Raw genomic sequence first — 72,089 nt, 5'->3', positions numbered from 1 at the left:
ACTAAGAAAAGCAGGAGATTAGGAAGACTAAGACACCTATAGGTGTTCAATTTATTTTCAAATTTATCTTTAGTTTACTATGATAAATAGCTAATGTAGCTATTATCTGACGTGTATAAGTGAGAAGAGTTAAGCCTGCCAATAATGCTAACCAGTTAACTACAAAAAGCCATAGCTAGTCTCTCCATTCAAAGAAAAAGCTGTTTGATATAGACAAAATAAGAATCAATACCAACTATGAGTACTTGGACAAAGAACCTCCTTTCAAAATTGGTAGATAGGTTGGAATATCAAGGAGCAACAGAGGTGGAAGATCAGATTAAAGGACTTATGAATATATATATATATATATATATATGATTGGCTTTGACTTTTGTTTTATTGGTAGTACTTTACCAAGTCTTTTGTTTGGATGTATTCTATGGCAAGGACAATTTTGGACTATTGACATATAAAACAAGTATAACTTTGTTGGCAGTTTTCATTAGGAAATTCATGCTAATGACAGTGACAATTTCATGAAAGTTGTACTCTTTAGTTTAGAAGTGTGCATGTTCAATCTCATTTTGCTAAATCCACTTATCTTTTGTTATATTTGGCATTTGTGCAGATGTATTTGTGAGCTAGTTTTCTATTGAATTGAACATATGTAATTTGCTGAAAGTCTGGAGCTAATGCTTCACTCTTTTGTCCATAAACTACTATCTCATATATTACATCCAAGATGAAAACAACACCAATCAAAATGAGGTGTAAACAACAATAGCACCATCTCAACAAAACTAACTATCTACTAAACTATTTGGCAGCATTGGTATAGGATTTAGAAAATACAACCATATTCTAGTAGCCATCAATTTGCAGTCTTCCAAACTTGTGTTCCTTTTTAGAGCCCCAAACCTACATTGATACACTGAGAGTTGTCCAAGTTGCAACAAAAAGAATAGTGAGCATTTTTTTCCTATTCTTTTTTCCAAACTTTTTCTTCAGATTTTTTACATGAACCTCCATTTTCTCAACTTTGTTTTGCCACTTGAGAACTTGCTCCTACAAACTTCATTCTTAGTTTCCAGCCTATTTGCTTTTCTTAAAAAACCAAGTATGACTTGCTTGGAACACTCATAGATTTCATCATCACACCAATTCCAATAACCACAACCATCACCCTACAAAAAAAGGAGTTCTTTTCTCCTGATAAATGTCCAAAAATTTACATGTTAACCTAGACCCCATTTGGCAAATGAGTTTTTTTTTGAATATTTGTCTAAAATTTTACTACAAATTGTAGAATTTGGAAATTTTTTTTTTGAGGTATGTAAAAATTTTCCTTTTTAACAAAAATTTTTTCTTTTTTCTCTATTCTTTTTCCTTTTTTTTTCTTTTTTTCTTTTTTTCTTTTTTTCTTTTCCCCCACCCTACTGTTCTTCTTCTCCTTCCCTGGCCGGTGTCGGCCGCTACAGCCAGTACCTCGCCAGTGATAGCAGTTTATTTCATTTTTTCTTTTTTCTCTCTCTCCCTCCCTCTCCCTCCCTCTCCTTTCTCCTCTCTCCTCTCTCTCTTTCCTCCCCTCTTCCCCGCCAGCTTCTCTCCCTTATCTCCTTTCTCCTCTACCCCCTTCTCCTCTTTCCATCTCCCTTTCTCTCCTCCCTTGCCCTCCCCATTGCGCATAGGAGAGAGGAGGGTGGGGGGAGAAGGGAAAAGGGAGGCAAAGTAGGCAGAAGGGAAGAGGGGAGAGAAGAGGAAAATAGGAGAAAGGAGGAAGGAGGAAGGATAAGAAAGAAAAGGAGAGGGAAGAGAGAGAGAAAAGAAAAAAATGGTGGCCAGCAGTTGGCATCGGTAGAGTTGCCAGTCACCGCTGGCTGGCGACGGAGATGATGGTGGATTGAGGTGGGGGAAAGAAGAAAAAGAATAGAAAGAAGGAAATTTTTTGTGTATTTTTTGGTATTGTAAGGTGTATATTTTGAAAATTTTGAAGAGTTTTTTGACATTATTGTAGTTAAAGTTGTTAAAAAACTTATTTAAAAAATTTGGTAAAAAATTCATTTTGTCAAATAGGACCCTAATCATTTTCATCTTCTAGTTAATTTGATGAATTTTCTAGATTTTCACACACTTATCTCGCCATGAGCACATTCAACATATATTCTTGTTCGGTTTCTATCAGTCCATGAAAATTTCAAATTGGTTTTGGTGCCACAAGTGTAGGTTGGAGTTGATTCCTTACATCTTGCTCTCATGAAACTTCAACACATTCCCAGCAAATTATAGATGCTAATATTGCCTCTAAAACTCCATATTTGAGCACAAATCGATTAAAGGATTAGGATTTGGGCTTTCTAATTGAACCTGGAGTTGTCTGGGCACATTGAATGACAATTTATGTTAGAGTGCTTTAAGGAAAAAGCTATACAGATGAAATTACCCTTGAAAAAGTGACTTTTCATTTCTCCGAATAGCATAAATACATGATATCACCTAAACATTACAGATTTACTAGTTTAATAACATTTTTGACTAAGAAAATATTTTATTAATCAAAAGCGGCACATTACAATAGTTTAGTGACATTTCGCACAATTTACTGTTAGTTACCTAATGTAGTATTTCTACGATGCAATCACCAAATTTTACACATATTTGTCTCATCCGGTCATATTCCATATCAACGAAATCTAATTAACATTTCTAAAAGTTAAGGAAAATAATAGGGTAAAATAAAAAAAAAACCCCCTCATTTGTGGTTTGGGGTTTGATCATGATACCTTTTATTATTAGAAAACCCTCACATAACCGTCTTGTACTTTGGACTTTTTTGGATTTTGACCTGAAAACCTGTTGTAACCAATAACTAAGAGAAATACCAAAAGTATGATTGTGAAAGGTGCTTCATCGTCATCATTTTATCTTCAACCGTTACCATTATTTTGAAAAAATAGCCTTCACTATTGTATCAGAAAACCCACAGTCCTGCTTTATCATCATCATTTTATTTTCAACCTTCACCATTATCTTGAAGAAATAGCCTTCATTATTTCTTTAGAAAGCCCACAGTAATTTCATCATCCTTCGTCTATCAATTCTTAAAGAATCATTCACAAAAGGTTCTATCCTTCACCAAACAAGAATGACCAGTGGCCACCATTATCTTCCACTATGAAAGCTTTATGAACTCTTCTAAAGAAATAACTTGCCAAACCTTAGTTTTGAGGACCTCAAACCCCATCAAAAGTAAAGGAAAGAAAAAATAGAAAAAAGAAAAAAAAAAGGCAAAAGAAACAAGAGCCGATGGGGAAGGGGGAGGAGCTACTACTGCCGCTACCTTTTCATGGGAATGAACCACCATCCCCACCGTGAGTCTTCATCGGAAAGCAAACCTCCCTTCCCTATTTATCTACTAATATTGTGAAAATGGCAATTCTTAATTATTTTGGTTTAAATTTTTACCCCCTAAATATCTCTTGAAATTTCAATGTTTTGTTATTGGATTTGAATTAGTTTAGTTTTTAGCAAAATTTTGGCCTGATTACTTTTGAACTTCTTACAAAAGATTCAATTTTTGTTAGGCCCAAAATCTATTCGATGAAATATCTTTATAAAATCTTGTGAAAGAGAAGTTTGGACTCTTCAAATTTGTATGAGCAAAAGGAAGGAACTCCGACTTGTTCAACACTTGTAAGGATCCAAGCGCGGAACACACAACTATTAAGATATCAAGTACACAACAATTTAATGCAAACAAACTACAAGCATGAAAGATAAACGACACACAATATTTAACGTGGTTCGGTTCCACCATTGAACCTACATCCACGGAGAGAAATCCGTTCTTGATTATGAGAGAAAAATCCTATACAAGAATACAACTTAAACCCAAGTTCAACTCTTGTATATCATTTCTCATCTTCCAAGAACCCTTTCTCACACCCATTTATAAGGTACATGTTGCCCTTTTGTACTCCTTGTGTCCCTTTGTAGTATGCCAACCCATCTATTTATAGAGAATATTATCTGGTAAAAAATCCAAATAACAATAGGAAACCAATTCTAATTCCTAGACTTGTACAAAATAGGAAATAACTTCTAATTCTAAACAAAATAGAAAATTCATTGACTACTATTTCAAGTAATTAAAATCAATTAGGAAACTAATTACTTTCACACAAAACAAGAAACCTACCTAAAAAAAATTAAGCCAATTTTCTAACAAATTTCCACCTTGATGAAATTTTCTTTAGTAATTATTTGCCTTCAACTACCAAATAATATGGTACCAAACAACACACCCGAATCAATACAGTCCTAACACCAAATTGATTTAATCGGCAAATGAACATGTGTGTGTAGTTACCCCGAATCCAACTTCTAGTTGACTTGTCAAAAGATGCCTCAATTCAACATCTCCTTTTGCAGAATTTATTCTCACCACCACTTGCAATCCGGAACCCCCTTTTGTGAGCTCTAACCCTAATCATTGAAGCAATCAAGTGATAAAATCACCACAGTTCTTCCCATTCTCACGATTGTCTCGCAATTTATGATTTCCAAAATTCTACCTAAGATGAAAAACTCGTAACTGTCAAAATCTTTTGGCACATAGACATTATATCTCTTTGTTTCTTTGGGACACATGCCACACCACTCAAAAAACATAACCAACATCTAAAAGTCACGGGGATGAAGTATCAACCATCGGAGGTGTGAGAAAGTCTCCAACGATTCATGTCCAAAAATCAACATTAGACTCCACCTTTTCCTTGACCATTGAATTACCTATCTAGATTCACCATCAAGTATCTCCATGCTTTTCGACTTTCCATCTTTCACTTTCAATACTTCTTACCAAACTCTTGAAATAAGGATACCATCCGTTAAATTATTCAATTGGTAACAACCACCAACCTATTTGATCTCAATAGTTAATCAGGATCCAACCTTGAACAACCAAACTCTTGATCCAACCATTTAGTTTGTTGGGATCCAAGTGCTTGTGAGCAGTCCAGTTTCGCAACCAATCTCTGATATCACTTGTTAGGATCCAAGCGCGGAACACACAACTATTGAAATATTAAATGCACAACAATTTAATGACAAATAAGTCACAAGCATGAAAGATAAATGACACACAAAATTTAACGTGATTCAGCTCCACCATTGAACCTACGTCCATGGAGAGAAATCTGTTCTTTACTATGAGAGGAAAATCCTATACAAGAATATAACTTGAACCCAAGTCCAACTCTTGTATACCATCTCTCATCTCCCAAGAACCCTGAAAATACTAGTTGCCACTAATATTAACCAACTAAATAATTACGGATTTAATTGATTAATTTGACAAGAGATTAAAAAGTCAAATTGCACATCGGGCCCTTGATATCCAATTAACAAAATAATCCCATGGAAATTAAAATAGAAAACATGCAAATATTAACAAATTAAGGAACATGTAAAATTAATTAGATCTCACAGATATTTGGGACTGCGTCTTCGCGTTGATCCTTGACTAGAGGAGAAAATTAGCCACGCCTCATAAGAAAATCTTCACACAATTCAATTGAATTTAAAGACATCATCTTTCTTCGATAATTGAGAGAGTGAATAACAAAGCTCTCGGAAGAGAATAAGAAAATTGCACACTAAAATTCAACAAACCAAAACAACTCCCTATTCTCTCCTCTGGAACATCCCTCGGAGAAAAACTAAAACTCCTCTTCCCAGACGGAAGAGAGGAAGAAAAACTCACCCCTGAAATGTGCGGCTCTCCCCCGCATAAAAACAAGCCAATTCCAAACTTCACTCCACGCTCACAAAAGAAAAACATTCCTTCCCTACCTAATCAACTCCACCGAAAACAAAAGCAAAGCCAACTATGGTTTGTCGGTTCCCTTTGACCAAGTGCACACGTTCACAAATAAGAGAGCAAACCAAAAATGTGCAAAGAAAGCACACTTTAGACAATACAACTTATTTGCGGTCCCCACTAACTTTGACATGTTGTCTAGCCAAATTGAATTCCCAAATGCAATTCCATTCTTCTACGTTGGTTTGCACCAAAATTGTGCAAAGTTCCACAATAATTTTCTCAAGAGGTTTCTGCTCCCAATTCTGAAATTATATCCAAATACCAAATATAAATATATATTGACAATTAAAACAAATTAAAGCAATATTTGGCAAGGATAAAAAGGAAAATTAACAATAAAATTACTAACAATTAACATCCTATCAATTCCCCCCACACTTAAATCATGCTTGTCCTCAAGCATGGGAACAACTAAATTCAACAATGGCTAACTCTCATTTCATTTACTACCAAGCTATGCTTATCCCAAAATCAAGTTTTAGTGGCTAAGTGTCAAGACATATTTCTCCCGATTAGCTCCTGAAATCATAGACTCGTCCAATTCATGGCTAACTCGTCTAAGAAATTAAAATATTAAACTAGCAAAAGTTAGCAATTGAGTCAACTGAAAATCAAAATCTCAACATTGAAGAACAAGGATCGGCAGGCCAATATGATCATAAGTTTACACATTATTTTATTCTCTCTCTTTTTTTTTTTTTTTTAACAATTAAATTTTTTTTTTTTTCAAAAATGCTCAGTCCCAAGCTATTCAAGTCTTTTGACGTGAACTCTGACATTTTTAGATGAAAGAGCCCAGTTACTCAACTTTTCACAGCTTCAGGACTAACTACTCATAGATATCGCCACTTTTTGACGCGAAAGTCGACACTTGTGGTGAAGACTCCCGGTTACTGGGTGACGGCACTAGCGGAGTAGAGTCATTTATTAATCACAATTAAAGTATCAGAATACCAGATAATTAAAGATCATGGCCCACGTCATCTCCTAATATGGAGAACTAAGATCAACAATTGCCCAATCCACATAACAATTGCTAATAAAATATTTAAATTGCCTAAACAAGTTAATCACAATTTGCACCAAGTCATTAAACTCATGATATTCACCAAGATAACATGCGTTTACTTGCCATCTAAACAAAATTCATAGGATAAATCACAACCAGCAATAAACGAATGAATTGCCATATTTATTCATCAAAACACTAGTAAGAAAGGCAGTAAATTAAAGAAACACCAATCAAAACTAAACCCAAATCCCCCCCACACTTAAATCACACATTGCCCTCAATGTGATAATGAAACAGTAAAAATAAGAAGAAGGACAACGAAACTCCCCTGAAGCTGGTGCCAGCTATTAGCACCTGTAGTTGGAGGAGGCGGAGCGGAGGTCAAAGGGTCGGGATCGTGGTTTCACCATTCTTTCCAAATTGTACTAAATAAATAAAAATCAAGCAAAGTAAAAAGAAACAAGCAAAGTAACACAGAAGTATCCAACTAAGGATGAATAGAAATGTCAGGTAGTCCAAACACGCAAAATTTTCAAAAACGTACTGTAATAAAAATAATAAAAACATACTGCAATAATAAAATAAGGAAATAAAAAAAAATAATAGAAAGAGATTGAGGCAGGCGCGTGCATACGAAGCCAGTGGTGCGATGAAGGTGGTGGCTGTGAGAGAGAAGAGTTTGCGGCAGCTGGATCTGGTGGTGCTCAGCGACTGCGGGTGGTGGGCGACGGGTTGGGGTAGCGCGCGCGAGGGAGCGGCGGGCTCCAGGTGGCGCGCGTGAGGAGCGGCGATGGCGTCGGTGGAGCAGGAGGAAGGAAGGAGACCTGGGGCGGCGGCGGCGGCTCTGGTTGAAGGAACCAGAGAAAAGGGAAAAACAGGGAAAGAAGAAAGAAAGAAAGAAAGAAAGGAAGAAAGAAGAAAGAAAAAAGAAAAGAAGAAAAAGAAGGATTTTTTTTTTTTTTTTTTTAGGTCGTCAAACACCGCGTGGGTACGCCAAGATTACGAAACGTCCCTAACCTCAGGAGATACCAACGCCGCGTGGGCGCGCCAAGATTGGCCTTCGTCCCCTGACCTCAGGAGACACCAACGCCGCGTGGGCGCGCCAAGATTTCACTTCCTGATTTCAGTAAAGGAAATATGAGTACTGATACTACCCAACGAGTAAATGACCCAATGCAAAAGAACCAACTAGAAAGAACAAAACAACTAGAAATAACAAAACTAATATTTGGGTTGCCTCCCAAACTAGCGCCTTTCTTTAATGTCTTTGGCTAGACATAGCCCATAATTTGCTTAAACCAAGCAAATTGGGTCCTCCAAATGCGTCATCTCTACTCGCTCAACTGGAGCCTCATCATAATAAGGCTTGAGACGATGACCATTCACCACAAATTTCTTCTCCGTCTTCAGACTCTGGATCTCCACTGCACCATAATCAAAGACATTAGTTACAACAAAGGGACCAATCCAACGAGAACGTAGCTTACCTGGAAATAACTTCAATTTGGAGTGGTATAGTAAACTTTTTGCCCGCAGACGAATGTCTTCCTAGAGATCTGTTGGTCATGAAAGATCCGATTCTTCTCTTTATAGATCATTGCATTCTCGTACGCTTCATTTCGGATTTCTTCCAACTCTTGTAATTGCAACTTCCTTTGAATTCCGCCCTCCTCGATATCCATATTGCATTGCTTGACCGCCCAAAACGCTCTATGCTCAAACTCTACCGGGAGATGACATGGCTTTCCAAATACCAATCGGTAAGGGGACATGCCAATGGGTGTCTTGTATGCCGTCCTATATGCCCATAGTGCATCCTCTAGTCTCACACTCCAATCCTTCCTATCGGGTCGGACCATCTTTTCTAGAATTGATTTGATCTCTCGGTTCGATACTTCCGCCTGACCATTTGTCTGAGGATGGTAGGATGTAGAGACTTTGTGCAAGACACCGTATCTCCTAAACATTGCAGCGATCATTTTGTTGCAGAAATGAGTACCCCGATCACTTACAATTGCTCGTGGCATCCCAAAGCGGACAAAAATATTAGACTTAACGAATTCTGCAACCACTTTGGAATCATTAGTGCGGGTGGCCTTTGCTTCTACCCACTTCGAAACATAATCTACAGCAAGCAATATATACAAAAAACCACAGGACGAAGGAAAAGGACCCATAAAATCAATGCCCCAAACGTCAAAAATTTCAACAAAAATCATTGGGGTTTGAGTCATTTGACCCCTACGAGAGATATTACCCACTCTTTGACACTTATCACATAACTTACAAAATGAGTAGGCATCCTTGAATAGAGTTGGCCAATAGAATCCACTCTCTAGCACCTTACGAGCCGTTCTCTTCGGTCCAAAGTGACCTCCACATGCAAAAGAGTGACAATATGCTAGAATAGATTGAAATTCAACTTCACTTACACATCTACGGATGATTTGATCGGCACCCCGCTTCCAGAGGTAAGGATCATCCCAAATGTAGAACTTTGCATCGCTCCTCAACTTGTCTCTCTTTGCCTTAGGCCATCCTGTAGGAAATTTGTCAGTGACTAGAAAATTAACAATATCTGCATACCAAGGCAAGGATGAATTAATAGAAAATAAATGCTCCTCGGGAAATGCTTCTCTCAATGGGAGGTCCTCTTCGACGACTTGTACTCGACTCAAGTGATCTGCTACCAGGTTCTCTGCCCCTTTCTTATCTCGGATCTCCAGGTTGAACTCTTGTAACAACAATATCCACCGTATCAATCGCGGTTTTGCCTCTTTCTTGGTCAATAAATACCGTAAAGCTGCATGATCAGAAAAAATAATAACTTTAGCACCAAGTAAATAAGACCGAAATTTTTCTAAGGCAAAAACAACTGCTAAAAGCTCCTTTTCGGTGGTTGAATAGTTCAATTGAGCTCCGTTCAAGGCTCGAGATGCGTAGTAGATAGCATGAGCTGCCTTTCCTACTCTTTGACCCAATACCGCACCCACTGCATAGTCGCTGGCGTCACACATGATTTCGAATGGGAGGTTCCAGTCAGGGGGTTGGATAATAGGTGAGGTGGTCAATAACTCCTTTAACTTATTGAATGCCCCCTTACATGTTTCATCAAATTCGAAGGATACATCTTTTTGCAAAAGTTGGAACAAGGGTGCTCCAATTTTCGAGAAATCCTTGATGAACCTTCTATAGAAACCTGCGTGACCCAAGAAAGAACGAACTTCCCGCACACTCGCGGGGTAAGGTAAAGTAGATATAACATCTATTTTTGCCTTATCAACCTCAATACCTGTAGATGATACAACATGACCCAAAACTATCCCGTGTTCAACCATAAAATGACATTTTTCCCAATTAAGCACGAGATTAGTTTCTATACACCTTACTAAGATCAATTTCAGGTTATCTAGACAGTTTTCAAAACTTTCACCATATACACTGAAATCGTCCATGAAAACCTCAATAATCTTCTCAACATATTCTGAAAAGATACTTACCATGCATCTTTGGAAGGTAGCAGGTGCATTACACAATCCAAATGGCATCCTTCGGTATGCAAATGTTCCAAATGGGCAGGTGAAAGTAGTCTTCTCTTGGTCCTCGGGTGCGATGGCAATTTGAAAATAACCTGAAAATCCATCCAAGAAACAATAGTAAGCTCGACATGCTAGTCGCTCCACCATTTGGTCAATGAAAGGGAGGGGGAAATGGTCCTTTTTCGTGACGGCATTTAGCTTTCGGTAATCGATACACTGTCGCCATCCGGTGGGCTTTCGAATTGGTACGAGCTCACCCTCTTGGTTTGATTCTACCGTCACCCCTGCCTTCTTCGGGACCACCTGTACTGGACTTACCCACGGGCTATCTGATATTGCAAATATAATTCCAACGTCCAGCAGTTTTAAAATCTCTTTCTTTACGACCTCCATCATGAGAGGATTTAATCTCCGTTGAGCTTGCCGTACGGGTTTAGAATTCTCCTCGAGTCGAATTCGGTGCATACACACCGCGGGACTAATTCCCTTGATGTCGGCGATGGTCCATCCTATCGCCTGCTTATGTTCCCTAAGAACTCGAAGTAGTTTCTCTTCTTGAACCTTTGATAAACCCGCGGAGATGATCACTGGAAGTGTCTCCCCTTCACCCAAGTATGCATATTTCAGGTGTTTCGGCAGCGGTTTCAGTTCCAAGACAGGTGCCTGCACCACAGATGGAAGTAACCTTTTGTGAGGTTCAGGTATAAAAATGGGTGCGAGGTCATACCTTGTCTTCGTGGTTGGTAACGTTTGCAACGATCCAATCACGCATTTAAGCTCTTCACTCAACTCTACTCCAGAGGTTGTTTCGGACTCGAAGTGCCTGGTCAGAACGACCTCTAGCTCATCCCTGCCTTCAATTTCAAAAACCTCCTGTATAGCAGGGTCAATAACATTTACCGAGAAAACAGAGCCAACATTTGAATCGGATGGATATTTCATGGTCTCAAAGATGTTAAAGTGGACAATCTCACCATCAAATTCCATAGACAAAGTACCCTTATTAACATCAATTTTGGTTCGGGCTGTGCTCAAAAAGGGTCTACCTAACAACAAAGGTGACGGATCACGGGAGTGTTCATCCTCCATGTCGAGCACATAAAAATCAGCTGGAAAAACCAATTCATTAATTTTTACCAAAACATCTTCAATCAACCCGTCAGGGTATGCATTGGTCCTGTCAGCTAGTTGGATTATTATTCCAGTTTCTTTCAAAGGGCCTAAGTTCAAAGAAGCATAAATAGATTTCGGCATGACATTAATCGATGCTCCTAGATCTAACATGGCCTTTCCAATCAAAGTATTACCTATCCTACAAGGAATAGTAAACATACCTGGATCTCCGCATTTTGGTGGAAGTTTCCTTTGTAGAATTGCCGAAACATTCTCCCCAACTATAACTCGTTCATCCCCTTTCAACCGCTTGCGATTGGCACACAGGTCCCTCAAAAATTTTGCGTACCTGGGTACTTGTTTAATCGCATCCAGTAGGGGTATGTTGATCTCCACCTTGCGAAAGATCTCCAGGACCTCTTTTTCCTTGTCTTGCTTCTTTGGTTTCTCTAACCTGCTAGGAAAGGGAGGTGGATTAGTTTTAGTTGTAGGAATTGGGTTCGAGGGTACCTTTGCATTTTTGTTGTCTGTGCCCTCCTCTTCCAATTCTTTTTCAATCCGTTCCTCGTCCTTGTCTTTAGGAATCACCGGTTCGGGTCCTTGAACTTCCTTGCCACTCCTTAAGGTCATTGCACTTACATTCTTTGGATTTGCCTCAGGTTGAGATGGCAATTTTCCTTGAACTTGGGACTCCAAACGGTTGATTGTTATAGCCATTTGATTCATTTGATTTTGCAATGATTGCACCTGTCCCAGTTGATTTCTCATGCTTTGCAGGTCTGAATCCGTCTTTTGTTGATTGGCAAGTAATTGCTTCATCATTTCTTCCATGGACGGACTTGAGTTTGAAGGGGGTGGTGGTGGTGGTGGGCGAGGATGATACTGCTGTTGGTGTCCTTGCTGTCTATTTGGCACAAAGTTAGACTGCCTATTTCCTCCATAGCTAAGGTTGGGGTGATCCCTCCAACCAGGATTGTAGGTGTTTGAGTATGGATCATATGGCTTTCTTGGCGCGGGCGCGTGGCCAGCCATGTTCACCTGTTCTGCAGTTTCTTCTTGAACCAGTGGACACATTTCCGTAGGATGACCCACGGCAGTGCACACCCCACACACTTTGGCTTGTGAAGCATTCCCCACAGCTAATTGTCTTACAAAAGATGTTAATTCGGAGATCTGCTGTTGGATAGAGGACGTTTCCACCTCATTCACCCTGCGCGTCGGGATGTCCTCTCTTGAACCAAACTGTTGTGAGTTCTCAGCCATCCCTTCAATCAACTCCCATGCTCCTCGAGGGGTTTTGTTCACCAACGCCCCTCCACTTGCAGCATCGATTATGCTTCTGTCCCTGAAAAGTAATCCCTCATAGAAATATTGGATGAGCAGTTGCTCACTTATCTGATGTTGAGGGCATTTGGTGCACAGTTTCTTAAACCTCTCCCAGTACTCATAGAGTGACTCGCCTGGGTGTTGTTTGATGCCACATATCTCTTTCCTTAGGCTCGCAGCTCGAGACGCCGGAAAGTACTTGTCCAGAAATTTTTTCTTCAATTGATCCCACGTGGTGATACTACCAGGTGGTAGGTAGTAGAGCCAGTCTTTTGCGGAGTCCTTCAAAGAGAAGGGGAAAGCCCTCATCTTTATTTGCTCTTCTGTAATTCCCGGAGGCTTCATACTGTTGCAAACGACGTCGAACTCTTGCAAGTGCTTGTAGGGCTCCTCACCTGGTAGACCATGAAAAGATGGCAAGAGATGAATTAGACCAGATTTTAGTTCAAAGGGAGTGTCATCATTTAAATTTGGAAAAGTAATGCACAAGGGCTGCTGATTTAAATCAGGAGCAGCCAACTCCCTTAATGTTCGTGCATTTGCCATAGTGACTTCCTCTTGGTCTGAATCACTCGAATTGTCACCAGACAAATTTGTCGGCTCAACCTCTGGATCAAGTCCCTGAGGTGCAATACCGTATTGCTCTTCTCTGAGTCGCCTGGTTTCTTTCCTCGTTCTACGCGCGGTCTTCTCTACTTCAGGGTCGAAAACTAATTCGCCTGTACGAGAAGAGCGAGGCATAAACTAGAAAAAAAATACCAGAAAATTAGAACAAAAATAAACTTAAAAAGAAACAAATAATTAACACCAGTCCCCGGCAACGGCGTCAAAAATTGACAGGTGTCGAGCCTGTGCAATAATAAATAACTACTCGAGAAAAATGAATTTTCTGTGTATAGTAGTGAGTAGGGTCGAATCCACAGGGATTGGAAAAAAAAATTCAATTCTTTTCAAGTTCGGGACACGGGGGATTTTTATCAGATAAAACTAAAAATAAATAATTAAACAATTTAGCTAAAAATAATTAAACAATTTAACCAAAGATAAATAATTAATTAATACAATTGTAAATAGCAATTAAATAAATAATAAATAAATTCTAGCCAAGGATACAACTACGCAGACACAGTCCATTCATCCGATCATTGATGCAAAGAAGGTTCACTTAATTTAATTAATAGGCTAGTTATAGTCGCCGATAAGCTCTAACGACCAGCTTTTCCTTAATTTATTGATAACCAAGGTACGACCGTTGATTACCTCTAACTAGGAAATACTCCTAGGTACGACCGTAGGAATTAATTTCCTAATTGCATTAAAAACTAGAAAAGCCTAACCCAAATTAATAACACGCTACGAGGGTTATTTAAATCAGATTGCATGTTCTCCTAGTATGTGAAAATACTAGTTGCCACTAATATTAACCAACTAAACAATTACGGATTTAATTGATTAATTTGACAAGAGATTAAAAAGTCAAATTGCACATCGGGCCCTTGATATCCAATTAACAAAATAATCCCATGGAAATTAAAATAGAAAACATGCAAATATTAACAAATTAAGGAACATGTAAAATTAATTAGATCTCACAGATATTTGGGACTGCGTCTTCGCGTTGATCCTTGACTAGAGGAGAAAATTAGCCACGCCTCATAAGAAAATCTTCATACAATTCAATTGAATTTAAAGACATCATCTTTCTTCGATAATTGAGAGAGTGAATAACAAAGCTCTCGGAAGAGAATAAGAAAATTGCACACTAGAATTCAACAAACCAAAACAACTCCCTATTCTCTCCTCTGGAACATCCCTCGGAGAAAAACTAAAACTCCTCTTCCCAGACGGAAGAGAGGAAGAAAAACTCACCCCCGAAATGTGCGGCTCTCCCCCGCATAAAAACAAGCCAATTCCAAACTTCACTCCACGCTCACAAAAGAAAAACATTCCTTCCCTACCTAATCAACTCCACCGAAAACAAAAGCAAAGCCAACTATGGTTTGTCGGTTCCCTTTGACCAAGTGCACACGTTCACAAATAAGAGAGCAAACCAAAAATGTGCAAAGAAAGCACACTTTAGACAATACAACTTATTTGCGGTCCCCACTAACTTTTGACATGTTGTCTAGCCAAATTGAATTCCCAAATGCAATTCCATTCTTCTACGTTGGTTTGCACCAAAATTGTGCAAAGTTCCACAATAATCTTCTCAAGAGGTTTCTGCTCCCATTTCTGAAATTATATCCAAATACCAAATATAAATATATATTGACAATTAAAACAAATTAAAGCAATATTTGGCAAGGATAAAAAGGAAAATTAACAATAAAATTACTAACAATTAACATCCTATCAAACAGGAAACCAAAACAATTCCTAAACTTGTATAGAATATGAAATAACTTCTAATCCTAAACAAAATAGAAAATTCCTTGACTACTATTTTAAATAACTAAAATCAATTAGGAAACTAGTTATTTTCACACAAAACAAGAAACTTACCTAAAAGAAATTAAGCCAATTTTCTAACCACACTGGCCAAATCCCAGGAGTTCACCGGTGGTGTGAGAGAGAGATTTGACAAATTTTTGGGGTTGGGTTTTCCATTTTGCTTTTATTATTTTTGTCTTATTTTGTTTGAATTTTAGTATAGATGTTGTGTGCCGTGTATGAAAGAGAGAAGAAAAGCAAGTTGAACATAGCAGTTTTGGTCTGATGAATTCTCGTTAAAGAAGAAAAGTAGTAGTCCATAGCAGTAATTAAGCTTAACGATGTATGGTGATTGAGAGTACTTTTGGTATTTTGAGTGAAAATTGACTAGCATAGGTTTTCAGATAAAAATTCAAAAAACTCCAATGTACAGGGGGTTGTGTGGGAGTTTTCAAATGATGAAAAGTTATCGTAACCAAACCCCAAACCATAAGGAGGTTTTTTGTATTTTACCCAAAATAAAAACTAATTTTCATTAAAGTAGGATGAAAATAAAAAATTTGCAAATATAAAATTGCCAAATCATGCAAATCAATCCTTCCTTTACAAGCATGCTCCTTCAAAGCACATAGCTACTACTCTAATAAGAAGAAGCTATAGTAGAAGAAGTATTGACACCTATAGTGGCCCTACTCAAGTAGAGGCTACCAAGAAAAGATGGAAGGAAGGCCTTTCTGCTTTTAGATTGAGTAAGATTGGAATTTCGTTGAAAAAAAAAGTGAAAATGTTGAGAGAAATTAAGTGTAGAAAAAGATTAGAAAGCCTTAAAAGGACTTAGATTGCAATTCTAAAAGAAATTTGTCATCTTTATTCTCTATTACACAACCTCAAATCAATCACTGGCCTTTTAAATTTACTGAGATTCTTTAAAAAATCCTTTAATCGAAAAAAATGCAAATAATAGGATGGAAAGCACATCAACACTGACCTGAGCTGACCATTGCTATAACTACACTATTAAAACCAAGCTCAATATAGCACTTTGAAATGATTCCTGTACCTTTCTTGCCTCACATCTTGTTTTAAACTCAAAGACAAGAAAATAGTTTTGGAATCAAGTCCTCTTTTAAGTCCTCTTTTAAATATGCTATTGTGGGTAAAAGACTAAACTTTTAATTGGATTAAAACATTTAGCCTAGATTGGATTATACAACAATTCTCAAAAGAAAAAGTATGTCAATTAATGCCCTCCAACTGCTTGTGAAAATGACAAAATGTAAAATTGATAATGAAAATGAATTTGTAATTATGTGTATGTTATATGTTTACATAATAAGAGGAACCGTTGTCTATTGTGAATTTTGCTGGCGACAGAGACTAACACGTGTATGTAGTTTCTGCATGCTTGGATGTGAAAGGGTGAGAAAATTCTTGCGAGTCTACTAGCTGAGAGGGGAGAATAATATGAAGAAATAGGGGTGACCACAGTTCAGATTTGAATCCAAACTGGATCAAAATCGGCCTTGTGGCTTGTTGAATCGAAACCGAAACTAAATTTTGGAAATTGAAACCAGAACCAGAATGCGACTAAAGGTTTAGTTCAGGTTCACCAAAATTTTGAGCCAGAATCGGAATTGGTAGTTTACAATCTGTTTAATAATCTAAAAATATATTTGCTATCTAAACCTATTTGCTAGTTTAGAATTTAATGTCAATAGTCAATATCTAATACTAGTAGATCCAATCTTAATCCAACAACCCATGGTCTCATTCCATTAGTAAGTCTATATCCTATAACTAATCTAAATTCAAGACCAATCTAATCTAATCAACAATGAGATTTTTTTTCATAAAATTTGCATCATTTTTTCATTTTCCTTACACATGATAATACAATAATTTTTTAACATTCATTGTTATATTTTTTTAGAATCAATTTTATAACAAGTGTTTAAATATAACTAAACCGGAGGTTCAAAAACTGTAACCATAATCGTCCCTAAAAGGCCGCTTTAGATTCCACCTTTCAGAAGAATTAGAATAGTCGGTTTTTGAACTGTAACCATAATGTCTGGGTTTGGGAAAAGTTTACTAATTTCTATTTTTTACTCCAATTTAATTGAAAGTTTAGTTTTCCTCCCCAACTTAGTTTAATATATTTATTTTCCCTCATTTTTATAGAGGAGTTCACTTGTCGCTCCTATATTGCCCATGATTTTTTCATTGAAAAAATCATGGGCAATATAGTGCCGTCATTGAAAAAATCAAAAAGAGTAGTGCCGTCATGAAAGGATTTGATTGGATAGTAAATAAAACTTGAAGGACTACATTGGTTAAAAAATAATTAAGGACAAAATTGATTTTAGTGAAAAAGTTTAAGGACGAAAATGATGATTTTTCCCAATATATTTAATATGATCTTTTCTGACATCATATATTCAGAATGGGAAGACAACATTAGTCATAAACTTTTCAAGTATTTTTGGATATCAAATATGTAATGAATCTAAAAATCAGTTGAAGTGCCTATTTATATTTGTCTTTTGTATTTCAAAGAGAAGAACTATGGAGAAAGAGTAGACAAAGGAAAAGGAGATCCCAAAACTAATATGTTTGCTTTCTATTTTTCCTCGATCTATGGATGGAAAAATTTATAAATTCAGGGTACCATCAAATACCCATGTATTCAAAAGAATAAAGGAAAGATAACTTGAACAAACAAAATAATGGACTTTCTTGATGGTTAATATTTCATGAGCAAGATACAACTTCATAAATAACTCACTGGGACATGCAAGCTAGGAACTAAAAAGAAAAAACTCTAAATCAAACTTTTGCCTTCAAACACAATTAGGGCACCTTTCTCACAAGGATTTTAGATGACGTAAACTTAGAGCTATGACAACAAAATAAAAGAAAATAGTAAAACTGAGAATAACTTGACAGTTGACACCAACATCTTCTATGTCCAAACATATTTGGTGAAACAGCTAAATTAGTTTCCATGGTGCGTGTTGGGACCATCAATTTCGGGTGCCTTGATATTTAGATCAATTCTTATAGGAGAATCAACAATCATAGCACCAAAAGAAGATGACGTACTAAGGCCAAATACCCTAATACCATATGTGACACCCATAGCAATGGAATGACTAGCATTTCTTCCAAAAGCTCCTTCCTCAAATAGGTATCAAGATAAATTTGCTGCTTGAATTTTGCGGTTATGCAAATCATTCTCAATTATCTTTTTGAGACCTAAGAGTGCCTTCTCCAACTTTTGAAGTTGCCACAGATTCAGCTCTCCAATTGGAGCCTACCAACAGTACTTGTGCTGGCCTTCCTTTCTCATTCGAGCAAGGATTTTTTTCACGTATTTTTTCAGCTTCAAAGAGTTTTTCAAAATTCGTGAGCTTTTGACTTAGCTCAACAACATTTTCAATATAGTGATAGTAGGGCGACTGATGCTACTATTAATGCTTAGTAAGGGGTTTTTGCCAAGATACTTGTCAATGATGAATTCAAAACATGGATGCCAAAAGAGTGAGCCTTTTGTCCAGGAGAAAATACAACCAAAATAAGTTGTGCACCAGTAAGATTACAAAATTCACTAGCCTATTTGAAAGACCATTGCGACGTTTTGAAAAGGTTGCTTGTAGGTTGGTTTTCATTTCAATTTTTACTATAGGAACCTTCTGGCAACCATTAGTTAATTTCTTGGCCATTGCTTGATACGATGAATTGACTATGTGAATATTTGACAAGCTTAAACTATGTTTCTATTGTTTGAGGTAGAAGGCCTATTTATAGGCATTTTATTGTGCCTATTTTATGCATCCTCCCTATCATGCCTCATGTTGTATGGCAAGAAATTAATTCGGCCTCATTGTATGGTAAGAAATTAATTCATGCCGCATCATTTTATATGGCAAGAAATAAATTTGCATATATTGTAGGAGATTCAATTTTCAAATTTGAATAGTTTTTCAAATCTGCAATAAGTTGTCAAACTACCTGGGATGAAGGAATTTTACAATGTTAAAGATTAAATAAATGGTACGGGTGTCTAATGGGCACTCATTAATATGGATAAAGTTACCATAATTGATAAATTTTAGCATTTAAGAGGTGATATCTTTAGTTTTGGAAAACTTTTAGTAAAGTAAAGAATTTTGCAAATGACAAAAAAGACCATTTCAAATAAACGAACAAACACTGGATGAAAGTTTGACTATTTGCACTTCAACTTTATCATTTTTTTCTTTTTTGTTTAGTTGTCATTTTTTTTAACATAAGTTTAGAAATCTAATAATTCATTTTCATAAAACTAAGAACAAAAGTGTGGCCAACTTTGTTGCTATTTCTTTCTCTTTTTTTTTTTTTTTTTTGTCTAAACGATGCATAATACTATCAAGGTTCCTAAAATATCTTATTTTATAATTTTATTTCTTTTTAACTACAAAGAGATAGTAGATTCTAGCTTAAATTCTAGACCAAACCAAAATAATACTACTATGGCTTAAAAATAAAGTAAGAGACCATTATGAACTTGGAATTTTTATCCCCATACAATGACAAGTTGAAAGGAAAATATAATTTATTTTGGAAGAAGACATAGAATAATAAATTTTGTAAGACTTGTGAAAGATACAAAAAAATAAATTCAAAAAAATCGACAAAAACAAGCATATCATATGTGATACTCTAATTCTCTTAATTAAACAAATTATATGTGGTTGGTTTATAGGTTTCCTTTCTCTTTTATTTGATAAATGAATTTAAGATATTTCTCGTGACTTTTGACAACACTAATCTAAACCAAATTATTGCTTTTAATGTGAAACGATGTTGAAATACAAAAACATTTTCAACTGAAAGATAATTTCTTTCTTGGATTTTGCATTTATTTGTCTTTAATCTATTTTCTCAAATCATTGAAGATTTTAAATATGAGTTAAAATTTTCATAACTCCAAATCATGTTCCTAAGTGCCAACGGAAGATTTTGTGATGTTTATTTTAGAGAAAAGGTTAGGTATGTCATTTAGCATGTGAATCCCTTAAAAATAGCTTTCTAAAATATGAAATAATTACTACATTAATTAAGCAAGTTGTTTCTTATCCATATTAACAAGTGCCCATTAGGTGTCCGTTAAAAAATCCTTTAAATAAACAAAAGCTCAATGCTAACTATTATTATTCTACCACTTTTTCTCCTTTTTTTGGCACTTTAATCCCTTAGTCCAAAATTGAAGATTTTGAAACTTACGTTGCATATATGAAGTAGCAAATTTAAAGATAGTTGTACTTAACATTGTTAAATTTATAGGCAAACAAGTGGCAGTCGTAAAAATTATTAATCTCGATATTTTCTTCTAATAGTGAAAAATTTTGAGTTCCGATTTTTAGATATTAGTGTTTAGTTGTCAATTTCTAAAAAAATATTATTTTTATTAGTTGCAAACGTATATATTGTATCTTAATCACTGATGTCTATAATGTGTGTCATTTTATTAAAAGATTATGTATGTTGCATTTGATTTATTTAAAAGATTATCTTTGCTTACACAAAATTTCCCTATATTTAACAAAGTTGCAAAAACTATAGGATTATTATCACTTTACTCCATTAAACTATATCACTACTATCAGTTTATCCCCTAACGTTATCTTTTAGTCACTTTATCTCTATAAGTAATTCAACTCAACATGTTAAAAAATTTTGAACAAAAATACCCTTTTATTTTATAGCATTACTACATTGTTATTATCACTTTATTCATTTAGATTATAGTGATACAATCACTTTAGTTCCTAACATTATTTTCTAGGCATTTTACCTCATCGTTAATCTAACTAGTATGGTCAAAAAATTTTAAATATATTTACCCTTTTTATTTATAATTAAAAATAAAAAAGTTGAAATGGTTATTTTTCTTTTTTCTTTTTTTACTTTAAGAGATCAAAAAACATAAAACTAAAGGGTTTTCTCAAGTTTCTTTTTTCACATTTATTAATACTAGGAAAAGAAAAAGAGAAAGGAAAGAAGGAGACAAAAAGTTAGATTTTGTAAAAAAGAAAATAAAGAAAAGTCTAACATTATCGTATTACTTTAAAGTTGTCGAGATTAGGATTGGAATTTGGTGGTAAACAAAAAAGTGAAATAATTTTAAAATAATAAAAGTATTTAATTTTTTTTATTTGTAATTTTTTAAAAAAAGAATTGAGCTCTCTCTCTCCCTCTCCCCCTCCCCCTCCCCCTCCCCCTCTCCATCTTTCTATTTTTTTTCAATATTAATAAAATTGCCAAGAAGAAAGAAATTAATACTTTGACTTTTTCTCTTGATAGTAAAAAGGAGAAGAGTCACTTTAAATTTTTTATTATTTTTATTATGCAAAGAGGAGGGTATTTTCTTATAAAGTTTTTTAACTTGGTAAGTTGGTTTAATGGTAGGATAAATTGTCTAAAAAATAACTGTAGGGGGTAAATTGATAATGAGACTATATCTTATGGGGGTAAAGTGATAATAATTTTAAAGATTAAAAATATCTTTTCACTTTAATTAACAAACTCCATTAAGTTTGACCATTAATCTTGGGGGTAAAGTAACTAAAAGATAACGTTAAGGGGAAAATTAATAGTAGCAGCAAACGTTAAAGGGGTAAAGTGATAATAACCCAAAACTATAAGCTAATATCCCTAATAGCATGGATGGAACAAAAGCTCCTCAAGATTTGGAAAATTAAAAATTTTCTTTATTGAAAAATCAAAAGTTTGAAAAAGCTTCTTGTAAATTTAAATATTTCCCCCGCAAGAAATTAAAAAAAAAATACTTCAGGTTATATACTTAAGTTTTGGTTGCATTAAAGTTCACCCTTTCATAGGAAATTTCCTGGTTCCTCCTAACAAGTAATGAAATTAAACGCACTAATTCTTTATGCACAAATATAGGAGTAGTTTAATTCTTTTTTTTTTTGGGTGCGTTGAAGGGTCTAAGAAGTAAGTAGGGATGGCAATTCGGAGCGACCACGTCATGGAAGATTGATTAGAGAATCTAAGGAGTAAGCATGGATGATAATTTACGGTACCCACCTCGCAAGGGTTGATGAGGCGGGGAGATAGGTGGGGCGATAGGTTATTTTCTCCTTTGTTAAAAAACAGGAGAGGGGACGAGAGAGTATATCCCCTCCATATATATATATATATAATATCATTAGTTATACTAATAATTATATATTTTTACTAACATAAATTATTGATCAGTTACACCAATACATTTCCCGCATTGCAGACGCGAGGTGGGGCGAATATTTGGGCAACGTGGCGGCGAGGGGCAAGGGAAGGGCCTCCTATCCCATCACCGCCGTATTGCCATTCCTAAGAGTAAGGCCCATTACAGAGTAATTAACCGAGGATGGCCAGTTTAATTCACTTTCATCTTTGCTCAAGTCAGTTTTCCTTTAAATTATTGTTCCCCATATCTTCCAACAGTCAGTTGCCCTTAAAGTTGGGGAAAATATACATTTATGCCATCATGTTTTGGAAATACAGTTAACCCCTTGTTTGGTATATTTTCACCCAGAATGGCAATTTTTTTTAATTATTTTAGGATTTGGTAGGCAAGTCAGAATGGAATATTTACTCCGTTTCCAATATTTTGTATAATTAATATTTAGATGTCAGTGTGGAATATACTAAGTATAAATTTAACTTAGTTGCCTTGGATTAGTTTATAGGATGTAATATGTCTTATTACTTTTTTGTTTATTTGTTCTATAGTATTTGTCTATTTACGTGAAATTTTGATTTTTTTACTTCAAAAATAAATGAGAATTGGTATCAAAATTCTTCAATTATAATACCCGATTCATTCTAATTTATAGATTTTTGAGTTAAAATTTTGCAATTACTAGCAATATGATTAGCAACATAAAGTATCAATTACATGAAGTCAAACAATTATAATGTATATTTAATCTATTTTCAATTTTGTTAAGATTCAAAAAAATTCTTGCACAATTGTTCAAAAGTCAAAGAATAAAGTATCTTAAAACGTTTTTTCTAGTATAAAAGAAAATATTATTTTAAATACAAGGAAAATTAATTATTATGAAAAATTACATTTAAATGTTAATTGAGCTTACAAATAGTCTAAGATATCATGATGTAGTGTAAAAATGTATAAGGATAAATTTGACATCCTACTATTTAGGCATTGTAGGATAAAGGTAGAAAGCGCATTCCCTAAGTTGGTTTAAGAAATGGAATTTCGGAAAAAAGAAAAAATGTTGGAATGAGCAATTCAGGAACAAAAGGATTTCCCACTTAATTAAACCATACTAAACGCTGAAATGCAATGGACAAGTTGAAAAGGTCTTTTATTTCCATACCATTCCCACGTACCAAAGGAGGGGAAAGAACTTTATGCAATGATTTCTGATACTTTCGCTAGTTCAGTTCATTTTCCATGATGAAATGAGCACTGAAGTCTGTGATCTTTTCCCTTTTTCTGAATTTTGGAGTTGATACTTATGGCCTGTGCCTAGCTGTTCTGATCCTTGTTTTTGCGGTCAATTCTTTTATTCTCAACTTTGAGTAAAAAGATTTTGACTTTGTAAAGTAACACATATTAGAGTTATTTAACTTGTCTAAGATTGTTAAAGGTAATATTTACCCCTTTTTTAAGGCCAACTTAAAACTCAAAGATAATTATGTCCAACTAAGAGTAACTCAAAAGCCTGTGAATTACTCTATCTAAACGCTTCTAGAAGCACAAAAATGTGATATGGTAACTAATGATAGTTGTGTAAGGCTCTAGAGGAATAACTGTTTTGGCATGCTTTTACAAAAAAATAAAATTTAAAAAAAATCTCTCTTTCTTTCTTCTGTTTTGTGCTAACAGCTTTGATAACTAGAAAATAGACAGATAGAAGTATGCTAGAAAAAAAAATATTTTTTTGCACAACCTGAAGACCAAGTCACATTTACTGGTTCAACAGCCACTTCTATCTCACCTCCAATTTTGCTCCCCCAAGCAAAGCAGTGTGATTTAGCCCACCACGTGTTTAATTCAGCGCAAGAATCTGGCTGTGTTTGGACACTTGTTGCACTAAAATCAAGCATATTCTCGACCACTCTTCATCACTATATTTGTGTCAATTTCATTGCAAACTACTACTGCCACTATTATCTTCACTGGAATTTCATGAATGTTACTAATATTTACTGATTTAAATTTCGTGTTTTAGCTCAAAATTCATATCTCCAGCAGTGGAAAATGAGTCGAGAACAGCTAATTAGGCCTCAATCTGAAGAAGAACAAGTGAAATGTGGTGGTGATGTTGCATCAAAGGAAGCTGTCCTAGCTCATCTGGCACAGGTTCTCTTTTTTTTTTTTGTAATTTTTTTTTTTTTAGTATAAGCAGGAGGACTCGAACCCGAGATCTCTCACTTACACTCCCTCCCCCCGTACCATCCAACCCAACCCTCCCTCCCATCTGGCACGGGTTCTCTTTATTTTGCATAGCTCATTATTTTAACTTTACTTTTTTTTTTTTTTTGAAATATTGTATTGCTATTGAGAGCACGCATGATTTTTCTTTGTTTTTTTTTTGGGGTAATTACGATACTTATTCTAATTAGTGAAATATACATTCTATGCATGAAAACATATAGCAAAAAAGTTAGATACATTGGTACATACTAGCTGTTAATTTGGAGGAGTAAATGTTTATCCAAAACTACCCTTTAATTTATCTTTCTACTCACCCATAAATCTCCATAATTAATGCCTGTAATCTACTCTCTCCCATTTTCTAATGTTTAACGCTACAAACACTGCATTTAATTTCTCATAATCCCAACTCAAAGAAAGTTGGGAGTATAAATAAGGATAAATTTGGACCAAAAAAAAAAAGTTCATAAATACTTTCTTGTTGATATAATAAAAGAACAGATAAAAGGAAAAATTGGGTTAGGGTCATTTAAATAGGAACGGAGGGAGTACCTTTGTGAATCTTTCCTCCACCTATTCACATAGATCATAGGTCATATAGATCGTATGCACCCACCCACCTATTCACATAGATCATAGGATTTCAAGTTCTTAACAAGGCATAAGTTATAGGATGTGCTCAAATGACCTCAAGAACAGAAATATATGAAAAATGTTTTCCAAATTATACCGTGCACCCCAAGTTACCAAGAGGTGGTAGCTAGAGAAGTTCTTAGATTTTCATCCTCAAACCATTGAAATGTTTAAATCAATAGATACTATTCTAAGAAATTAACCTTGATCCACCTGTTGATTTAATTGTTTTTACACATTAATTCGGTTAATCCAGTTGTAGGTGTAATCGTAGGTAACAATTAGTGGTCCAAATTAGATTGCCATAATGTGTTCCAATTAGATTAGGTTCAAATATCAAAGTTTTTATTTTATTTTATTTTTTGTTTCCAAAAACAAATTAGGACAATCCAAATTGAGCCACATCGATTACAACTCGTTTTGGACCGCTAATTGGCCTCTACTAAATTGCAGTTGCAACTATTAAGGCCTAAGTCCACGTGATGTTCTTTCATTCATTATAAAGTAAAGAGAAGATGAAAAAGGAATCCAATACTTACTTGTTTGAGTTGGGAACATATATTGTGCTAGGTTGGCCAGCAAGATGGCCAAATAGCTCTTCCACACGAACTGAGGAGCAGCATCACCATTGGTGAAGCACTTGAGGCCGCAGTTCTCACAGCAGGAAATAAGCCTGTGGATTATAGTGATGCAGCTGCAATACAAGCAGCGGAAGTTAGAGCAACAGGTCGTACCAACATTGTCCCTGGTGGCGTTGCTGCTGCAGCTCAATCTGCAGCAACCCGTAATGCTCGAGTTACAAGGGATGAGGACAAAACAAAGTTGGCAGATGTTTTATCGGTACAATATTACTTGCATCTTTTTGTCATCTGCATGCTTATACTTTGATCGATGTTTGATATTCATAATGGCGGTGAATGCACCAGGAAACTTCAATCTCATATTTAGGTGTGTTATGTGGTGTAGTTGTGCAAAGTCTAAAAACATACTCCCTCTCTGTCCCATTTTGATAGTTCTAGTTCTTTTTTTACGCAGTTTAAGAAAAAATAGTTAATTTTGTTGAAAAAATAAATTTAGATTGCTATTTTTCTAAAATACCCTTACATTAAATAGAGTACAACTTTATATTAATTATTCATAGAAACTTGAATCGATTGTTTATGAAAATTTGAATTGATGGTCAAGAAAGAATCAATTCTCATTTTACATTAAACGGGGTAAATAATAATCTATATTAAACAAGGTAGTCTATGCTAATAACAACCTACATTGAATAAAAATATTTTAGAGAAATTAAAAGATAACTACATTCTTCAATTGGAAAGTGGACTACAAATTAAGACAAACGAAAAAGGAAAATAGGACTATCAAAATAGGACGGAGGGAGTAATTACTTTAAATGAGCTAATAATCCCATGAATACTCTCCGTCATTTTTTTTGTTTTTTTTGGTATTTTAGAATGGAATGTTATGTCATGGCATTTGCTTTTGGGTAGGAGGCATGCACGAAATTGCCAGCAGACAAGCCGGTGACTCGCCGAGATGCTGAGGGGGTGATAGGTGCAGAGCTGAGGAATGATCCAAACCTGACCACTCGTCCAGGTGGCGTTGCAGCTTCTTTGGCTGCAGCTGCAAGGCTCAACCAAACGATGAACCGGAACAGCCAGCCAAGCTAATCAGAGACTCCATCTTAGTGACTTGTATTTCAGATCTAGATTCATCTAAAGATCCAAATGTAGCTATCAAGAACCTTGTTGCATTGTTTGAGGCCGTGATTTCATATTTATTGGTCTCACATTAAGAAACTCCATGCATTGTTCGTGACCATGATTCGTTTATTAGCAGAACCATCTTATCATATATACATCCTCCTCCTATAACATGTTGAGAAAAATCTGAGGTATGGGTTTTTAGCGATTCTATTGAAAGATGGATAATCCAATCCAAGGACACTGCCGGAGTCAAATATGTTTGATATTGAGTTTGACTTCTCTAGGCCTATTTCCTTCGATCTAAATTCCATGTGGTAAGTTTAACCAGCCAATCTGAATTGAAATAATGTGACATTTTGTAATAACAATGAAAGACGTGTGGAATCCCCTTGCAATTTCCATATTTCTTTAAACATGTACATCTTGAATCCGCTGGCTAAAAGCTCCAATCCCATGCAACTATTCATGTTAATTATAAGATTTTAACTTTACGAAACTGACATAATTATTTGGAGCTGGTCAAAAAAGAAAGGGGTAATTTCATATTCCTCCCTCGAGGTTTCTAACAATTACACTTAAATACCATCTAAAATTAAAAATTACACTCATCTCTCCTGGATGGACACATTTGATAAATATTGCGGCCCCTGTCAGCAAAAGAAAGTTAAAAAAAAGCGGGAAATGGTATTGACATACAAAATTTTGCCACCTTTACCCTCTTTATATTCTGAACAAAACATTTAACACTTTGTTTATAAAAATTAATTAAAAAAGGGAAAAAGAGATGAAAGTAGTAGTGATCCTCTCAGTATAGCAAAGAGTAGATATGCAATTCTGCACTTTTGACCGTTCGAAGCAGGAAGAGTTAGGCAGATTGCAGTGGCTCTATCAGTTGGAAGCAATTAAATTTCATCAATCGAAAAGCTGACAATGGAAAATTTGAGTTTACTAGCTGCATAAATATTCATACAAACTGTAAAATTCATTTGATTAGTCCATAGTCATGCAATAATGTACCACCAACATGCATAGCCTCAGTAGTTATGTAGTGATGAAACCAAAAGGCAAATGCTTGGTGGACACATTGTAGCAACAACACCTTTTGCATGCTAGTTTATGAATTTCAGGTTTGAGTTCTGGTATCAGAGCCTGGTCAGAAATTGTTTTAATTAAAGTTACTATTTCTGCTATATTCTGACTGTTTTCTATGCTGTGTTGGTAAGTCATTGAGACTTAGTGAGACCGTTGGTAAGCCTAAAGAGTTGGTGTTCCCGGCATAAGACTCTGGTGTTCCTATAGGATAGATGAATAGAAGAGATTAGCAAAAATGGCAGCTAAATTAAAGCGATGGATGACTAAATCGGATTCAAAGAATTCAGACTTGGTGTTAAGTAATGAAATTAAGATGGAAATAGATAGTTCAAATTGGACTATACCTGAATAGAACATTGAAGAAATTTACAAAGTAGGATTATTTGATTTCAAAGTAGCAATGACTATAAAAATACATGAGGAGTCGATCTATAAACGAACAATTTCAAACTATATATTTATTGAATGACCAATCATTACAAAAATATATTAATAATGGATATAGATATATTCAGATAGGTTTGGTACAAGTAGCCGTAAAACCCTTAGTTCATATGGGGGTTGATGCCCCAATCTTCATGGCATTAAGAGATAAAAAGCTTAAAAGATATAAAAGCTCTTTATTAGCATTAATTCAAACCAACACATGTAGTGGTCCTATTTATTTTAATTGTGCACCTAACTATTCATTAGACATGACAGACCCATTAATAATGGATTCATTAGTCTTAGATATTCACTTACAAGGAAACGAATTTCACAAAAAATGTAAAAATTTTGCTATAATATATAAAGTATATTTTAAACTATTATCCTCTCAAATTTCACCAAAATGTATAATGGTACCTAGTTCAAAAGATGAAACAGTTTTATTAGAATTACAAGCAGAAAAATCTAATGCATTTACTCCTAAAAAATTAAAATGGAATGAAATAACTATTCCACAAGAATTTCAAATAACTAATCCACAAATTCCTATAAATATAGAACAAACGGAAGTAGAACAAATTATTGAAGAAGTAGATGGAACGGTAACATTACAATTTCCTTTTTAGAGAAAGACCCCTAGTTCTTACAAATCTTATTCATATACACAACCTCCTAGGCACTCTATGTCAGACTTTCCAGAAACCGTTCAACCAGTTCAAAGTCAAGATACAAATTATAAGTTTAAAAGTCCTATTCCAGAAATAATACAGACAAACAAAAGTGAATATTCACCCACACATTCACAAATGGCAGGAGAAATTAATATGATAAAATTAAAAAGAAAAATAGATTTTAATAAATTAGAAGAAGAAATATTTGATGAAGAAAATAATGAATATAGAGAATGGTTTTCAAAATTAGATCAAATATGTCAGAAAAAATTAAAAGAATTATGGTATAAAGAAGTAGAAGAAAGACAATTAGAAATTTATTTTTTCAAATGGATAGAATATTATATGATTAAAAATAAAATTACTAATACACCATATAATATCCCTACTATAAATGTTCAAACTAGTCTTTACAAAAAATGGACATTAGCAGATAATACTATAGTTACTTCAATACATCCTCCATTACAAGAAATCAAAATTAATGATTTAACCACGGCCTCCCCATTTAAAAAAGGCAGAGTAGCGCAAGATAATGCAATATTAGTTTATGAAGATATTAAAAAGTATATCATCAAAATAATTATACAAATCAATTATTACATTCGGTATCCCAAAATGTAGAATATTTAGATACAAAAATTCAAACAATAGGAAATAAATTAGAAAAAAGGATAGAAGCTATTCCAGGAATTTCCACACCCAAATTTCCTAATGATATTTCAGCACCACATTTCCAACCTAGAAGCCTGCAATATAAACAAGAAGAAGAATTAGCACAAGCACAAATATTAGGAAGAATTCAAAGAAGTTTAACAATTACAGACCCTAATACATCAAGAATTCATACGATAGAACAAGGAAAAATTAAAGAGATTTCAGAATCTGAAAAAACAAGCACTCCAGAAGAATTTTCAGACATAGAAGAAGAAAACCAAAACAATCAGTTAATAGATATAGTTGAAGGACAATTTGATAATACTATAAATAAAATTTCTAGAAAAAATATAAAAAAACCCCAAAGAAACTATAAAAATTGGAAAATGATAGACACTAGAAATTATTATACAAGACCTACACCTCCAGATATTCAATATGAAGAAAGATCAAAATTTCACACCAGTAAATATGATGGAAAATCAATATATGAATGGAATATAGATGGCAAAGTAGAATATGAGATATTAAATACATTACAAGAAATGGGAATGGCAAGATTAGCATATAAAGTAAGACATGCAGATGAAAAATAAATTGCAACAATATTAATATCAGGATTCATAAGCCAATTAAAAAATTGGTGGGATAATGCTTTAACATTAGAAAGCAAAACTGCAATATTAAATCACACTATAGAAGTTGGAGATGAGCAAGGTAACATCACTACTAAATCAGATGCAGCAGAATTCTTGATAGTAACAATTGCAATGTATTTTGTAGGAAATCCAAAAGAAGAGTTACATTCTAATAAAATGTTTTTGACCAATTTAAGATGTCCAACTCTTACAGATTACAGATGGTACAAAGATATGTTTTTAACACATGTATTAAGAAGACTTGATTGTAATATGTCATTTTGGAAAGAAAAATTTATCACTGGACTACCAACTTTATTTTCTCAAAGAATTATGACTAATTTACAAAAAGAAATGGGTACAGATATATTATCATTAGAAGGAGTCACTGGGACAATTATTAGGATTTATTAAAAAAGAAAGATTAGCATTATGCACAGAATTAAAAATGCAACAAAAGTATGGATCACAAAAATAAGAAGTAGGATCATTTTGTGAAACTTTTGGTATTCAAGGTATTAGATCACCTTCTGCATTAAAAGGAAAATCTTACAAAAAATCTGATTATATTAAAAAAGGGAGAAGACAACCTTCTAGGATTTCCAATGAACCCTATTATAAGAAATTTAAGAAAAGATTTCAAAACAATAGAAATATTACTTGCTGGAAATGCGGAAGATTAGGACATAAAGCCAATAATTGCAAAGTAAAGCAAAAGATACATGAAATATTTTCAAATAATTCAGAATTAAAGGAAAAAATATTAGCAATCATGATAAATGAGGAAGAGGAAGAAGATATATCAATGCTATTCAATGCAAAAAAAAAATGCATATTTGAGTTAAAAAATTTACAAAACACTTACTCAGAGGATTTTCCCAGAAGAATGCTATTGGTGTCCTGATGACCCCCTCAAAAATCAATCTTATTATGAACTGATTCTAGTTGATACTAGATCAGTCGAAATTATTGCAAAACCCAATCCTTCAAATCCAAAGGAAATAGTCCATTGCAAATGTATAATTAAAAAGGTTTGCTCCCCAGGAGAATGAGCCTCCATTTAGTCAAAAAGAATTTTTCACTCCGAAGGATTCCAGAAGGATTCACATATCAAGATTACAAACAGGCCTGGTATAGAGCTTTTCTATACAGACCATTTGATCATTCATGGTTTTTTATATTCCATGAACATTGCCCAAAGGATTTTCCAATTTGGTTCTATCATTGGTGGAGATATTATGAACCTCAATAGGAGATATATCCTCCAAAAGTGTTAATGGGATTTTAGACTTATTGCAAAAAGATTCAAGGAGAAGAATACACTCGCTCAATATTATTTCACGCAGAATTCAAAGTACCTTGGATATTTTGCTGGAGTTTTAAAATTATGCAAGATTTAGAAGCACCATTACCAATGTCTTTGGCTCGTGAATTCAAAGTTAAATGGTGGGATGAATTCAAACAAGAAATATGCTCCCAAGAGACAGTACTCAAATTTCTTCAAACAGGTGAAAAACTCAAATGGACTATGCAGCAATTAGTGACAGTTCAAACAAAAGAAAAAGGTCCGCTTCAAAAGGTCGCTGCCTCTTCAAGTATTCAAAGGCCAAACACCCCTTCAAAAGGAAAAGAGACAGAAGTAGCAAATCCAACTCAAGATTTTTTCCTTTAAAAAATGATGACAAATCCGGATATGCTTCAAGAATATCTGAATTATTCGAAGGAACAAACAAAAGAAGACAAAGGAATTTCAAATCAAGAACCCACAATAACTGGATCCACTACGGCGGAGGAATCTTGGTCATCACCCACTCAAACATCTGACCCTTTTGGTGGACCATGCGCACAAGATCCGTATGACTACTAAAAGTTAGGATTGTTGGCTACATTTCAAAAGCTACGGATTGTTCCATCCAATCAGACGAAGATTTCAAGATTACGAAGATAAAAAGATAAGATTCAAATGAAATGAGCATTTCAATTCAATTCATGTATAAATAGATGTAGGATTTCAAAAGACAGGCATCGATCAATTTATGTGATCTGAGCCTTCCCTATTGTAAACATTCTCTTAGTTTCCAATAAAATCCCAAGCTTTCATTCATATTCGCTTCCACGGCCCACACTCATCTAATATCTAAATTCAAAACTATTCAAGAACTTTAATTACAAGTAAGTTCAAAACTCTCTCTTTATTTTCTTTCAACAAGCCTGATTTCAATTATTTATTTCCTTTTTAATTAATGCTTTCATGCATGGGCTGGTTCTGTATAGCAGCGACCTTTTGTGCAGTATAGAAGAATTAATTAAAAAAGAAGTATGTGCAGACATTCCAAATGCTTTTTGGAAAAGGAAAAAACATATAGTAGAATTACCATATGAAATAAGATATTCAGATAAGGATATTCCTACTAAAGCTAGACCTATTCAAATGAATAAAGAATATTTAGAATTTTGTAAAAAGGAAATACAAACTTTGTTAGAAAAGAAATTAATAACTCATTCAAAATCACCTTGGAGTTGTGCAGCTTTTTATGTAATGAATCAAGCTGAAAAAGAAAGAGGAGTTCCAAGATTAGTTATTAACTATAAACCATTAAATAAAATGTTACGATGGATTAGATATCCAATTCCAAATAAGAGAGATTTATTAAATAGATTATTTAATGCAAAAATATTTTCAAAATTTGATTTACAACCAGGATATTAGCAAATTATTATAGCAGAAAAAGATAGATATTTGAAATCAGGCTCGTGGAAAGAAAATGAAGAGAAAGTTTTGAACTTACTTGTAATTAAAGTTCTTGAATAGTCTTGAATTTAGATATTAGATGAACGTGGGGTGTGGAAGCGAATATGAACAAACTTCTGATTTTATTGGAAATAAGGAGAAGGTTTACAATAAGGAAGGCTCAGATCACATTAATTGATCAATGCCTGTCTTTTGAAATCCTACATCTATTTATACCTTTTTTATTAAGAGTTGATTGCAAATCAGCAAAAGAAATTTTACAAAAAGATGTTAAAAATTTTGTTTCAAAACAAATATTTGCTAGATGGCAAGCTATTTTATCTGTTTTTTATTTTGAAATTGAATATATTAAAGGTGAAAATAATTCATTACCAGATTTTCTTACTCGCGAATTTCTTCAAGGGATTGAATCGTGAGTCACACAAAGAATACATTCGAAGATTACGAAGTTTTGTACAGTTGCATATGCCTATTAAACATATAACTGGAAAAATAAGTCCACTACAAGCCTTAAACAGCATAAGGACAAGTAAGTATGTTCCACTTAATTACATGTCCATGCTAAGCAGTCCAAGCAACAAAAGAAGATAGTTTGAAGACTATTATGTGGGCCACAACACTAATACATATGCAAGGCAATCCGTAGAACACAAAAACACCATCTCAAACTATCGTTTAAGATGGTAAGGATTGCCTAGCCTAAGAGACTATGCACTGCCAAGTCCATGACCGTTTCTGATACGCAAAAGATCTACATTCTGGAGTGCATTGCCATATAGCATTACATTGCAACACCCCATTCAAAAACTCATGCTCATGCTGCTACTAATGTCTTGGCAATTACAATTTGCTGTAGATGCTCGCGCCAAGAAGCAAATAAAAGAAGTATTATTATTGTAGGCAATTTTTTTCCTTTGTTTTTGCAATAATATTAGCCACAATCTTTTGAGGGCAAGTTGGTCATTAGAAGGCTTCTGGTGCTGACATGTTGTCACATCCATCACAAAGGGGAGGTGCGTGTAATTTTTAATTTTAGAAGATATTTAAGTGCAATTGTCAAAAACCTCAAGGAAGGTATCTGAAATTATCCCAAAAAAGAAAGTAGAACGTTCATATACTAGCAATGCATCCTCACTTTGTTGCTTTCTCGTGATAGAGCACAACCGCTATAACTAGGGGCGGGCACGGGTCGGGTACCCACCCCTAACATGATTTGGCTGACCCGACCCTAATATATCGGATCAGCCATTTTGCGACCCTAACCCGCTCCTAATATTTTCGGGTACCCGCTAAGGGCACGGGTCGGGTACCCACCCCTAACATGATTTGGCTGACCCGACCCTAATATATCGGATCAACCATTTTGCGACCCTAACCCGCTCCTAATATTTTCGGGTACCCGAATAGCGGGTACCCGAAAAAAAGGGGCGGGTCATAGGGTACCCGCCCCTAAAAAAAACTATTTTTCAATAAAAAAAAATTATTTTCTACTTAATATCAACATGTTTTTCAATAAAAAAACATGCTTTTCCAATTAATATTGGTAGAGATATTATAATTAAAGTCCATACATCACCATTTTCACACATTTCATCCAATAATCAAATCGATCTCATAAATTTAGTACATATTAGAATATCTAATGGACAAAACGAAGTTTCTTAATAATTTTGAGTACATCACCATTTTCACACATTTCATACTTCTACAACACAACAAACACAAGGATAATAAGTATTTGGTAACTTCCCCAAGGATATTATGGTATAAGACCGTATCTCAAATAAGTCAATTGTGAAATCAAGTTCGGAAAAGAATTGAATAGAACTAATTATTTTTGAAAAAAATATAACCAAAATAATGTTAAAAATCTTCCCCAACTTCTTTACATCTTTGGAATAGACCTTATGGTATTAAGGTGATGAAAAAGAAAATAAATTTCTTACACTAAATAAAAGAGACAAATTTAAGAGATATAATTGCAAATGAATGACACAAATATTTTAATTATCTAGCTAACAGAAAATTGAGACTCCAAACAAAAATCTTTGATTGAATTGATGCAAGATTTGCAGGAAAGATCGATGGAGGTAGAATAAAAATAAAAAAGATGAAAGGGATGAACAATTTTTATAACAGAGTTTCACAAATTTTTTTTTTCATTTTGTTCATGTTTCACCGAGAATATTCACTTTCTTCAAAAAAAAATGAGAAGAGTAGATCATATAGGATTAGAATATGAGGCTGCGAGCCACTTCACTTGCACTTAGGATTAAAAATTACAAAATTATAAAATGATCCATACTTTTTTAATATTTATAAAATATACCCTGCGGGTCGGGTACCCGCGGGTTTTTATTTTTCTGATCCGTATCCGTACCCGATTTTTCGGGTACCCGACCCTCATCTGCCCCGCTAAGAAAAATCGGATCGGGTATCCTATTTTTCGAATCGGATCGGATCGGATTCATCGGATTTTCGGATCGGCGGGTTTTTTTGCCCACCCCTAGCTATAACAACTACAAATGGTAAGTACCAAATCATAGTTATTTGAGTCCCGGGAAGGAGTCCTTACCACTGACGCACACTGTTGCAGGAATACATTCTTAGGATCTACAAGTCGCGTTCCATCCATGCCAACTCCTCTGCGTCCGATATCATATTGATGCGCCGTCAAATAAAGCAAAACCAGGCGAATAAAAGCAAAGGGATCTGGCTCAGCCGCATAACCACTTAATAGAAATAGCAAGTTAGCGGGGAAAACAATCACTCTTACATTCGTAGAAATACTCAAATTGCAGAGGCTGGAAACTTCGCCAGTCAAGGCCACTGTCACATTGATATCAATAATAATATCAATAATACCTTCAGGAATCTCAAAATCCTGATGCTTGACAATTAACTACTTTTGGCTTTGTACAGGAAAAGTAGCAAGAAGCAATATATAAACAAATTTACAAGAAAAACTACAGGAATTTCTGTGTTACGCATTCTTCTTTTTCCTGTACAGCTACACAAGTCATTTCCAACTATTCTCCTATCCTTTATACCTAGACAAACACATACCATATGATTCCAATAATTAATATATATATATACATATATATGTATATATATGTATATATATATATATATATATATATATATAGTGGTACAACATCGACTGATGGAGGAGACCCAAAAAAATTCCTCACATACACGTGAACACAAAAAAATGGAACTCAAATATGCACTCAGGAGCCGCTTTCTTCCACACATTAACTTGCTAAACTCAGCTTCTGCAGACCCAATTCTGCAGCTATAAGTCTAAGCAGCACTTGTACTAGCTCCCTGACTCTTGATTCTCTGCATAAGAAATGGTCGTGAGGTGTATACCGTAATCTCCTTTCAGTGGGAAAAGCATACAAATAAAAAAGCTAGTAGTTTCTTGCTTTTTTTGCATCCTACAAATTTCATAGCAGATCCACAAAAGTTGTAAATAATCAACCACAGCAAGCTGTCTATTAGTAAAGCAACATCCTTTTTGTTGTGGTCAGGGATGTATTAGATACTAGGAAATATCAAGATACACTACAATGTATGCACCACAGCCGGCTGAGGGCTCACTGTTAAAATTAAAATTCAGGTTTTGTGCGTCTTTCCTAGTAAACTTTCATTTACCATAACTAGATGCTTGAAAAAGAGGAATTCCATGACCAAATTGTGGAGTGACTATCAGTTTGATTATGTGATAATGACCGCATCTTGACTTGTGCAATTATCATAATTTACTGAACAAGACTACCAACAAGAAATATGTCTCTGTACCTTGATACAACAAGTTCACAAAAGGATGGGAAAAGGACAAGCAAATGTTTACGTCCCCCGCTTCCCCCTGACAGGCCATCCGTCAAGGAATGATTTAAAGGAAGGACTGATGACGTATCTGAATGAATTACAAGACGTGCTAGCTCCTGGAGGACAAAAATGACTTCTTCCACCCTTGCATGTGGCAAGGGACGTTCACCTGAAGGAAGACATTCATGGTTCACGTGACATATAGCTTAGATCAAAAAGAATAATAAAGGTGAGATATTTATAAACCAAAAGTTAAGGCAGGGCAACACACCTATATCATTTTCATCAGTCAAAAACTTATTCAATATGAACTCACATCTGGCCATTAATATCACTACTGATACTTTGCTTACTTCAGATCTAGAAAGATTCCAGTCCACGGTCTCGTGATGGTAACTGAAAACACATCCAGGAGTCAACAACAACAAATGAAAGAAACAGATGGGAACTTTATATGCTCAATTTTTCTGAAGTTTGAAATTACCTGCACAAAGAAAATATTTTCTGCAAGCAAGTCAAGGAGAAGTGGCTACAATACGAAGGCATGAGCTCAACAGTTTCAACAGGCAAAGAACAGGTACGTGATGCACATCGGTCCAAAGTAGTAATTAATCGTTGCAAAATCTGTGAACATCAATATAAGTTGAATAGGACCTTAGAAGCCACGTCTTATCACCAGCTTGAAGAAGCAAAATCAAAATTTTTGGTTCCAATAGAGTTGCTTATCAATGAACAGGGGGAGCAAGACACGAAATAGAATAGTGCATAAAAGAAAGTTGCAAATTTCCAAGGCAAAATAGAAAAAGTGTATAATTTACATGAGACTGCAAGCCAGTTACTAATACACTAGGTGAAGTCCATAAATGAGATCAAATACCACAACAAACGTGTTACATGCTCAAGCATATCTTTTTGGGCAACTCAAAATAAAGATTGTACTTTATGTCCAGATTTCATCAATGCTCATACTTATAGTTCCGTTTATCAAGGCTTAATTATAAAAATGTTTCTAAAATATCAATTTCCACTCCTATTTTTTTCTGGGTCTACTGAAAAACATAATGTACAGGCACAACAGTTAAAAACCAGAAAAAATCAGGTGTAAGGGTATTACATCAATAGGTGCATCAATCTGAGATTTAAGAATCTTGTCTCCCAGTATGTCTAAAACATTCATCTCCAATGATTCATCAGCCTTAAGCACTGCCACAGAGAGTGCACTGGAAGGAAGGGCACGACCACAATGGCTCACTAGAAATATCTCATACACATCAGCAACTTCTTTCCAGACACGTATTCTTGCTGTTCTGGGGAAGGTCAGGTCACTAGAGTCTACAGTTACTTTGATCACATCATCAACAAGAATGTTGTTGAAGCCATCAACAGCCAATCTCCAAAGTGAGCCATCAGGATTATCTCTCCTTGTTGCCATACACCTATCAATAAACAAGAAAGTGAAAATAAGTTTTAGGTCTCCCAACAAAGAATACACAGAAAACAATGACATCCTAATGTTCTACGATGCATGGAAGAACATGTAAAATCTTGACATTTTAAGTTTCTAGTTTTCCCAAAATTGTAATAGCCTTCCAGTCTTTTAGGTACAATGAGAAAACAACATACTCTATCCGCTTAAACTACATAATGCCTGACAAAGATCCTGGACAGTCATATAATTCAGAGAAGACAAAAATGCCAAGCACCAAAGGAGATGGTGGAAACAGTGTCTGGGCTGTCAACAAGCTAGAGTTTAGAAATCTACCATTTTGTTTATCGTTTAACAGTGTAAACTTCTAAAGTGGCTGCCAGAGAATGAGCATTATGTTTACTTCAACTACTTTCCAAACTCCCATGGTTTACATTAACTGAGCACACTACAAGAAAAAGGTAAATCCATCACTTTATCAATGTGCAGAGGAGTATTCTCTTTTTAAAGGAACTAATGCCTAGCAACTCAAATTTAAAAAGTGTTATTAGAATCCACCATGACACTCGACACAATAAGGATTCAGCAGCTGAGCTTTGTGGGCAGTCAATCTGATATCAAATTCTCACCTTCCCAGACCTTGAATAGTTTCCACATAAATATTGTACTTCTCTGCAGCTGGAGCCTGCAAAAATAGATCCACCAGCACAGGAACAACCTTCTCTGCAAATAGATAACTGGAGCTTGTGACTGATTCAAGACCATTAGGAGAAGCTTGCCCTTTCTTTTGGGGTGTTGAGGCTATCCCATTTGGGACCTCCTTTATACTCTTATGAGCTGTGAAAAAGTCAGAATACGAAATAAGATCCTTTTGTTTGTGTAAAGAGCAGTATCTTTATGCAGTATTAATACCATGGTTTTGGTCCTTGCTCTCAGTTGACTCTAAGTCATCATCCTTGTTTTCTATGCCCAAACTAGGTTTTGGTAGATACTCCAATAGTTTCCCAATGAGGAGTAACCACATCGCTGAAAGGTGTCTTGCTGGACGTAACAGAGGCAAGATTTCCAGTGCAGTACGTTGAACTGGTGGAACATTGCCCTATAAACATGAAAATCTCCACATTATATGGAAGTTTACTATAAACTCAGGATAAATATACTTACTTCAGAATAACCATTTCGCTGAATTACAGTACACTTGAGTAATTTCAACTCAAGATTGAAACTGATAATTAAAATGAAAGAAGTTCAAACAGAGAGACATTTGCTCCGATAACGCAATACAATCCCAAACATATGGATAATGCAGCAACAGTTCTCATATTTTCATCTACCATAATCCCGTTAATCTCCTACCCATTTAACGAACAAACGAAGCAAACAGCATGAGTATTTACAAATCTAAATATATACACAGACAGTGAGAGGCCAGGAGAAGACTTTTTGAAACAAACAAAGCAAACAGCTACACACACACACAAAAAAAAATCTGTCTATGCACCCACAGAGACAGAGAGAGAGCAGGAGAAAACTTCTTGACTTAAATCCAGTTATTAGATAAAATAACTCACATATTCAGCTTCAAAGTTATCACTGGCGAATTTGGCCTCTTTAATTGCAGTATCAATAACAGAGAGCAACTGCTTATACATGTCAGTGTCAAACATCGCTTGTGCTTGTACATATACTTCTCCTGTCAAGAGTTTATAGCAAAAAAATAAATTAACAAAAAGAGAGGAAAGGAATTGAGCATGTATAGGCACACCTTTTGGTGATACAAAGGACATACTTATAAAATTGCTAATCCACATTTTACGGAATAGGATACAAATAATTAAACCCCACTGACCCACTGATCTTTCTACTCCAAAGAAGTTGTAGGCCAAGACAAGGGGACCTCCAAAAACATTGCAGTTTAAGAAAAGAGAATTTGATGTCCTCTGACTAATATCATTCTTGAACACCTACACATGCGTGAATATTGAAGACAAGCATGCAGACAGATATTGTGTATTCACTGAGATAATTAATTTCATTCAGCAAAGGGCAATAAATTTTATTTATTACCTAAACCATGTAAAATCTCTTGCTTGACCTTGCTTGATGCACTATCACTGCAGTTGGGTGATTTTTGAATAACAAGTTCATAGACATCGAGCACTGATCTGAGATATGGCATTGGCAAATTTCCCTAGGACATTTAAGATTCAACATTAGTGCAGAACTTATTATTCAACGAAACTGGTTTGAATGCGTTAGAAACATCATAAACAAGCAGATGCATTTCCTAAACACACGGCATTAGATATATTTGTTTATCTCTGCATACTAAGCAGAAAAGGCATTTCCTAAACACACAGCATTAAATATATTTGTTTATCTCTGCAACTAAGCAGAAAAGGCACTCAAAATGTCGAGAATCAAATGGCTACCTTTGGAGAATGTGAGATTACAGTTGATTGTAAGCAGTTTATTGCAGCTAGGGCAACCTCCTTACTACCATTTAAAATACTATTCTTAACAAAGATGAGCAACGTCTCCCATCCTGCGCCATAAAAAATCATCCAGACTTGTGATAAAGAATTTTATAAAATCTAACATTTTAACAGGGAATAGTAAATCAAAATATGCAACCCAATTACCAGACTGAAAATTATTTAAATCTCTGAGAAAAGGGAAAAAAGAGCGCAGTATTCGAGCTATTCCACCTAGGACCAGGACAAGTGTCTCATCCCATTGTTTTTGAGCTGTATTACGACTGTAAATTCATCCAAAAGATCATAAATTTTATCAATAATCAACATAAAAAAGGAGTTAGGAAATAATGGGAGGAACTAAAATTTGCTTGCAATGAAGGAAGTCAAATTGATATACCTATGATGTATGAGCATATGAACAGCTTTTCCTCCTCGTGTTCCAAGCTCTTTCCCTTGCCATTCATCCCTAGATGATGTTGCAGCCTAGGACCAGAAAGAATAAGATTAAAAAGGAAAAATTAGAGCTTCTAGAACTTTCTTTATCCATTTCAACTTACCATATGGGACACACGATCTAATGTAGGAAAAACATATTTCCAGAGACAATCCTCCCACATGCTCTTTGAAAGTTTCTGCCCATGGCTTCCAAGAATTTGGAAAAGCGTCCGGATAGCAGAGTTCCTAACCTAATGATGTAATAATTCAATGAAAGTGAGAAAATAATTCAAAGCAACAGTCATAAGTTGCATAAACATGATGTAAAGTTCCCCTATCTGCATTATGTAATCAAGCCCAGTGAAGAGTCACATCATTAACAGTTATTCACTATAATAGAAGACTCCACTTCATTGCTGGGTCAACATTCGACGTCAGCATGGACAAATAAAATAAACTAAATAGAGAACTAACTTTTCAACTGAATAATTTAGCAGCCAACATGGACACATTGGACAAAGCCAAGGCACATAAACCTTTTTGGCAGAACCAAACTAAGAAAAATGGATGTTAATATGTTCTGAAATTTCAAGCAGCTGAACATCCAAAACATATATTGGTAGACTTCATAAACAATTAGTTGCCAAAATGCACAATCAAATGTTAAATACCAACGAACACATAAAGAACAATTTTGTCAGATAACTTAAAGCAATACGAATAAAACCAAAGTCATAACATGTCATTAAACAGCTTAGAACGCAGAAGCAACCTATAACAGCCTGAAGGTATAATTCAATTACTCTATGGCGTAAGTAGTCCAAATTGGTTAATCATTTTAACATTGAGATTCAGAGGCAGCAAAATGTTAAAGGTTAAAAAATGAGTATTTAAAGAATGTTGAGGACACCACCCTTGTATGATATTCCAAATAGCATCGAAACCAATCATTGGTGCATGGAACAGATAAGAAGTTTCCACAAAATATGCATTTGAAATGATTAATATGCTGCAAATGTAACTATTGCTTTTCCAGGAGTAGCAGGACAAGCAACTGATTGTATTGTATCTCAGTCATTTCATACCAAGTACCAATTAACAACAATCTTCTACCTAGAAGTTTGGTTTACATGCTGATGTCTACGGTATTACAAGCTCTTATTTCATAGTAGTCTTTTTAGATAAATTGAAAGAAAAAGTCATGTACTCACCAAATAAAAGTCTAAAGAAATTAAGAAGTTTGAACTCCTTAGGCACTTTAAAGTTCTGGTTAATATCTTTTGGATCAATCCAACAGAATCTTTCAGTATCTCCTTGTCACAATTAAGACCCGCTTAAAACCCAAAAGTAAATGTTCATCACTAAGGTGCTAAAGCGCTGAATTTCTAGCATTAAACACCTTGGAGAAGGGGAGGTTATTCAATCCCAGAGGGTATGCTACTTACTATCAGAGACGAACCAAAGCATAAGAAAAAAGAATCATAGAGATGGTGCCTAAACCATTTGGTCTATAACCTTTTTAAATTTGATAACAAACATTCATTCAAATAAGCAGGATCCAGGTCCAAAGATGTTCAATCAATACCAAGGCAAATATTCAGGAAAGATTTTTCAATGTGAAAATTTGACATGTTCCAGCAAAATCATAGTGTCTTTTGGTAGGGTCAGTTCAGCTTGCTCTTGAAATGGTTTTGCCCTCCTGGGACAACTTTAGGAATCAGAAGTTTCAAGGAATGTCATTCTCATGAGTTGGATATATGCAGAAGTCTAAATCCTTTGAAGAACTGCAATACCTCAGGTCTCTCATCATCACCCAGCTTTTGAAGTAAAGAGAAAACAGAGAAAAGCAACTTGTCACGAACAACAATACTCATCAGCAATTGATCATCGAAAGGATAAGAGGAATTGAGAATCTGTTCATTCTTTTCACTGTTTATTTGATCTGCAAAAAGAAACAAGCTCAGAATACAGCAAAAAGGCCAAAATTAATGATAGTTTTTTTTTAAAGCAAAGTTAATCATAGATTTGAGTTCTGAAGCAAAGCATGTATAGCCAACACACCTGTTTCTTTCTCTCTTTGAGGTCCATAAGAAGCACCCTTGACAATAAAATCGGTTGATGTCCACAGAAGTCCAATAGCTGTCAAACTTATATTCAATTCATTCTTCTGAGCACTATAAGCTCCTGCTACATCAATGCATCTGAAAAACATCAGACTAAGGATGTTATGTGTTGGTAAAGAGCTAATGGTTGCACCAAAGCACAAGGCATTCATGAAGGCACACAGAGAGGGTACTTATTGTGTAGAAATGCACCTAAGGAAAGATAAACAATCTTCACAATGTCATTAAAGAAAACCTTCTTGAAAAGCTCTAATAGAACGACGTCACTGTCATGTAACATCAACTAATTAAATGGTTATACTATGTTTGACTGCTAACTTTATATTCTGGAATTCACTTTTACATCATTTCTTTACCTACATATTTGAAATGACTGTAAGACCCTAAACTCATAAAGTTAAAAAAGGAATCAGTGTTGTTTTTCTCTTCATAAATCACAAGAATTGAGAACTTATTATTATTATTATTATTATCCTTTAGAATTTCACAGTAACCACGTACAAGATGTACAAAACATTGCGTCATGTCTGTGCACCATTAGCTAACAACAACTCATGGTTTTGAAGTCCTAATAACAGCATATATGACAAAGGAATAGTAATCTAATAACATTCTTAATCTGTTGGTATCAATTGACGAATAATTTGTCCTATCCATGCCTTGGTTTAGACCAGAACAATAGACTGTAAACCTGCTGTAAAATGCACTTACACATGGAGGCAGTCAGCAGGTATCGTTGAAAGGCCATCATTCATTATCACACGAAGACTCTGAGTCAGAAAGGAATACATGTCAGTTGAAATTTCACATATGAACAAACAGCACCAATTCTGAAGTATCAGAATTAGGTATAACCAAGAAATAAAAATGCAAGCAGTTCTAATTGAAAATAAAAGCTAGCATATATGCAGCAAAGCACATGTCAAGCAGAAACCACTCAAAAATAAAGAAACTGAACCTTCTAGTCTACTGTACAAATCCTAGCATAAGCACTCAAATAGTTTTTTGGGAAACTAATGTTGTACCGCATTTCTTCATTTATTTCTCTTTATGGGTGAAGGGATACACACAGACACACATGGAAACCAGGATTTTGAAACCTCGCAAGGCACTCCGCCCTGGCCACTGGGGCAAACACCAGTTGCTTATTATTGATTAGAGAAAAATTCATGCCAAACATGAGGAAATTTAATAGCAACAAAAACAAAAGGCTATGAAAGAAACTATTGGAAATGACCGCAACCACCAAGGTACAAAAGACCAAATCCTTTCAAGAGTTCATATTTCATTTCCAGTCCCTTTAACTGAAGCATTTCCCATGAGAAATAGTCACTGTAACCTAATAATAACAGTTCCAATATACCAAGAGACTATCAAGCGTGCGCATCAACAGATTATCAGCATGCTTATCTAAATTGGTGTTTACAATAGGAAAACTAATTTACTCTTTCCGGTCATTCTCAATGGTTTTCCCCCTGCATTCCATGATTGGCAATGAGAAATAGAAAAGAATTGATATATTTTGCATTTTTACCTATCTTTAAAACATACTGAGTCTGATCTACAAGATTCAACACCAAAACATTTTCCATAAGAGTCATATCACTCTTACTGATTCACATACTCTTTAAGCCTAAATTCGTAGGCACAAGATTACAGAACTCTACATATTACAGAACTGTTTGAAGAGTGAAAGAAAAACATGCAGGCACCACCAAATTAGGTAATTAAAATTTAAGCAGGTAGAATAGAACACATGGGACCGCTATTCTTTCTCCACATAAGGTGCTCCACATGAAGACACTTTTTATTAAAAAAGAAAAATGTAGCAAGACATTCAAATAGTTTTAGCACATTTATGTTGATAGTGCATTACACTTTCCCATCTTTAGCTGAAGCAAATTTGCATAACAAAAATCATTAAAGGACCCACTTATCAATGCAAACTGACAAAGAAAAGTAAGGTGTGAGCTGGGCCTCAAACCTTTTGTGCTTAGTAAAAACCAGGTCTTTACTACTTCAAAATCACTAAGTGACATAATTTTCTCACCTGGAATCCCAGAGCGATGAGATCCTTCTCTGATGCAAGAGCAACAGACCTGAAAGTATGAGCATAAAAACTTGGTCATGAACCAACGGCAAGCTTACTGTGGCAGCTAAAGCATACCAACAATTAACAGAGACCTTAATGTTTCAAGGATATTTTGCCAGCTGTAGCACAACTTCTCCCCATGCCTCTGAAATAAAACTTATAAGCAAAGGAAAATAGGTAGTTTAACAACAGCAGATAGGGACAAGCATCACATTAAGGATTTAAGACATACTTCCAAAACGTGAAGAAGAATTCTAAGAGACCCAGCACGAATGTCAAAGCTTTTCGAAGAGGAATATAGAGTATCTAAGGGAGAAATGACAGCACACTCCAATGTTCTCAAGTCTCTAAACTTCGTTTGTGTCTGCACAGATTATCAATCAGAAGCAAGTCAATATCGAATCACAACAAACAACACCTTTCAGTGAAACTGCATATGCAATTCTCACATTATCAAATCCACCATGTTTTTTCCCCTGAAATAGCTCAGAACCTAAAACGGCACAGATTGACTTATCCATTGCATCCAGTGCCATATTGCGTAAGTGCTGACTAGAGCTATTAGAAAGCTGCAAGGAATTCAATACACCTAATCAGGGAAAAGGGGTTAATTGGTATAGATATTGCACAATCAATTCATGCTTAGATTACCTCCAGGAAATGGCCAACAACTTCATCCCATAATGGCTCTACCCCTGTTGCCAAGTATACCAATTGAGGGATGTTAAGTATAGGAAACAGATCTACCAACACAAGATACTGAGGCCTCAAAAGAACACAGAATCTTCTGAGTGTCAAACTCTAACTACACGTCACAGATTATTCAGAGCGATTTCAATCTTTAAGCTCTATTCATAACATGAACATTATATTTTTTTAATGAAAATGAAAAACCCAAGCAACAGACATGCAAGGAGCACTGTGACAAATTCCAACTAAAATATTTTTCTGAGTGTGAAATAAAAATACAAAGACAAAAAGATATGCATGTCTCCAAAACCTAACCAACACCACCCAGACACTAACAGTTCATTCAAAAAGAAACAAGATTTCAGATGATAAGAATCCTAAATCTCATGCCAAAGGTTGAAATTCCTAGGCATCATCAAATGCTCAGAGACCAAAAAGAACAATAAAGGATTAGCCCTATGATATAAACTCAGCAAGGCCTTATCTCAAGTACTTGTGGCCAGCTTGGAGGAAGTTTCAAGCTGTGCTCAATCTAGGATGTCCTTCCTTGGTCGATAAAACCTGTGCCTAAGAATGACTCCTCTTATCCCTTTCCCCTTTCTGGTAAATCATATAAATTGAAGTGAAGATATCCTCTTCTCAAAACCTAACACCACTTTGATACTGTAGTATTTGTTCCTATATGTGAGACTTGAGAATACAACTCTGAATTTCAAGTTGGAACACCCATATCCAGAAAAGTAGAAAAACGTACAACTGATATCACACATTCAGTTAGCAAAGGCTGATATATTGTCAATTTCCACAATCAGTACTTTTTCCTCCTCTTTTTTCACATGTTTAAATGCAAATATGTAATGATATTAAACGGAGCCAATTTGCATTCTAATATTGGACTTACTATGCAGATTGTTGACTAATATCGTTAGCATCCTCTCCACTGCAAAACTAATAGTCCCGAATTTTTGATTGGATGCTTGTGCCAAGCTACCAGAAGTAGCAAACATGTATTGATGAGACAATTGTCGTAAAGCTGAAAGAAGTGATTTCACTGCAGACACATGCATTAGGGCAGAGCTCTCGAACAGCTAAACAAAACAAAAAAAAAAAGAAAGAAAAACACAATTGTAAGCTAATGGAGATGATTATACACACACACACTAAAGAATTACAATTATATACTCCACAAATACCCAAAGAGAATAGTAATAATAATGATAATAATAACCTGAGAATTCAGTGAAGAAAGGATATGAAAATCACTATATTGACCAGAACCAGATGAATCTCGTGTAAGCCTTGGCACAGCTGTAGATACCTCCTATATGAACATGGAATATAAAACTTGTGAGCACATCATAGTAAAATTTAGTCATAATTGAAACTTTTTGATGGATCTTTACAAGCATCTTGTTGGATATTAATTTTAAAAAATGTTCAAACTTGTTAATTGGCATAAATCTGAATTATAGGGCTCATTGGGCTTGATAGTCTGCATTTTTGGATACATTTCTATAGTGCACTCAATCTTGGACAGGAAAGGAATTGTCATACCTGCGTTGAAGCATGTGGTGAATGAATTGCTCGGTCAAGAGCAGCTAATGTTTCCAATACCTACAATTTTTTAGAAAAGAAATAAGAACATGTAATCTTCTTTGATATAGATGAAGAAGCTAAAATCACATACCAGGACCCATGAAGGACCCAAGAAATTGTGCAGTCGATGGGCTATATTGAAGAGGGTTCTTAAAGCCTGGGTATCACAAACATTAGCATAAATCAAAATACTGTTTAAATCACTAACATGTAATCAATTGATGTCAGAAAACAGAGCTAACCTGAACATTTTTAGGAGTGAGGACAATGTTTTCCCTCAGATCAACTACTACTTCTGACCTCTTTGACCCAGGAGACTGTATCAAACTGCATAAAATTCAATGGTGAAGTCAAAGCCAGGCAAAATATTTATTGCAAATAACTTACTCCAACAAAAGGAAAAATAGTCTGCCACATTCCATACCCAACAGATGTTACATTTTATTTTTACTACATTACCACTGCTGGTAAGCAGTCTAATGACTCAGAGGACCACTAGGAAGAATCCAAAGGGACGGCTCTGGTACCACATGATGAACAAAATTTCTCATTTGGCAAATTCATGCAGGCAGTGCTCCAGAAAACACGTTTTAGTCGAATATTTGATTGTTAATATAGCCTATAGCCAGTTAAATTATAACTAAAGCGGGCTCCAATTTAATTTCCAAGTCAGGGGCCAACAAAAAGATTTAAAATACAGCAGAAATGGCAAATCTTAAGACACCAACTCGCAAACCTGTGGCTGTTTTGCTACTGTGGCAATCATTTATCCAAATAGATATAATCTTGACATTAACATCAAGAAAAGACCTAAATTACAGAACAATTGGGAAATCTCGAGATGGAAACTGACAACCCTGGGGTTGTCTTGCTACTGTGGCACCATTATCTAGACATATAGCACAAAATTCCAGCATCAACGCAAGAATACTCACAGAATGAGTTCCCCACTAACATGCCACTAGTAAGACATCAACGAGTTATAAAGGAGTAAGAAGAGCATGACATCCTGAACAATAAAATTGTGATACCTCTTCTTTTCAACTTCATTGGGTATGTTGATGGTAAACTTGCAAAGGGAGGCAAGAAAAGAATTCAAAGGCTCCACAGCACGAAGAACTCCACAGGCCTAATCAAAAAATACGCAAGCCATTATCATCTAAAGTAAAAGATGATGACAATATTGAGATAGCAGTGTTTGGGTTTCAAGTTACAAGACAAGCAAGTGGTTGGAATATAATTAGCAGCTTTAAAACAAGAGACACTAATCTAAATAAGCAGACCATCAATTTGCTCCCAAAGATTCCAAAAGTAAAGAACAAAAATCATAGTATCCATAAACAGAACATGAACATAATTTGGAGACAATGAAGAATACCTGAGTAAATGCTTGATAACCCTTCAATATCTCTAACACAATAGCCTCTCCTTGTGACCTGCAATACCGACTTTGTGTCAGCATACACATCAGCTTATCAACACTAAAAATACTAAATGATCTTTTACTTACTTTGTCAAAATCAGAGACAAAGCATCAAGTATTGTCAGCCACATGGAATCAACCATTGAAATACAAAGAGTAGCAGTTTTCCCGGTACATTTTTCTGGTGAATCAGAATCATAGCGGGGGGACTCAATCTGGTGGCTCCAAGATAAACAAACAAAATAAGCAAGTGGCAAAACTAGATTTGAGCAAATTGTACATGCTTTGATTCCTACACGCACCTCACCAACATCAACGGCCTCATCTGTCAAAGTAGCCACAGTGAAAACAACACCCAACAAACCCTCAATTGCCAATGTTATTGAATGGGCTTCACTGGCAACCAAGACAGCAGCATTGGATGCATCGTTATCTAAACTCCATTCAATCCCTGGCACATTTTCAAGTTTTCATCTTTTGTGTCCATGACTGACAAACAAATCACAATTGGGAAATTCATGTATTGCAGACAATTATTTACAGCATAATCGTGAACCATACATTATTCAATTCCAGCCATTCAAAACAAGTACACAATTTTTATGGCTATTTAACAAAAAAACAAAAAGCAATTAAATCCCTTCAAATGCAAGATCAAGAAAGGTTGCATGTTGTATAGAGATGATCATCATCAATAGAAGAAGCTATTGACTTGCACAAGAAGGAAGTATAAGCACTTCATACTCTTAAGACTAAAACACACACGAACACGCACCCAAAAAGTTAGAAACATGTAAGCTCTTTCCAAACTTCCATACCTAGCCTAAGACCACTTCTTATGTCATAATTATTTGAAGCAATTGAGCAACTGATCTACATGTAGTAAATGATGGCCGGCCTGACTGACATAACACTCTGATTAAGTCATCCTGTTATTAATGTATAACATTTGCAGCAAAACATGTTGCAACCTATCATAGACAATGCATCCAAAAAAAAAATGAGGGTCCAAGCCCTTCTTTTCCTTCTGGGAAAATAATAAAAATTCATATCCTCACTCTATACTCATAGTGGCTCTACCATAGCGCTAGTATGCGCAGCCTCAATCTCCATAATTAAATCAGAATAGTAAACTAAAACAAAGTTTGCTAAAACTCCTGATATCAAAAGCAAACAACTTTAAGGTGAAAGTAAATTAATGCACTACTGTAAGATAGTTTATTTTCAGGCAATAAAATTTAGATGATTTATTGTCAAAATCTAGGTGATTATGTTGATCTGATCACAACTTGATGTGAGAACTGCACTCTACCACTTGAGTTTTTCTTACTTGAGTCAGACAAAAATCTGATATTTCCACCAAATTTTTCAAATCTTATTATCATAAGGTGTCTTTCATAATAAATACAGAACAAGATTGTATATTCTATAAATCCAAAAGAAAGCTGCCAAGAAAGTTTAGCTACATTATAAGAGACAATAAAAAAAACTCACACTTGTAAAGCCTAGTCTAATTTAGTCCATGTTACCATCAAATGTGTCTATTTAAAAGGTTTCATTTTGATGTTTTTTTTCTCTTCATTTAAAAAAAAAAAAATTTTTAGCAAAGAACCTAAATGGTCCCTAGATTATATTGATAGTCTACCTTTAGCCACTAATTCTGTTGGTTTCTAAATTAACCACTTTAAAATAGAGCTGATCTACTTTTAACAATTCCATTGAATTTCAAGGTTAAATCTCATGAAAAAGACCCATTTCCTCGTGTAGCACATTTGATAGTTCTGCTTAGATAACCCCAAAATGAAACAGAATGGCCAAAAGTATGCCACTATAGAAGTTCAGTGGATAATTTGAAAACAAACACAGTCAAGTGGCCAAAAGCAAGTTATCCAAATAGTTTAGGGTCCATTTAGGTAGTTTGCCATATTTGTAATTCATATCATAGGTTGCACATTAGACACATGTTTCTACACTTGGAAACGGATTCTTTGTTTCTTATTTATATTATATTTCAGTCAGAGAGCATGGAGAAAATCACTGAGGACAATTTTATCTTTGCACATGTGCAAGCATCCAAGATCAACAATAATTCCAAAGAATACCAATACGTTGAATTGCCAATTTTCTGTAACATTTAATAAGGTCAAAAGCACATTTAGCTCTGGGAATGCCCTTTCATTTGCTCTACATTATTCTATCTCACTTGAAATACCTTTAGCTTTACTGCTAAACATTCCAGCAACAGCTGCAAGGCTCTCCTCACTTGTGTCCTGAAACTGTAAAATGAATTAAGAGTGATCAATCTAAATCCTATGTCTTCTGATTTGTGAAGTCAAGAGGACAAAAAGGGCACAAGAATAGCTAGAAATAGTCCCAATACAAACAACAGGGTATATATTCAAGAACCTTTACTTGGAAAAGGCACAATTACTTCTCATTCCCTCATTCACCAAGTACCGATAATGAATATGAAATGAGTAGCATCATTTGAAGATAATCAAGTAAAGCACAGTAAAAAGAAACTAGGATAGATCATAAAGGTGCAACTTTCCCTGCACACTCAAAAAACGACTTGAGTGAACATATATTGAGAATATACAACAGCAAAAAGAATCCTCAAGGTGTAATTTTTACCTGAACATTGGAAACAACTCGAGCCAGAGCTTTTACCATATCCTCAACGATATTGGTGTTCTTCGGATGCCTGCAACACATCATAATTATCAGATTCTGTAACCAAAGGACTATAATAGAAGCACGTCTGAACTATTTTTGTTCTTGGGATGACTTTAATATGTCATCAGTTATCCAAACATTGATTTATAGTTTCATGTGAATGACTCCTTCCTAAAACTTTTCTTTAAATTCATCTTCCAACATGATATCAAAGATCATCCAGGACCCTTTACAATATCATCAAAGGGAGCCAAGGAAAGCATCATCAGAGAGCCCCATTAATTTGGAATGTGTTAGTTGTGTCTAAATATTCCCCATCACCAAATCTTCTAGGCATATCATTCCACAAATCAATCCAATGGTCCATTTGGATTGCTGGATTTTAATTTAAGGAAGAATTTGAAATGAGTTCATTTGAAATCCACATTAATTCAATTACCTTATTTGGCAAACAATTTGAATGTACAAGGTGGATTAATAATTAACAACCACATTGTTTGAAAATTAAAAAAGTTTAATAGTCATATACTAAATTTTCATAAGTTTCCTTTTCTTCTTCTAAAGTCCCCTGAAGTGGTTCTTTTCGTAAGTGGCTTCCACAGCAAAGCTGCTGTTCTAATCCTTTTTTCTTTTTTGGGTTGGTGACTTTCCTGAAGGTGGACATCACTTAATTGCACAGACCAATTTGTGAGAGTCCTCAAACCATATAACATCACAGACCAAAATGACGTAGCAAGCTGCCTTTGGTGTCCTATTTTTGGATGAATTTACCAATGGCCAAAAATTATGACAGCGAAACCATGGTAAAGTAGCCTGGTCTTCTCTGCTAACATATACAAACGCATAACTTGGATGAAGTATGGAGAAATATAAAAGAGAAGGATTTTAAGTGATACCTAATCTGGGTGCATTTAAATTTCATTAGTTTTAACTCTGCAAAGCCTTATAATCAATTGGTGAATCTAAATCTCCTGTAAGTTATCCAAAATGTCAAGAGATTTGGGGGAAGGATTTGAAATTGAAATCCACTCAAATCCCCCTATCCAAACACAAACTAAGTAAATTTTCACAAAAATCTATCATACACAGGCCTCTTTAAATTTTGGTCCATGTATCATTGAGCTACTAGATACAGAAGCAGAAATTGCCAATCTGCTATACCAGTTTATTGACAATTACAGTTCTCCTAGCATCTTCACGAAACACAAGATAGAAAACCAATCAACAAATAAATTGTAAAAATCAGCCACAAGCCACAAAAACATGCAGGTAATAGAAAAATCATCTGAAGTAAATCAGATGACACACTGTTTAGCTACACAACTACAGCAAATTCGAGAAGATATATGCAAACCAGTAAACTCATTAAGAAAGTGGATTCTCAGTTCTATCAAATCTCCCAACAAGATAATTTCCACTAAAGCAGAAGGTTACAGCATTAGTAAGAGTTAATCAGAGTGAAAAAGCTTACATGTCAAAATTCTGAAAAAGAATTCTCAAAGTATGCACCTCCACACAGAAACCCTGTCAATTTAACAGTCATTAATCATCATGAAACATAAGCTTACGTAAAATGTCTTAATGTATTCATTAACATTGACTAATTCATCAAGATATCCTGTATTAGGGTTCATTCTACCTACCCTCAAGATTTCAAGAACAAGAATGCGATGCCATAACGGTAAATCAAGAGATATAACTCTGATCAACATGCTAAGAAACACCTGCAATAGAATTAAAGAAGTTTACACACATAAGAATCTTCCAGTGAATTGAATCTATGAGAAAGAACAAAAGCGACATGTGAAGTTCACTAAGCAATCAAACATTTTTCCTACAGACTGAACATGGTAAGAAACCAATTTAATCAAATGGAAGAAGATTTTTCCTGTTTCAACGGAAGTTTATGTTCAGATTCTTTTTCAAACCATACAGAGCTTATTAGAAGTTTCACATTAGAGTCCAAACAGTGGCAAGAATCACCAGAATTAAACTGGTTTCAAGGACGAGTATTCAGTGAGGAGCTTGGGCAAGAAAATGAAATGGAACAGCTAGTTCTTTGGATTTCTTTTCAACATGTAGTCCTCATGACAAAGAAGTGTACCTCCTCCGCTCCCCTTCCCACCCACTGCTCACCCCAAAAAAAATATTGTTCTTTGGGTTTACACCACTACTCTTACCTCCATTTCTTTGGCCTGTTCCCCTTCTCTCTCCCCCTCTCCCAGTTCATCTTCATTCCTTATATCTTAGGGTTAATTACAGTTTGCCTCCCTGAACTTGACCCATTATAACACTTTGCCCCTTGAACTTTAAATATACACACTTTACCCCCTTCATTGATTAGTCAAACATTAATGATGAATTCTCCATCCAAAATTTTGACAAAATGACATTAATGCCCTCACACAATAGTTCTAGAAACTTTTAATTGGAATATGAAACATCTTATTAGAAAAAAACACAAAGTCACATGATTTAAAAAATTAAAAAATAAAAGATAGTATAATACCAAAGAATTGAAAATTTGTATTGCAGAGAAAAAAAAGAAATTAAAAATTTGTAAAACATTTGCACAAGTTTTCTATCACTTATCTTTCTTCCTTTAAATTGTAAATAGATTGATTTTAATAATTGTCATTTACCTTGCAGCTTTCACAAGATTTTCACGAGTCAATAAAATGCTATTCGGTAATTTTATACCACATTCATACCTTGTTTTGTATTTTGTTTGAGTTCTATATTTAAAAAAAAATAAAAATTTTCTAAATATGCTTTTCAATACATTTTTATTTTTAATCATATTTTTATCTCATATAAAACACATTAAAAAGTGCTATAATATAAAATATAAGCAAATAATTTTTATTCCAAATGCACTAATTAATTTTATTTCATTTAAAATAAGTACTGCTATCGGCAATGAAATAAATACATTGAGTTGCTTAGGCTTTTTTTTTGTAAATTATCTAATTCATTTTAGTACCAAAAGTTCGAAGTGCATAGAGTAATTGTGTTTAGATGCATTTAGCAACTATTAAAGAAATAGGTATTTATTGTGTTACAATTATTATGTGTGTTTAAGAATTAGTCAGGGATATTTTGGCCATGAAAATATAACTTCATTTTAACCCCATCAAAAAGTTGACCACAAGATGTAAAGTGTATATAATTGGAGTTTAAGGGGGCAAAGTGTAATTAACCCTATATCTTACATCAACATTTATGCTTTCAATTACTCTAAAATGCATCAGTTGAAGGAAAATACAACAGGCTTTTGAACAATTATTCCAAATGCTTTGTGACAAAATAAGAACAAACATACCTCAGATTCAGTGATGAGTGATGAACTATAAAGTCTGATAATATGAGCTACTGAACGCAAGACCAAGCGACGGAAATAAGGCTCTCCAGTTTCACCATCAAGCTGATTCAAGAACACAGACCAAGGTGGAAGAGAAAAGTTAAAAAATATTTTTCCAGATAGATCATCAAACCTGTATAAAATTTTTGTGGCTATATTTGAAAGACAAGCACCTCAGAATTTGTTCGAAGTGAGGTCATAAGCAGTGAGCATATTTGGTGACGCAGAACCTGTTGGTTGTCCAGCCCATATTTAAACCAGGAAATTAAAGGAAAACAGAATTATAAAAGTTTTGAGGGCAGGAGGACTCATAGCACCTGATCATAAGGAATCAAGACCCTGAATAATACCACATAATTGGATAGGATAAACCTGAAGAACCATGGCATAAGAAAATCTAATTAAACTCATATCCTTTCGATTATTTTATCATCACAAATTCATATCAACATACACAAGTAACCTGCTCCAACAATTCACATTTCCTTTCCCTAAAATTTCAGAAAATGAGATGCTACTTCCCATAAAAGTTGTTTGTCAAACATAATAGTAAGAAGTTGCTTGTAAACATAATAGTCAGATATCAGTTTGACTTAAATGTCCTTAACTGATAGGAATATGTTTCAATTTCATCAATATGCATAACAGTATTTATGTAATAACAAATAAAACTAAAAATAAGAGTACATTGACAATTACTTGAAAGAGAATTGGAATTCATATTTAAAATGTTAAAACACTCCTAATTTCAAAAGGCTTGCATCATTATGAAAAAGAAACCGAAATTCTCGTAAGAGGCCTATCATTCAAATACTTACCATAACTTCATAGATACAGTTACTTGAAGCTACACCAAACAGATAGCAAGAACACATTAATTCCAAATCAAACTTTAAATCCTACCTACATGAGTTGGTTTTCAAGCAGGGACACCCCTAGGAAAAGGCGTTTCCATCATTCAATATTTCACCCACTATCAGGCAAAATGCACATTTATGCTTGTTACAAAGTTCCTACCAGGTAAGCTATTGAAATTAAGCAACCAGAAGCATAGAAGAAAGGGAAGACTCTTACTCAAGTATATCAAGAGCAAATGTCCGTTGAATTGAGCCAACTCGTAACCAGATGCCCTGAGACATTGAAGCAAACAACTATTTCATCTCGAAATAAACTACAGATGATGTTTGAAATTGGAAAATCTCACAACTGAAATTTTTTCAAAAAGTAGCTGGTCTGTCAATATTGCATTCTAGTTATCACAAAAAGCAATTTATCAATGTTGAATTAGCACATACAGATCCACCTGCAGCAAGAGCTGTCAGGTCCTCAAGCAAACGAAGCCCAAGCTTTCCAGAATTAGTTAAAGTGTCCCTCATTAATGATGGCCCTCCAGAGACCAATTCTAGCTCCAATGCCCTATAGTACAAGGTTCAGGTGAGCACACAGTAAGGACCTTCAAAGCCTAATATAATACGATAACAGAAAAACTCCAGTTCAATGACCTGATATATGCCATCATATCTCAACAAACTCAACAGCTAGCAAACAAGATATAAGAATACAAAGCTTTAAATCTAGATCTAAGAATCTCAATTTCTGATGCAATCTGGACAACTCACACATGGATAGCGATCTACAATAGCGGTCTACAAGCCAAAAGATGATCCAACCAACATGGGATACACATATATGGATAATAAGAAAGAATTGCTTCGTAAAAGGAAATTACATACTCTAGGCGGTTTAAATTCCGATTGACATCACTAGTTACTGAACTAGCACGAGAGATGTATCCTCCAGAACCACCTTTCCCTGTAGGAAGTGACTCAGCACAAACCACATGATCAAATATCAGTGCTACTGCCTGTCGAAAGGTTGCTGCAGCAGTGCTGCATAAGTTTCAAAGGGGAGATAAGAATCACTTTTGCTGCTAAATAACAGAATAAGTCAACTAGGAAGGGAGATACAAACAAGAAAGATAAATGGCATAAAAATATGAAATAAATTTGGCACCTATCTAAGCTAATAAAGAATGTCATCTTACTTCCTCACGCTGTCAGAAGATCTGCTGCTGTCAAGAAGCCGAAGACAGATACCAAGAGCTTGAGCCATATTCTCCTGAAATTAAATGATTACTTCCCAATCAACCAGATAAGTTGATAAATTCTTTCACAAGTTCAAATTACCTCACCAAAATGAATAAACATAATTTAGTGATCGTATCAATCTTTTTCAAAAGATGCACCTTTTCTCCTTCTAAATGATTCAAGGATGGGGAGGATCAAGGCCTTTCGGGACTGGGCTAAACGGCCATTATGTTATTACATATTGAGACTTGAGAGTGCTGAAAAGAAGAAAGGGTGCAAGACAACGAAGAAAAGGAGAAGGAGATGCAAAAAGTCCGGGCCCAAGCAACACTTAGATAAACACAGTCTAAATTGTCAATTTTGCATTATTGACTGAAGTATTAAGAACTCACATCCACAGGAGGACTTTCCAAAAATGTGTAACAATAGTTAAAGGAAAATTGTTTTATGAACTACATCTGTGGCTCCTCAATGACTCTAATTTGGCAATATACTGAGATATGACATCAACAATATTACTGGCGCAGAGAATAGAATTAGGTGAAAAGACAATATCATCATAATCAAAAACAACTGTGAAAATTTCAGGAGACTTCCATCTTAGATACTGTCAAGCTGCATTACGAAATCCACTTCCAAATTTGTATTAATAAGACACAAAGAAAACCACAATTGACGAGCTCCTTATAGTCAGCCTGGTTAGTGGTTTATTAGCCAATTACGCATTGTAACACAGTATAGCAATAGGCTGTTGAAGTAAATAAAAATGATGGTCAGAAAGTCTATGCTCGCATGGTTCTCAGGACTCTGGCAACTGAAGCGTCAGCAACCGACACAATCCCAAAACACATTGTAGGATGAGGGAATGAGAAGCACTTCCACTACATCAAGGAGCACAATGATCTCCTCAATACCTTTCTTATGCAATTGAACACATATACTGCTGCTAAACACAAATAGAGCTTCAAATAAGACATGAAAAGAGTAGAGTTGTCGACAATAACCTCAATATCAGGTTGCAAACGAGACTGAAATATTATGAGGATGGTTTGCAGGGTCTTTAGTTGGATGCTGTCATCTGCCATTTCACCATGCTGCATGCAAATGAGGGAAAAGAACACAAAGAAAAAAAGAAAAAAAAGGATCAAGAGTTAAAAATCTAAACACTGAAAAAATTGAAACAACAACCTGTAGTCAATTTTTCTTTTAAGGAAGAGGAAATATAAGTGACAGTAGAGGAAAACTAACAAAAAAACACTTCTTAGCATGAAAATGGGCCATAAAGTACCAGAAAAATGCATCATAGTTGTCAGACATGCCTAAACTCCTGCACTTTTTATCTCATTTTCAGTATTAAAAAAAGTCCTTTCTGCCATTAGTAGAACGTTCAGCATATTGATCCATTTCCTTGACAATGTAAAAGAATATTTGCAACTGGCAAATAAATGAAGACAGAATGACAAAGTTCCTACGAATTCTAAGTGTATCAGCAGGGTCCCAATCCCAGGCCAACCCCCAGCCAACCTCTCACATTCCTTATTAAGCATTTTAAGACTTTGATAAAGCTTCCTATGATCAAACATCAGAGAAAAGCAAATGTACATCAACAAAACCTACCAAATGTTGAGCAGCAGAGAATTGTTTTACTTTTTCTAAACAGTTCTTTCTCCGTTGACCTATTATAACATGTAAGTGTCATAGCATTCTAAAATTTTCTTTTCAAACTTAAACATCAACTTTTTTCATTAACCTTTAGCTCAATTAAGGTTTTTCCTTCCAGAAGCTCTACAAGATCATCATTGCAAGCAACTCTAAAAACTCTTGGTCCACAACTCCCATAAATTGCTGTTGCTTTTTTTTTTTTTTGGGTTTAAATTTCAAGTTTCAATTTTTGACATAGACAGGATTAGCACCATTTCCATGCCTCTAGGAAACTAACCAACAGATATGTGGTACAATGTGTTTCTGAAACTGAACATTGGCTCTCAACATGTATACATTTCAAACAGTCTAATAATTGTGAGTACTGCCTTGGATGTTAACCCATTTTCACAACCTGCCAAGACATCATTTAAAATTGCTCCTAAACCCATGTACATAATTTTTCTGATTCTCCTTTTTCTTATTGTTATCTTCCTACTAAGATTGGCAAGGAGGGGCAATGAGTAAAAGGCATCCTTTTAAAGAAGCATCAAAATTTTTGCTACCTACAAATTCACTTCTAGGTGGAAATAACTGTTTTATCTGGGTAAGCTTCTACAACCAAATTATTTCATACAGACTCTACTTCAGTTAGAAAATCAAGCAGAATCAAACAGATGGTATCACTACATACAAAAACCCCCTCCAACAATTGAATTCACAATATACTAGGTCTGAAATGCCAGTTTTCATAAGGAAAAGTCCTCTGATTTGACCCCTCCAAACATAGCATATACTTGCTGCCAGGGTCAATGTGCCTACATGCCCAGCAAAGGATTTTGTTGAAAATGTATGTCAGGCCAAGGCAATTCCTTGGACCACAGATAGGATACCCTACATAGTGCATTAAGTGCCATTACTTGCTGCGAGATGCTGAAAATGGACAAAAAAAATTTTCAAGCTCTCAGCTGCAGCGTGTGTCATAAGCCTTCCTTTACAAACCAGTCACAGTATGAAAGAAGAATGAGGTGCTATACCATTAACCATACCAGTTTAAACCAATTAAAAAAAAAAAAAGGAAAGTTCAGGTGTACTGCTTTGAAAGCAGAGGCAACCAGCAATCTTGACCAAATTTAAAAGTTTGATAACCTCCTCTGAGCTTCTTCTACCTATAGGTTATGTACACTTTTGTACTTGCAAAATCAAATCAATACTACTTGCAAATGGCAAATCCAAATTAGCCACAAAAGAGGGTAAAAAGTATCCAAAAATCTATTATATACCTTTGCAACATTACTTCTAGTCCTCATTAAATACTTTGTCCGGCTCTCTAAACTTTCTGCAACAATGGATATTAGAAAACATAAAAATGGCGGCTTGCTGCTGGGTAATGCATTCATCCTGAAATACATGGCAGAAGGTTTGACGCTGAAGACTATCTAAACTACTCAAACCAGAAACCAATTAAGGTCATTTAGAATGGAGATGTCACGAAACACTACACCACATTTAACTCTTTGCTCCCATGTGATTAAATTTGATTATAGCTGATTACCACATCAGTATAGAAGTCAATGCCTAAAGCTACAGTGCATATGCACTAATGCTCTAACATTTCAATTTTCTTATTTGATTGCTCCGAAGAAGGGACCTTAATCCCACTTGCTCAACCTTATGTCTTCCTCTGTCTCAAGCACACGATCTCTTATAATTATACTATTTCCCTCCTTCCCCTACATCAACAGATTCGATAGGCACTCAATAGTACAGTCCAGGATAACATTTAACAACTACTAAGGACAAAGAACAGTTTTGATATGTTCTACATTTGGTTCTATATCAGACTTCAAATTTTATTGGCATTGGAATAGCGTCCTATCCATATTAAGCTCATATGATTCAATTCTAAGTCCAGTTCTTATAGAAAACCAAACACGGCATATCTGGAATGCGTTATTCAAGCGTGGTAAAGAACTGCTTGGTTCTTCTCATTTGACTTATTAAACCTCACCATTGCTAATCTTCAATACTTTCTTCAAGCCTACACTACAAGAAATTAAACATAGAAGGTCCAATAACAGGAGCGGAATACGGAACTTTCCCACTCAAATTGCAGTTGTAATGAGCAGAAAACAAAACAAATTATTTGCAATGACATCGTTGAGCATCTAGTACAAAAACTTACATCTTTTAATGTAGCGAGAATCTCCTTAAGTGCTGATGGAGCAACTGCATCATGAGATATGAGTTTTTGCAAACAAGACAGCCCAATCACACTCAACTTCACATTTCTAACTTCACAAGCCATCAAAAATATCCGCAGAATATCCTCATTATGCGCAATTTCACTCGGACTCGACAATGATCTTAGCTGCAATTTCCACATTCACTCTTCCAATATAGAAAAGTACTACTAACTTATTGCATTCAGTATAAATCAAAATGATAGGAAAAAAATTGCAAATTGGATCGGACCTTAAGAATAGCATGTTCAGCAGCGTCTTTGACGGCGGGGTAACGGCGGCGAGATTCAGCGGAGAGAGCTCGCAGATCTGCCTCCAGAACCGCCATGAAAGCAGCCATTTCTCTCTCTCTCTCCCCTCTCCCTGTAAAAAACTCAGATTGTCTGCGTTATTGTTTGTATATATATACGTATGTGCACTGAAATCCAGGAAGTGCAACTATAAAACGACACCGTTTTTAAGATCTCCGGTGCAATTGTTTTATGTCAGAGAATTTAGAAGTCGGAAGCTCTTGCAGGGGAAGACAATTTTTGATATTTCAACTTTTGGTCTTACTCTTTTACGTATTTATGAAAAAGACCCTCATATTAGCATAACAATTATTCTCGTCCACGTCAATTTTGCCCCCTCCCCACAGCGTCCAAATATTCCTGGTTTGGTGGCAGCCTGTCCTTCAGTCAGAACTTAGAAGGGGCATAAAAGAGGGTTGACATGTAAGAACGGTGAATAACTAATTTGCAATGAATAGGATAATTTCTTATCCTGCTGGAAAAAAAAAAGGATACCTGATATTTTGGCATAATCGATACATGCATCATACGATCGCAAATCGAGAATTGAATTTGGTATAATTATTAAAGTTCTTTCTTTCTCGTCTTTAAAATAAGAATTCGATTTTTCGCATGCCCATTCGTCATTCCCATTCTTTTGATTGAGGATAAAGATAAAAAGGGCTTGAATTTTCAAACCCTAAACAGGCTGCGTTATGTGAATGTGTCCAAAATTATCAAACCAATTAAGGATGCAAGTTCCATCCACAATAAGACCTCTTGAGCTTGAGAGCAAGGGTTGCTTAAGTGTTAGAACCACCTTTCCTCCCATGTATCTGCCAAATATTCCACAATCAAGCCTCAAGCCTCGTTGTAGTTGTATTGGCAACACAAATTCCCCATTCCCCTTGAATATACTTGAACAAAAAGCCAGCATTTCAACATAATCCTTTCCATATCTGGTAATGTCATTATCATGTCATAACAAGCAGTATATGAGCGAGAAAGTGTCGATCTCCAGTCAAATTTGTAGAGGACTCAAACTGTATAACCAAGTAGCAAGTAATATTAGTAATCAAGATGCTTGCAAGTCATTTAACATGTTCAACAAAAGTGGTGTTGACCAGGGCTTCAGGGAAAACTTCAGGATACAACACAAAAGTATGATGACAAAGGACAAACTAGGTGGAAGAGAATTCTGCAACAAGAGGAACTGTGTCTATATCATGTATGGAGAGGCCACTTTCCACTAATCAAAGAAGTACTCAACAGCTACAGTTGTGGCTGAGCTTCAAAAAAGGTAAATAAAAAGATATATCACTCAAAAGTCCTGTGAACTGTTTCTGAAAATGCAGGTGCGAGTGTGGAGCACTTAGTTGAAATTCAGGTTTGCTGCTTCTATCCGCAACGAGTCAAACAGGACTGTAGAGATATAACGCTCCCCAGCACTGGGAAAGATTACCTAAAAAGAAAGAACAAACAGATGGCATTAAAAGGGGAACTGATGGAAGTCAGATTCATCTGTATAGAACAAGAAAATGCCTACTATTATGATAGGCTGCCAAGACTAATCTAAAATGTCAAGGACCGCAACCCAAGTAATGCCTGAAATAGATTGTATCTGCAGTTTACATGTCAATGTGGGATACACTTTAGTAAACTTAAAGTGGATTATAATTTCCAGCATAAGGTGAAAGCCTTTAAGGGGCAACAGAATACAAGCCAAAGGGAAAACTTGTTGGTCTTTTTATTTGGAATTTTTTTCTCAATTTCTGATCATCGCTTTGATTGCTAACGCTCACTTCGGTCTGACTTAAAGGATCTTGTGTTCTTTGTCATACCTGGATTTGAAACAGAAATAAATGGACTGATATATTTGCAACTCTTTTATGGATATAGCTTGGAGCATTTGCAGGTATCAGAGAGAATAGGGTCTAATAGGGGGTTTGGGGTTGACAGATGACATTGGAAATCCATACATGCTCAAGTTTATCCCCAAAGCCAAAACGTCATATATCTGTTTAGGCCTTGGCTGTAAATCTGCTGTTCTTCACTTGCCTTTTTATATTTGACATATCCTGTCTGCTTTAGCAATAGGAAGCACAGAAAAATAAAATCTTCAAAGCAAGAGAAATAAGTGGATGGGCGCAACCCTATAATAACAAAGACATAACCTAATCCTGAACTGATAGGTGATATCACATTTCAAAAAACATGTCAATGAAATAAGAGATCTGTAGCTTGTCCACAGTTTTCACCCTATCGCCCCAAAAAAATAATAAAGGATAAAAAATAAGGAAAAAAAAATCCAGAATATTGTTGCAGATTTACCTAAAGTGAAAATTCCAGCTTGAATCACAATTAAGTATCTTAGACATGAGCAGTCGTTAGGAAAACGAAATGAAGTATCCTTAGTATAATGGATTGGTCTACAGGAGAACAAGGAAAACTAGAAACTTAATTTTTTTGACATAAGGGTGTTCAAGTAGTCAATAGAATGACCAGGGTAATAACTGATATGCTGAATTGGAAAGCTTTTCAAGAAGTTGAGCAGTTAAAAATTAACTGCAACATCTGCATCAGCTAAGAAAAAGTTCAACTTACTACTATGAGTTTTCCAGCATATTCAGGCCTTCTTCCTAACTTTATCGCAGCAGCTGCAGCAGCACCTGAAGAAATGCCCACCTACAAACCCGAGAGTCAACGTGATATATATTGAAGCAAAAACATGTCCGTAGTGGTTGGCCAGAGAAGAAAGGGTTAGAGATGCCTTCGAAACTTTCAACTTACTAGCAAACCTTCCTTGAGTGCAAGAAGTTTTGTCGTTTCAATAGCTTCATCACTTGATATCTAAAAGGGGCCAAGAGAAAAGAAGAAGCAAAATATGACATCAAATAGAAAATTATGTTGCAGGAAATCATTAAATGGAAATTGGAATGAAAATGTTTATGTGCCTCTAAAATATCCCAGCATATGCACCCAGCAAACATATTTCCTAGACTACATTTTACTTGACACACCAATGCATTTTTAAGCTTTTGAAAACAAAGACGGTCTTTCAACAGATAATGACTTAAGTAAATACTTTTCAAGAAAAGTATCAACAAGATAGATTTAGAACCAATGTACTGAAATAATCAAAAGAGATGATGTCATTCCTCGAAGCAAAACTTCTACAATGAAAAAGAGAAGCTTTGCTAGAACTTGAGGAAAAATATTTAGAGGGCCAAAATGCTCTGTACTAGTCCAATATAAGATGTCTACTTTTATGTCGGTTCTAGACTTTTTGTCCTGTTATAGCATGTGCTACCAAGTGAGAATAAATGCTGTTGGAGAACATCAACTGTTACATAACCAGATTATACATGATAAAAATAAGCAAGACTTGATGAACTGATGTAAGATCCTTCAAGGGGCCAATATATGTAAATAGTAAAAGAAAAACCAGAAAAGCAAACAGAATTTGAGCATATGTTCTCATTCTATGGCACCAAAAGTTTAAAGCAAAAGCTGACAAGGAATCTTGTCAGAAGGGCCGAATGTAGGTAAATGTTGAACTCAAAAAGGAACTAACTATCTAATCTAACTTTTTCAATATACAAAAGATAGCAGATATTGGGGGATTTCCACACTCATTCTAGATGAACCAGGAACTTGATCAAAGTTATGACTCCTCAAAGCCATTCTAGATAGCACGGTCATTCAACCAGTTTCATGAGTCCAAAATAAATACTTAAAAATGCATTTGTTGGACTCCAAAACAAGGTAAACTGTAAGGAGAATCATTTGAGCAGATTAACTACACAGAATAGTACATACTTGAGGCCAATGCGTTATAGACATGCCTCAAAAGCTTTCTTTAAGCACATTCTTCAGATATTTTATTCTTGTTTTCCATATATAGCACTAGAACATCCAAATTTTACTACATTAGTGCATAAAATATCAAGAATCAATTTGAAAAAACTCTAATTTCTGCTAAACAACGATTTAATGAGCCTAAAAGATCAAAAAATAGTGAACAAGGAGAATTTGTACGAAAAGACTTATAATGACTTCTAAAGCATTTTCCACACTCTGCTCTCATTAAAATATGGAAAAAGAAAAGAATGTGGATTAACCATCTCTTGGCACTTTATCTTCCATTAAAAATATGGTTCTATTTATGACGATTTAGTGCAATTTTGATACAAATAAAAAAAAAAATTTGTCCACACCATTATCTACAACACACCAGATGCCGAGTATTCTATTTAACTTTCATAATACAGAATTAATTTCTTAACATAGAAGAGTCCACCATTAAATCCAGGTTGAACATCCAAGAAGGTATGAAAAGAATAGAGTGCCCATAAATATATAAATACAATGACCTGTGCAAGATATTAACATACAAAGTTTCTTCTGGTGTCTCATTGTTATTATGTATCAAGGAAATAATCCTAGGTTAGATGTATTAGTAGACATAGCAGCTTAATCAATCAAGGAGGAATTCTAGATCTTTATACACTTAGCAGCGATGCTACTTGTTCAATCTAGTAGACAATGTCATCATGACGGTCAGAACCAAGGATATACATTAGAATAAAAAAGCAAGATCTGGATAAGGAAGTCTTCTCTTTATTATCCATCTTCATTAGACTGTTTTATGCACATTACTTTTTCTTCCTAAAGTGCAAGTATAATGTGCTTTTGTGACAAAAATACAAATGGATGAAAGGATATAGTAAATAAAATTTCATACTTGATTCTATTTCACTTTCATGCATAATTTTCTTTCATGAACATGAGATACAAAAAGATACAAATTACTTACTTGAATAACTTCATCAAGTATATTGATGTCTAAAACTGGAGGGATGAAGCCAGCACCAATTCCTTGAATTTTATGAGGACCTTTCAGATCAATACAAAAAATTTGTAACTGGAAAACATGAGTTATCTCAAAAATAGGATAAGAGCTTCATTAGACTCATTGCAAATCAACAATTGTTATTTACAATATTATCAGAAGTCAGAACCAAAAAGAATGAAAAGTAGGATAAAGCAGCATTACCAATAAAAAAGGTAAACATCAATTCATCAAAACAGAACACTTATATTGTGTGATTACAACACAACAAAAGGAAGCACTTGAAGAAGTGATGACTGAAATGTAGGAAGATCAACAGGCACATATCATAGGAAGAAGAGATAGTGAAACAAAAAGCTTTTCACTAGGTGCTTGAGTAGCCTTTATTAGTACTCTAGACATCCATTAATGATTTTATGCATATTAAACCAACTCTTTATCGAGGATCAAGTAACAGGACATTAAGAAAAAAAACTGTTCCAAGTTAGATCCAAGATCAATCAGGTGTGTGAGAAAAAGATGCAGCACAAAGTTAAGGTTGCCCTCCCTTTATCTATTCTGTGTTCTGGGTGCCATGATCATTACCAGTCAAAAGTTTAGTTAAATATGAGAGACATACACTCGTATGCTTGAACAGCTCGAGGCCATAGCCATCAAATCAATATATGCTTTTAACCAGATCTAATTGAAAATAAAGCCAGAATAGCAGAAAAATCAAAATGTTTCTGAATCCTACTTCTAGAACAACAAAAATGACAGTAGAAAACAATTCAAAACTCGCTGTATATGAAATATGGTATCATTAAAGGTTTTTCTCAGTGCTGAGCAACTTTGAATGAAAAACGTATATGTTCAATCATGAAATTAACTTGTTCCTATTAAGTGGCTCAAGAACTAAGATTAAATTTCTCATTTTACATGACTCAAAAAATATGAAAACTCCAGCCTATTTTTTTCCAATTCTCCTAAGGAAAATTCAATTTAAGGGAACTATCGACTTCCATATATAGTCTGCAACTATACTTGTAATTGAGTTTAAGAGATGAGAACTTCATAAGGGCTTATGAGTTTTCAAATCCAAGTCATGGACTCTAAAACACATTCAAGACACTAATTTGAGATAACTAATATTTGTCAAGCAGCCTTAGGATAATCAAAAAGTTATGAACTAGATGCAAAATGAGACATTTCACATGAGAAATGTGATCTAGTAGAGAGGATTTGATCGACAAGGACATGTTATCACCAAGTCATTTATTCGAGTGTATTATGCACCTAACCTAACAGTAAAACAAGCCTAAGAGCAAACAATCTTGAACATAATAAAGACCATAAAAGATGAGAAAAGCTAGATCTAGATTATAATCACCTGGTTTTTCTCCACTCAGTATTGCACTTTCAGCAGGTTCAATTCCGTATACCTGTCAACAATAGTTTACTCAAGACAATAACGACAATGAATAATTAAATAGACAAAAGAGGCATCAGAATAATAAGAAGAAGAATCTGACTTTGATGTCCGCATTCTTCTCCTTAAGAAACTTTCCGGCACCAGTAACTGTACCCCCAGTTCCAATTCCTGCAACCAGTGCGTCAACTTTCCCTTCAGTGTTTTTCCATATCTCTGGTCCAGTGGTTTCGTAGTGTATCTACACATTGAGAAATGCTAAGTGGCATATTGCGATCATCTGTATTCACTTTATCTGGATGTAATGTACCTTTGGATTAGCAGGGTTCTCAAATTGCTTGAGAAAAAAACAATTTGGTGTTGCCTCCATTATTTCCTCGGCTTTCTTGAGAATTCCATCAATACCTATTGCTGCATCGGTGATGTATAACTCAGCTCCAAAAGCACGGAGGATAATCCTTCTTTCGAGACTATACGTGTGTGGCATAACTATGATAAGTTTGTAGCCCCTAGTTGCTGCAATGAATGCAAGACCAATGCCAGTATTACCGCTGGTCACCTCGAGAAGGACCGTCTTCAGCCACCAAATGTCCATATCCAAAACCAAGAGTACATCGTTAGTACAAAATTTTAGTGAAGTTGAACGACCACAAATGGGGCCCATAACCTTTGTAGTTTTTCTTGAAAAGAGGACCAATTTTTTGTCATCAGTAACACAATACAAACAAAAAGTTTCCACAGTAATTGTTTCATCTTTTAAAGATCCACCATACAAAGTATATAATTTTGGTGGAAGAGCATAAAGATGGATACAAGTGCAAATTTATACTCATGGTCTTCAAGAAGTAAAATGTGAAGTTAAAAGAAGAGAGATGGAAAAACTTAACTAACCTTGCCAGGGGTAATTAGACCCTTCTCTTCTGCATCTTTTATCATACTGTATGCGATCCTACATTTAGGTAAGGAGAGATACAACATGTTCACTTGGTCTATTGACATCTATACTCAGCATGCAGGAAACAAGACGTGGAACCACTGGGACAATACAGTGAGAAAAATTTTTCAGAAGAAGAACCAGTTATAAGTGGAACATTTTTACCTGTCTTTTACACTTGAGCATGGATTCATAGTCTCCAATTTGGCAGCAATACGTGCAGCACAACCATCCACAACATTCTTGAGATATACCATTGGGGTATTCCCTATGAGCTGTAAACAGTAAATATAGCAAACAACAATCATGCTTTCTTATCTGCCTTCAGAAAATAACCAATCAATAACAAAGGTTTACAAGAAAAATAATTACTTCAGTGATGTTATTCGCAATTCCATACTTCTCTTCCATTGATAAGTCAGGAGTCACTGCACAAAGATAAGAAAATATTGCACAAAGATAAGAAAAATAAAGTAACTACAAAGAAGAGAGTAAAATTAGATTTCAGAGATGCAAAAGTATGTATTACATATTGCAAAACTAGATGCAAAAGTATGTAAATATTGCAAAACTAGAAAGAAAAACATCTAAAAAAAATATGCCAGAAAAATGACGATGATGCCACCAAAAAGTTAAGTTCAGTGCAGATGTGTGCAACTACACATGCAAATTAGATGCGACTCATTTAGCTAAGAAGGTAAATAAAATGTCCCGAGTCATTGATAAGTTTCAATATAAGCCACAGATGGAAAACATTCAACTTTAATGCAAAATAATTTGTTAGACCATTCTGTTTCTGAGAAAAGCCAAGAATAACACATACCAAATCACAAGGGAGATTTCCAGGAGACCCTTTGCCTTTTTCACAGGACTGACAATCTATATCAGCTTCAATAATCTGTAAATGTTCTGTCATCAAGAAAACAAAAAAAACTTCAGGAAATCAATCAAGCATATATTGAGAACAGTGACTATGGATGTCAACAAGAACATATCAAATCAATCAAAGCAAAGCTCAGCCTAAAGTTTCTTTAATGGCTTCCACTCAATGAAAGTTATCCCTCTTGAGTTGCTAAACCCAACTAGTCCAAAATACTTCATAGCTGCCTCTCCAACACCCACAGTGTCCAGTTTTCAGAGCCCAAAATATTAAGGCCAAACCAAGGAGCAGCATTTATCTCACAAAATAGTCCTCCTAAGGCTTACCTCTCGAATGTGATTTGCAGAATTGGGAGTGAAAATCAAAACCAACCAGAATTAAAGGGAAACCTACCTGTGTAGTAGAAAATGCAAGAATTGTAAAGAAATAAGCTAGTTGAGAATATTTTCTCAAAGAAAAATTTGCCTACCCCCTCCCAACTCTCCCAAGCCCAAAATAATGAAATCAAGAAAGTCAGCAAAGTTTGAATATAATGAAGATTTAATACCTAAAGTAAGACATTTTTCTTTAAAATTACACAAGGGAATCTTTACCGCATTTCACAACATTCCAACCAGACTTTAATTTAAAAAACAAAAGCTCAAGTACTTTTAAATTGAAGGAATAGAACACCTAAATCCAATTCACAATCTGCAAAGTAGAAAATTACAATGAAATGACACAACATTGAGAACACAGTACAAGAGAAAATTGTTCATCCTTTGGTTCTTACTAGTTAAAATCAAGTTTGTAGAGGAACCAATATAACAGCTCATTGCAAACTTGGGATTCTACAGATAACAGCAACATATCATTACCAACTTCTCCAGATACAAAATAAATAAGCAAAACTGAATGAAAGATAAACTTGCCTCAGGTTTTGAATCTGTATATGCTATTAACGTCAATAATCAAAGAGCCCCCTTTATGCGGAAAAACCCAATAGAGCAGAATATTTTCCCAATGCCATAAACAAAATCTTGAAATTTATAGCAATACCTGCTCTAAAGTCTCCAGTCTCCACATGCCGTCGGTCTCTGATGAGTCCTTGAGATGATGAATTTGACTTTTCTAATGCATGCTTACAAATATAATATACATTTGCTAGTGGATATTGTGCCTTTGACCAAGAAAGAAGACCAAAAAAAATAACCATAAGAAAGTATGAAGACAAAAAGAAGATGAAGAAGAATGTATCCACAGAAGGGAGAAGATTGTATCCACAACAAGAAAGTTTTTTGATGTTTTTTAGATGGATTGTTGTCTTTGTGGTTTATTAATGCCGTTCAATACTTGGGAATTGAATGGACATTTGGTCTCTCATATGAAGTTAGTTGAAGTTCGCGGGAAAAGACTTCTGATTTTGTTTTTTTTGTTCTTTTCAATCCATTTTCCGTTCCACTAGTTTTCGAGAAAACTTGTAGGAAATTATTAAACCAAGCTAGTGCAATTGGTTTCTAGTACTAGGAATTTTGTTTGGTTAATATGGTGGGGCGGAGTAGAGTTCAATTTCAAGTTGTACCAGTACTAGTAGCAGTCAGGCCATGATATATATGTGTTTGTCTGTGCAAGGGCCGAGAGTCGCAATATATGAGCTGAAGTAGTACAAATGCATCTCTATTTGTGTTTTTGACTTTTTGTAAGTAGTAATTTCGGTCGTACTTTTCATTGTGTGTAGTCAAAGTCCCGCTTGATCAATAGAAAAATCCCTTTGCCTCTTTAATTGTTTACCTTGAATATTTGTCTGTGGATTTGTGATTGATTATCAATTTAGGTTCATCAGGAGGGTGGTACCAGATCTACGGTAGATTGAAGTATGACAAATCCTAACCCTAATATTATTTTTTCTGTCCAAAAACTCAAAATAAAGGCAAAATTCTATTTTTGACAGAAATAGATAATAACTCATCTTAAGATATGTAAATTACATCGATATATTGAATCTACACTTGCTCAGGATGCTAATGAGGATAATAAGACGAAAGATAACTTAGGTTTGTCACAAATTCATCACGCATTTGACATACTAGTTTTTTGAAAAAAAATTTACGGCTAATACGGCAAAGGAGGTTTAGAATATATTGGAGAAAACATACAAAAGGATTGACAGGGTTTGGCAAAATAATTTGATGATATTGAAAAGAAAATTTGAACTTGTGGCGATGGAGAAGTCGGAATCTATCGAATCATATTTTTTTCATATTTTTCTCATTTGTGAGATATTAAAAATGAGATAAAACTCAATCAGTATGGCTTTCCTGACAAAACATTTGTGGAGAAAT

General features: G+C 35.0%; 4 protein-coding genes and 1 non-coding gene across 9 annotated transcripts; 2 read left to right on the top strand and 3 right to left on the bottom strand.

Annotated features, from left to right (window-relative positions):
• Positions 1-8,374: 8,374 nt before the first annotated feature.
• LOC140035752 (uncharacterized) lies at positions 8,375-13,594 on the bottom strand. Its single transcript, XM_072077114.1, has 4 exons — positions 11,552-13,594; positions 10,309-11,287; positions 9,550-10,167; positions 8,375-9,453 (listed from the first exon to the last, which is right to left on the bottom strand). Exons 1-4 carry the CDS (start codon positions 13,592-13,594, stop codon positions 8,375-8,377), a joined length of 4,719 nt encoding a protein of 1,572 aa, XP_071933215.1.
• On the top strand, positions 12,921-13,027 carry LOC140036065 (small nucleolar RNA R71). The gene has a single exon (XR_011839950.1). It is a non-coding gene; the product is annotated as a small nucleolar RNA R71 (small nucleolar RNA).
• Positions 13,595-24,541: 10,947 nt separating the features above from the next.
• Positions 24,542-27,043, top strand: LOC113724526 (late embryogenesis abundant protein 47-like). Its single transcript, XM_027247420.2, has 3 exons — positions 24,542-24,659; positions 25,938-26,207; positions 26,864-27,043. Exons 1-3 carry the CDS (start codon positions 24,558-24,560, stop codon positions 27,041-27,043), a joined length of 552 nt encoding a protein of 183 aa, XP_027103221.1. The 5' UTR covers positions 24,542-24,557.
• A 9,112-nt stretch (positions 27,044-36,155) lies between these two features.
• LOC113727487 (uncharacterized) lies at positions 36,156-62,019 on the bottom strand. 2 transcript variants are annotated; one of them, XM_072076161.1, is made up of 44 exons: positions 61,658-62,019; positions 61,368-61,573; positions 58,546-58,635; positions 57,499-57,572; positions 57,188-57,343; positions 56,750-56,870; positions 56,529-56,584; positions 55,772-55,826; positions 55,628-55,684; positions 55,416-55,517; positions 53,737-53,817; positions 53,565-53,617; positions 52,052-52,121; positions 51,630-51,693; positions 49,720-49,868; positions 49,505-49,632; positions 49,373-49,430; positions 49,026-49,123; positions 48,237-48,321; positions 48,086-48,151; positions 47,953-48,012; positions 47,627-47,719; positions 47,300-47,486; positions 46,360-46,403; positions 46,158-46,277; positions 45,941-46,072; positions 45,801-45,853; positions 45,667-45,715; positions 44,328-44,386; positions 43,555-43,694; positions 43,287-43,435; positions 41,616-41,744; positions 41,456-41,541; positions 41,224-41,339; positions 41,014-41,126; positions 40,649-40,772; positions 40,153-40,274; positions 39,494-39,680; positions 39,211-39,418; positions 38,270-38,591; positions 37,640-37,779; positions 37,427-37,551; positions 37,126-37,324; positions 36,156-36,663 (listed from the first exon to the last, which is right to left on the bottom strand). In XM_072076161.1, the coding sequence occupies exons 2-44, from the start codon at positions 61,566-61,568 to the stop codon at positions 36,576-36,578; spliced, it is 4,809 nt and encodes a 1,602-aa protein (XP_071932262.1). In that variant the 5' UTR covers positions 61,569-61,573; positions 61,658-62,019; the 3' UTR covers positions 36,156-36,575. The 2 variants fall into 2 exon arrangements, with proteins under 2 accessions (XP_071932262.1, XP_027107484.1); XM_027251683.2 differs by having other exon boundaries at positions 61,368-61,553; positions 61,658-62,018.
• A 723-nt stretch (positions 62,020-62,742) lies between these two features.
• LOC113727488 (cysteine synthase-like) lies at positions 62,743-71,291 on the bottom strand. Of its 4 annotated transcripts, none has more exons than XM_027251686.2 (12): positions 70,680-71,291; positions 69,712-69,797; positions 69,261-69,316; positions 69,054-69,163; positions 68,846-68,903; positions 68,265-68,528; positions 68,058-68,195; positions 67,916-67,967; positions 66,511-66,590; positions 64,485-64,544; positions 64,299-64,379; positions 62,743-63,156 (listed from the first exon to the last, which is right to left on the bottom strand). In XM_027251686.2, the coding sequence occupies exons 3-12, from the start codon at positions 69,297-69,299 to the stop codon at positions 63,067-63,069; spliced, it is 972 nt and encodes a 323-aa protein (XP_027107487.1). In that variant the 5' UTR covers positions 69,300-69,316; positions 69,712-69,797; positions 70,680-71,291; the 3' UTR covers positions 62,743-63,066. The 4 variants fall into 4 exon arrangements, with proteins under 4 accessions (XP_027107487.1, XP_027107489.1, XP_071932263.1 ...); XM_027251688.2 differs by having other exon boundaries at positions 70,807-71,291; XM_072076162.1 differs by lacking the exon at positions 70,680-71,291 and adding an exon at positions 70,541-70,564.
• Positions 71,292-72,089: the final 798 nt, after the last annotated feature.

Source organism: Coffea arabica, chromosome 2c (assembly GCF_036785885.1).
Source record: "Coffea arabica cultivar ET-39 chromosome 2c, Coffea Arabica ET-39 HiFi, whole genome shotgun sequence".
Lineage (NCBI taxonomy): Eukaryota > Viridiplantae > Streptophyta > Magnoliopsida > Gentianales > Rubiaceae > Coffea > Coffea arabica.
Note: the sequence above shows the minus strand (reverse complement) of the source record. Positions and strands in the feature narration are given on the sequence as shown.

What these genes read in the sequence shown, in the direction of transcription:
- LOC140035752 (XM_072077114.1), bottom strand. Translation starts at nt 13,594, where the DNA reads ATGCCTCGCTCTTCTCGTACAGGCGAATTAGTTTTCGACCCTGAAGTA. An exon ending in GGACGATTTCAGTGTATATG is followed by an intron (nt 10,168 to 10,308) that starts GTGAAAGTTTTG and finishes TATCATCTACAG; the next exon opens with GTATTGAGGTTGATAAGGCA. An exon ending in CCTGGTAGCAGATCACTTGA is followed by an intron (nt 9,454 to 9,549) that starts GTCGAGTACAAG and finishes CTTGGTATGCAG; the next exon opens with ATATTGTTAATTTTCTAGTC.
- LOC113724526 (XM_027247420.2), top strand. Translation starts at nt 24,558, where the DNA reads ATGAGTCGAGAACAGCTAATTAGGCCTCAATCTGAAGAAGAACAAGTG. An exon ending in TCCTAGCTCATCTGGCACAG is followed by an intron (nt 24,660 to 25,937) that starts GTTCTCTTTTTT and finishes ATATTGTGCTAG; the next exon opens with GTTGGCCAGCAAGATGGCCA. An exon ending in AGTTGGCAGATGTTTTATCG is followed by an intron (nt 26,208 to 26,863) that starts GTACAATATTAC and finishes GCTTTTGGGTAG; the next exon opens with GAGGCATGCACGAAATTGCC.
- LOC113727487 (XM_027251683.2), bottom strand. Translation starts at nt 61,765, where the DNA reads ATGGCTGCTTTCATGGCGGTTCTGGAGGCAGATCTGCGAGCTCTCTCC. An exon ending in ATAACTTTGAAGCTGAATAT is followed by an intron (nt 39,681 to 40,152) that starts GTGAGTTATTTT and finishes TCATGTTTATAG; the next exon opens with GGCAATGTTCCACCAGTTCA. An exon ending in TGTGAACTTGTTGTATCAAG is followed by an intron (nt 36,664 to 37,125) that starts GTACAGAGACAT and finishes TTTCTTATGCAG; the next exon opens with AGAATCAAGAGTCAGGGAGC.
- LOC113727488 (XM_027251686.2), bottom strand. Translation starts at nt 69,299, where the DNA reads ATGGAAGAGAAGTATGGAATTGCGAATAACATCACTGAA. An exon ending in AGAACCCTGCTAATCCAAAG is followed by an intron (nt 68,196 to 68,264) that starts GTACATTACATC and finishes CTCAATGTGTAG; the next exon opens with ATACACTACGAAACCACTGG. An exon ending in ATGCTGGAAAACTCATAGTA is followed by an intron (nt 63,157 to 64,298) that starts GTAAGTTGAACT and finishes CTTTCTTTTTAG; the next exon opens with GTAATCTTTCCCAGTGCTGG.